At 43.7% G+C, this 72,089-nt stretch overlaps 1 protein-coding gene across 1 annotated transcript; it reads left to right on the top strand.

The window, feature by feature from the left end:
* The first annotated feature begins 27,942 nt into the window (after positions 1-27,942).
* On the top strand, positions 27,943-33,035 carry LOC139415502 (photoreceptor outer segment membrane glycoprotein 2-like). The gene is made up of 4 exons (XM_071163608.1): positions 27,943-28,125; positions 28,582-29,413; positions 30,527-30,773; positions 32,307-33,035. The coding sequence occupies exons 2-4, from the start codon at positions 28,836-28,838 to the stop codon at positions 32,550-32,552; spliced, it is 1,071 nt and encodes a 356-aa protein (XP_071019709.1). The 5' UTR covers positions 27,943-28,125; positions 28,582-28,835; the 3' UTR covers positions 32,553-33,035.
* The last annotated feature ends 39,054 nt before the right edge of the window (positions 33,036-72,089 follow it).

Here is a 72,089-nt window from a genome sequence, read left to right as displayed (position 1 = left end):
TGCTCTGTCCATTTATCCAGCCATGAAAATTAAACACTCCCGCTATCAAGGGACACGATTGTTTAGGCAAATACGCCTGCGAATTTTCACTATGGAATGCAAATTTTCCTCTCAAATTGCCTCAAATTACAGGTTACAAATCACAGGGGGATGTGTCAATCAAACTATTGTGGGCAACTCTGTTTGTGCAAATGTGTAATGTCCTCCATGTTGTTGTTTTTTTCTCCACCAGATACATTTACAGTAGGTTCCAATTACTATAATGACTATTTCTACATCTCAGATGTAGATTAACTAAATGGAACCATAGATGATGGTGAGTTGGACATGGTGATTGGAAGCCATTCGCAATTCAACGGCTCAGACACGAGAGGTATGTGGCAGGGTCTACAGTCAATCACGGACTACAAAAAGAAAACCAGCCCCATTGCGGACCATGACGTCTTGCTCCCAGACAAACTAAACAACTTCTTTGCTCGCTTTGTGGACAATACAGTGCCACCAACACGGCCCGCTATCAAAACCTGCACGCTCTTCTTCACTGCAGCCAATGTGAGTAAAACATTTAAACGTTTTGAACCCTTGCAAGGCTGACGGCCCAGGCGGCATCCCCAGCCGCGTCCTCAGAGCATGCGCAGACCAGCTGGCTGGTGTGTTTACGGACATATTCAATCAATCCTTATCCCAGTTTGCTGTTCCCACATGCTTCAAGAGGGCCACCATTGTTCCCAAGAAATCTAAGGTAACTGAGATAAATGATTATCACCCGTAGCACTCACTTCCGTCATCATGAAGTGCTTTTAGAAACTAATTAAGGATCATATCACCTCCACCCTACCTGACACCCTAGACCCACTCCAATTTGCTTACCGCCCCAATAGGTCCACAGACGACGCAATCGCAATCACACTGCACACGGCCCTAGCCCATCTGGACAAGAGGAATGCCTATGTAAGAATGGTGTTAATCGACTACAGCTCAGCATTTAACACCATAGTACCCTCCAAACTCGTCATTAAGCTGGAGACCCTGGGTCTCGACCCTGCCCTGTGCAACTGGGTCCTGGACATCCTGACAGGCCGCCCCCAGGTGGTGAGGGTAGGCAACAACATCTCCTCCCGCTGATCCTCAACACTGGGGCCCTACAAGGGTACATTCTCAGCCCTCTCCTGTACTCCCTGTTCACCCATGCCTGCGTGACTATCACGCTTCCAACTCAATCATCAAGTTTGCAGACGACACTACAGTTGTAGGCTTGATTACCAACAATGACATGACGGCCTACAGGGAGGAGGTGAGGGCCCTCGGAGTGTGGTGTCAGGAAAATACCCTCACATTCAATATCAACAAAACAAAGGAGATGACTGTGGACTTCAGGAAACAGCAGAGGGGGCAGCCCCCTATCCACATCGACGGGACAGTAGTGGAGAAGGTGGAAAGTTTTAAGATCCTCGGGGTACACATCACACACAAACTGAAATGGTCCACCCACACAGACAGCATGGTGAAGAAGGCGCAACAGCGCCTCTTCAACCTCAGGAGGCTGAAGAAATTTGGCTTGTCACCAAAAGCACTCACAAACTTTTACAGATGCACAATCGAGAGCATCCTGTTGGGCTGTATCACCGCCTGGTACGGCAACTGCTCCGCCCACAACCGTAAAGCTCTCCAGAGTGTAGTGATGTCTGCACAACGCATCACCAGGGGCAAACTACCTGCCCTCCAGGACACCTACACCACCCAATGTCACAGGAAGGCCAATAAGATCATCAAAGACAACAACCACCCGAGCCACTGCCTGTTCACCCTGCTATCATCCAGAAGGCGAGGTCAGTACAGGTGCATCAAAGCTGAGACCGAGAGACTGAAAAACAGCTTCCATCTCAAGGCCATCAGACTGTTTAACAGCCATCACTAACATTGAGTGGCTGCTGCCAACATACTGACTCATCTCTAGCCACTTTAATAATTAAAAATTGATGTAATAAATGTATCACTAGCCACTTTAAACAATGCCACTTAATATAATGTTTACATACCCTACATTACTCATCTCATATGTATATACTGTACACTATACCATCTACTGCATCTTGCCTATGCTGTTCGGCCATCGCTCATCCATATATATTTATGTACATATTCTTATTCATTCCTTTTCACTTGTGTGTATAAGGTAGTTGTTGTGAAATTGTTAGATGACTTGTTAGATATTACTGCACGGTCGGAACTAGAAGCACAAGCATTTCGCTACACTCGCATTAACATCTGCTAACCATGTGTATGTGACAAATAACATTTGATTTGATTTGATCTTGGACAGGATCAGTATTGTACATTATAAGGCCCCAGCCTATCAGTACCTGATGGAGTCAGTACCAGCCTATCAGTACCTGATGGAGTCAGTACCAGCCTATCAGTACCAGATGGAGTCAGTACCAGCCTATCAGTACCAGATGGAGTCAGTACCAGCCTATCAGTACCTGATGAAGTCAGTACCAGCCTATCAGTACCTGATGGAGTCAGTACCAGCCTATCAGTATCTGATGGAGTCAGTACCAGCCTATCAGTACCTGATGGAGTCAGTACCAGCCTATCAGTACCTGATGGAGTCAGTACCAGCCTATCAGTACCTGATGGAGTCAGTACCAGCCTATCAGTACCAGATGGAGTCAGTACCAGCCTATCAGTACCAGATGGAGTCAGTACCAGCCTATCAGTACCTGATGAAGTCAGTACCAGCCTATCAGTACCAGATGGAGTCAGTACCAGCCTATCAGTACCAGATGGAGTCAGTACCAGCCTATCAGTACCTGATGGAGTCAGTACCAGCCTATCAGTACCTGATGGAGTCAGTACCAGCCTATCAGTATCTGATGGAGTCAGTACCAGCCTATCAGTACCTGATGGAGTCAGTACCAGCCTATCAGTACCAGATGGAGTCAGTACCAGCCTATCAGTACCTGATGGAGTCAGTACCAGCCTATCAGTACCTGATGGAGTCAGTACCAGCCTATCAGTACCAGATGGAGTCAGTACCAGCCTATCAGTACCTGATGGAGTCAGTACCAGCCTATCAGTACCTGATGGAGTCAGTGCCAGCCTATCAGTACCTGATGGAGTCAGTACCAGCCTATCAGTATCTGATGGAGTCAGTACCAGCCTATCAGTGCCTGATGGAGTCAGTACCAGCCTATCAGTACCTGATGGAGTCAGTACCAGCCTATCAGTACCTGATGGAGTCAGTACCAGCCTATCAGTACCTGATGGAGTCAGTACCAGCCTATCAGTATCTGATGGAGTCAGTACCAGCCTATCAGTACCTGATGGAGTCAGTACCAGCCTATCAGTACCAGATGGAGTCAGTACCAGCCTATCAGTACCTGATGGAGTCAGTACCAGCCTATCAGTACCTGATGGAGTCAGTACCAGCCTATCAGTACCAGATGGAGTCAGTACCAGCCTATCAGTACCTGATGGAGTCAGTGCCAGCCTATCAGTACCTGATGGAGTCAGTACCAGCCTATCAGTATCTGATGGAGTCAGTACCAGCCTATCAGTGCCTGATGGAGTCAGTACCAGCCTATCAGTACCTGATGGAGTCAGTACCAGCCTATCAGTACCTGATGGAGTCAGTACCAGCCTATCAGTACCTGAGTCAGGCCTATCAGTACCTGATGGAGTCAGTACCACTATCAGTACCTGATGGAGTCAGTACCAGCCAGTAGTACCCTACCAGATGGAGTCAGTACCAGCCTATCAGTACCTGATGGAGTCAGTACCAGCCTATCAGTACCTGATGGAGTCAGTACCAGCCTATCAGTATCTGATGGAGTCAGTACCAGCCTATCAGTATCTGATGGAGTCAGTACCAGCCTATCAGTACCTGATGGAGTCAGTACCAGCCTATCAGTACCTGATGGAGTCAGTACCAGCCTATCAGTACCTGATGGAGTCAGTACCAGCCTATCAGTACCTGATGGAGTCAGTACCAGCCTATCAGTACCTGATGGAGTCAGTACCAGCCTATCAGTACCTGATGGAGTCAGTACCAGCCTATCAGTACCTGATGGAGTCAGTACCAGCCTATCAGTACCTGAGGGAGTCAGTACCAGCCTATCAGTACCTGATGGAGTACATCTATTTACCTTTCCATTTTGCTCCCAATCTAGCCGTCATACAGGACTTAATACCTCAGTCATGCTCTTCCTTGATGCGTATCAGACAGCTACGGTATGTGGATGTTCTTTGTTTAGTGCTGCACAGTAAATACTTTCTCACAGAAATCAATAGATGGGAGCCAAGCATTAATATATGGCGTAGCACGTATTTTATCTCTTATTAAATTGGATACAAAAACAATGCATTTGGGTAATTCTTGTTCTAAGGTTGTACCCCAAAGCAATACAATCTACTGTGAGCAGGTAATGCCTTGAAAACGACCTCAAAAGACATTGCTGCCAACCACACAGTCGACGTATTCTTTGAGCAGAAAAAGTTCAAATGCTTTGAATGGGTTGTAGGCCTTATCCAAGTATAGAAGAGTCAGAGAGACCTAGCAAACACCTGCTTGCTTCCTACAAACATACCCCCATTCCTTTTTCGACGACTTCCCGTTGGCACGATACAGCGGGTCTTTGATGAGAAGCGTCTTGGGTACACAGCTTATCGATCAGTGTCTGTCTTGTGTCTTCAAAGTCTGCTCCGATACGTGCCACGCTGAGATAAGTGCAGCAAGGGAACAATGTTTTTTCGTGTACTACCAGTGGTGATTGAAGTGAATGTGATCAAAAGGCCACAGTGTTTCTCTACCTGACTACCCATGATAACTTTATTATAGCTATCTTCCTCACACTATTAACTAGCCAGACTAGAAGTTACCGAGGAACAGAAACAGCTACAATGCAAACAAGAGGACTCTAAATGTTGGTCCTCTGTGTCACCCATTGTTGTCATGTGAGCATAATTCATTTAGCGGTTGGTGGTTGTAGATCAAATGTCAAGGGTGGACTGTGGCAGAAGTACTGCACTAGAAGTGTTTTATTTAACTAGTCAGTGTAGAACAAATTCTTATTTACAATGACGGCCTACAGCGGCCAAACCCGGATGACGCTGGGCCAATTGTGAGCCGCCCTGTGGGACTCCCAATCACTGCCGGTTGTCATACAGTCTGGATGCTCCCTTGTCTACGTCTCTGCGCCCTTCTCCCTCTCCTTTATCTGTCTCTGCTCAGAACAGTCCATTGCCAAAGGTTTACTCATTTCACAATCCGTTCATCAGAGGTCCAGGGAGACCTTGGCACAGCTCATCCAATACGCATGAGACTGATTTCCCTTCTCGCCCCCATCACTCTCTCCCTGGGCCTCAACCTCCTCTCATCAAAAGTCCATTGATAAAAATCGGTCGTAAACACTCGAGAGAGAGAGAGAAGGTTCACCGTCTGTCTCAACCCCACCACTGGGCACCAAACCACTGATCTCCCACTCTGTGCCATTTGATTAATCCCCTCTCTTAATGACACCCTAACCCCCCCCCCCCCCCCCCCCCCGTCTCGTGCCTTTTCAGAAGCCCCACCACATTCACGGATTACAGAGCGGAAGATGCCATTAAAGAAGAAAAGGAGACGCCTCTCTTCGACCCAGGCAGGGAACACAGTTCCAGTTCCAGTGTTATCCTTGCTCATAAAAAGACTCCCATTAAAAACAGCAAGGAGGCCTTCATGTTCTAAAACAATAGCTCCATGCTGGCACTGGGAAAATCTTGGGGGTTTTGATTTCCCTTATCAGCCTCCAAATGTCCCTCCACACGAGCTGTTGACACTCTTCAGGTCCCCTGCCATCACAAGGGGTACTTTTGCCTCAATTGTTTTTGTTCCTAATAAATTCAGGGATATGATTGAAGGAGGTGACTTTGAAAATCTTTGTCCTATACTTTGAAGAGTGAGGCCATTTGAACAACAGCCAAATTGCACCAACATTTGATTGTGTTTGCTTTGTCTGTTGATCTCAAAAGTCAGAAGTGATCAAGGATCTACAGATGTAGGATCTTCTATTTGAATCACTCTTTTGTTGCGGTGAATGCAAACTTCTAAAGTTTGTAATTTCCATGTTGAAATTTCAGACCTGATTTGCCCTAATGAAAAATTTATAAATCCCTACAAAAATGTCCATTAATTATAATCCACATAATAATTCAAATTTCCAGTTGCTGCAGGATTATTTTCCTGCTGTAGACAACTGTCTCGAATTAAGATCCTACATCTGTAATACATTTAGCCTCCCTCACTGAGTCAGGCTAGAGGTTGGCTGGGGTTTAAGTCTCAACGGTTTCTTCTCCTTTACCATCTGCTTCATTCATACCTCTGAATTAGTTGCAGTTAATCCCAAAACAAATTAATCCAACACTTCGTTCCACGTGCATTATTGTTTAACACGCAATGTCTGCCATGTAATATCTGTTTTCCACAGCTCTGCACTACTCTCCATGCCTCTTCACCTCAGACTGACTACATTCCCCCTGGATGTTATATCTGCTTTTAGAATTCAGCTATATTCATCTTTAATAGGCTGAATTCAATTGTATGGGAAGTTTCAATGTCACAGAGTACTTGTTATTCAGACTAAAGTTACTATGGATTAGTATTCCTATAGGAATTCTAAGGAGCCATAGGAGGCCATGGATCAGTTTCTGACGCATCAACTGTGGAGTTTAGAGGTCTATCTCCCCCTAGTGGGAATCTTTAGTTTGTTTTCATCTGACATAGATCTGAATGGATGGATGGCTTTCAGATGCTATAATTATCAAATTATTTGTGCATTAAACATTTGAATGACCTGAGCCGTTTTGTTGGGTATGCCCAACAAAATGCTGGTCAACATATTTAGCCAGCAGCCTTTGGGCTTCAGTTTGTATCTATCAAGAATGCCATTGACACAGGCCTAATGTGACAGCATTGTGAGAAATAAGACATCTACTGGTACAGCATTTATCACGAAGGCTAGGACCTCCAACTGTTAACCATGGTCTCCCACCTACCATAACTGATTCCACTGTTTGGCATCTACAGTAGTTTCAAACTGTGCCTTATTGCTAAGGATGATTACATGATGATTACATGGGAAGGATCAGTTCAACCTCCGCCAGCAACTGTGTGTGTGTGTGAGCCTCACGGGCAACATTAGATAGCATCTCAGTGCATGCCTTGAACCAGCCAAAAACAAAATGAAGGTGTCTATGCCACTGTGATATATTGCCCCAGACCCTGTGGTAGACCGATAGAAACGGCAAATTGTGTTTTCTTGTATTGTGATGGCCCTCTGTGAAGTACACGGGTCAACATCTCACCCTCAAAACTGATGGTGGGTGAGTTTCTGCCTTTCTATTTCAAACAGCCTCATTTTCTCGCTCCCAAAACAATTACTGTTAAGGTTAACATTCCATCAAGCAATGTTACTCATCGCCTTTATCTGTGCCGACCACACCTGTATGTCCATAAATCAAGACTACTTTTAGAGTGGTGATGATTACGGGTTGAAACCACACCCTGGTAAAACCAGTTACTGGAAAGGGTGAGGCCTATGGTCACATGAACTAAGCTGTCTAGCGATGACACAGTAAAAAATATATAAGCTACTGCCAGCATGGATATCAGATTAATCAAGTAGCACAGCTGCAAATAAGTCACCATGTAAAGATTATCCATCATTGATACCTTTCAGCTTCGCCCCTGATCATTAATGTGTGTTACATTAGGGGTTTGGGGGGTTTCTTTTGATAGATATGACCCCTGAACCCTTCCTTTGTCATCTTTCTTCCCTCATAGGGTTAACTCTCCAACGGACACGTTTTCATGTATTTTCAACATGAGTTCCATCAACGTTTTTAAAAATTATAAAGTCTACCTTCTGGAGCATACTGTCCCTATTCATTTCTCAAACTTAACCCTGTTCCCATCCAAAACTCGATGACCTACTTAGTAAGCCACACCACGTTCCAGATGCCTTGACAAAGGAACACTGCTTGCCAGGAATAATAATCAAGGGGTTGTAAAATCTCAGTCAGTCCGTCTCTACCTACATGATTTACGTTTGTGATTTATTAGAATGTGTCATTTTAACCCTGTTTCCCAGGAGTCGGTGAGCAAGGGCCACCACTTGACATAAATGGGACAAAGATACACCAAAAAGGATTTCCATAAAAGTTCTGGAACAGAAGACTATAATTATCTGATCTTGTCTTTTTAATGAATTTATAGACATGTTGTACACTTTAATAGATGGTACTATATCATATACTAATATATCATATACAACTATATCATATACTACAATATCATATACTACTATTTCATATACTACTATATTATATACTACTATTTTATATACTATATCATACACTACTATATCATATACTACTATATCATATACTACTATATCATAAACAACTATATCATATACAACTATATAATCTACTACTATATCATATACATCTATATCACACAAAACTCTATCACATACTACTATATCATATACTACTATATCATATACAACTATATCATATGCAACTATATTGTATACTACTATATCATATCCTACTGTGTCATGTACAACTATATCACATACTATTATATACTACTATATTATATACATCTATGTCATATACTAATATATCATATACAACTATATCATAGAAAACTATATCATATACTACTATATTATATACTACTATTTTATATACTATATCATACACTACTATATCATATACTACTATATCATATACTACTATATCATAAACAACTATATCATATACAACTATATCATCTACTACTATATCATATACATCTATATCACACAAAACTCTATCACATACTACTATATCATATACTACTATATCATATACTACTATATTATATACTACTATATCATATACAACTATATCATATGCAACTATATTTTATACTACTATATCATATCCTACTGTATCATGTACAACTATATCACATACTATTATATACTACTATATTATATACATCTATGTCATATACTAATATATCATATACAACTATATCATAGAAAACTATATCATATACTACTATATCATATACTACTATTTTATGTACAACTATATCATATACTACTATATCATATACAACTTTGTCATATACTACTATATTACATACAACTATATCACACACTATTATATACTACTATATCATATAATATTATATCATATACTACAATAGCATGTACTACTATAGCATATACTACTATGTTATATACTACTATATCATATACTACTATTTTATATGCTACTATATCATATACTATTATATCATATACAAATACATCATATACTATGATACTGCTATATAATATACAGCTACATCATATACAACTATATCATATACAACTATATCACATGCTATTATATACTCGTATATCATTAACAATTATACAATATACTACTATATTATATACTACTATATCATATACAACTACATCATATACTACTATATCATAAGCTACTATATCATATGCTACTATATAATATACCACTATATCATATACTTTTACTAAATAATATACAACTACATCATATACAGTGCATTCAGAAAGTATTCAGACCCCTTCACTTTTTCCACATTGTCTTTCGTTACAACCTTATTCCAAAATGGATTAAACAAAATCAATCTACACTCAATACCCAGTAATAACAAAGCGAAAACATTTTTTTGCTGTTTTTTTTGCAAATTTATATTTAATAAAAAACTGAAATACCTTATTTACATAAGTATTCAGACCTTTTGCTTTGAGACTTGTTATTGAGCTCAGATGCATCCTGTTTCCATTGATTATCCTTGAGAGGTTTCTACAACTAGATTGGAGTCCACTTGTGGCAAATTCAATTGATTGGACATGATTTGGAAAGTCACACACCTGTCTACAGTACATAAGGTCCCACAATTGACAGTGCATGTCAGAGCAAAAACCAAACCATGAGGTCGAAGGAACTATATCATATACAAGTGTATTTCCCACTACTTAAATGGATAGCACAAATGGACTGAGGAAAGCAATAGAAATGTCCCTGAAAGGTAAAAAAAGGCCTATCATAAAAATGGGCTCCACTGATAGCTGTACCCGGTCTGTTACACATGGTCTCAATCTGTCAACAAGGACGGCAAATGACCCTGCTGTTAGCAGATAGACAAAACATGTCTGAGCCTCGTGTCCTTAATTCGATTCCCATAGAGTGTCTCTTTCTCTCTTGGAGCAAGAGGACCGATGCCGATTATAGTGCTCCACATGGGGTGTAGTGTGATACCTCACCCATCTTGGTATGGGGTTAAGGAATCGTTTGCATAATAGTAGGCACGATCTCTCAAAACACAAACTGAGTTCATTGTTCAATCATAAAATATTTGCATATGATGAACGTTAAGTTGGTGTGACCCATAAAAAAGTTGTATAGCCATGGTTTCTAGAAAATATATATTATAAATAAACCAGGTAGTTTGGGTCCTGGAGTGTAGGGTCCTGGAGTGCAGCCGAGTGTACATAAGACAATATACCAGTTTATAATAGCAATAAGGCACCTCAGAGGCCATGCCTAAGAACAACCCTTGGCCCATATATAGCACCCCCTCTGACCTTATTGCTTAATGATAAACTGTGTGGTTCGAGCCCTGAATGATGATTGTCTGACAGCCGAGATATATCTGTTTTTTGCTGCTCTAATCACGTTGGTAAGCAGTTTATTATAGCAATGAGGCACCTCCTGGGTTTGTTATATACAGTAAAACCAATATACAACAGCTATGGGCTGTATCCAGGAACTCCGCAATGCGTTGTGCATAAGAACAGCCCTTAGCCGTGGTTTATTGTCCATATACCACACCCCCTCACACCCGCTCACCCCCTCGGGCCTTATTGCTTATTTTGACCAACGTTATGACTTTAGACTTTCAAATCACACTCAACTTAAAATTCATGCAAAGCAAATGGAAGACTCTTATTAAGATTCAGCATACATTCAGTACACAGATGTCAGAATACAGTCCCAATGGAAAGAAGTCTTACATACATTAGCATGGACGAATCAAGCTATCTTATGCAACATTAACCATGTGTCAGTCACAGAGTGTGAGCATGCATGAGTGTACAAAGTTCATCTGCTCTGGTGTAGAGGAGGTCAAGTCATTAGTGGAAAATAATTGGCCCAGGTGACAATCCAGTGACAATTACTGTATGGTGACATACGTTCGCTCCATAGGGACCTGTGTCCAGGTCGACCCCATTAGATAATGGAGGGTTAGCCGTGCTGATGGCAGGCGTCAGGAAGGTCTCAGACAAGTGAGGACAGGCAAGTGGTGTGAAAGTGAGTTGACGAGCTGGCATACTGTACAAAGCAGTTGGGTCAGTTGAGTTTGTTAGCACTAAATCAGGGTTGGGGTCAATTCTTGTGACAGATCATGAACTCTACTTTCCATAAAGGTCTGATTGGTGGAGTGCTGCAGAGATAGTTGTCCTTCTGGAAGTTTCTCCTATTTCCACAGAGGAACTCTAAAGCTCTGTCAGAGTGACCATCGGGTTCCTGACCAAGGCCCTTCTCCCCCGATTGCTCAGTTTGGCCGGGTGGCCAGCGCTAGGAAGAGCCTTGGTGGTTCCAAACTTCTTCCATTTACGAATGATGGAGGCCACTGTGTTCTTGGGGACCTTCAATGCTGCAGAAATGTTTTGGTATCCTTCCCCAGATCTGTGCCTTGACACAATCCTGTCTCGGAGCTCTGTGGACAATTCCTTCGACTTCATGGCTTGGTTTTTGCTCTGACATGCACAAACAACTGTGGGACCTTATATAGGTGTGTACCTTTCCAAATCATGTCCAATTAATTGAATTTACCACAGGTGGACTCCATTCAAGTTGTAGAAACCTCTCAAGGACGATCAATGGAAACAGGATGCACCTGAGCACAATTTCGAGTTTCATAGTAAAGGGTGTGAATGCTTATATAAATATGGTATTTCTATTTTTTATTTTTAATACATTTGATAAAACTTCCCTCAAAAACGTTTTTGCTTTGTCATTATGGGATATTGTGTGTAGATTGCTGAGGATTTGTTTTAATTTAATCTAATTTAATTTAATTTTAGAAAACACTCCATTGATTGTAATGTAACAACATTTTTTAAAGTCAAGGGGTCTGAATACTTTCCCGAAGGCACTGTATATACTGTTTCTACTGTATTTTAGTCAAAGACACTCCAACATTGCTCGTCCTAATATTTATATATTTCTACAGGCCATTCTATTATTCTTAGATGTGTGTGTGTTGTTGTGAATTGTTAGATACTACTGCACTGTTGCAGCTAGGAACCCAAGCATTTCTCTACACTTGCAATAACATCTGCTAAATACGTGTATGAGACCAATAACATTTTATTTAAAATAAAACAACGTAATATACATAAATTATGTTTAATAAGTGATCGGTGGTAATGGGCAGTCACTACCATCATGGGACTTGTATTAATTTTTATATTCTGTGTTGTTACTGCATTCAGCCCACATAATGCATAGTGCATTTCATGTTTTAAAAAATCTGCAAAAACAACGTGATTATTTTTAAATAATCGAACCAAAACCAAACCGACCTCAAAAAGCACTAATCACTCAGCACTAATGATTACCCCACTTCAGTGGATGTTGAAAACATTTCTACCGGCAAATGAACACATTTCTAGCAGCAACTGTGATAATTATAGCCTTGGTATAAGCTGAACAATCAACTCGGGACTCTATGCGTTCTCTGGAAAATAATACAACTCCGTGGAAGGTTAGTGCCACTTAGCTAACAGGTTGTTTGTTATTTCCTATAGAACGCATAGACACTCGTTCTCGTTGGTTATCCCTTACCTGTAATAATACATCGCCATTTTGAATACATTTTCAAATGCACTATGCCCAAATGCTAATATGTAGTGTAACTATCTCACCCGTGTTTGTAAACCAGTGTAGTTATCATACAACATGCACTATAAGTCATTATAATTCAGAATCTATAAATAATCAAAACAAATTATAACTGCTTATGAGTTCTTATGGATGCAAATAGTCAGTATTATAAGACATGTTACAAAGCATTTGATGTATGTTTTTCATAGAAATGTCTAAATGTTTCTGTCTGCCCCATGGCAAAATGTATAGAATTTAAAATAAATTATCTGTTTTCCCCAACAACAACAAACAAACTGTGCTACCCCACTGTTGGGGGCTCTAATCACCCAGCAAAGACAACTAGGTTTCCCATTTGAATTTCTGGAGATTGCCCCACCTGGCAATGAAGTGTAATCAATGTCCTTTGCATAGTCCCTTGTTTCCCTAGCAACAAGAAAAGAGACATAATTCAGCTTGACAAGGTAATTACAGATTGGTGGTGGGAGGCCATTATTGTTTTAGAATGCAGCTCTGCCAGGGGAACACCAGCTATACAACTCATAAAGCTTTGGAAATTATGGACAGGTTTACCCAAGAATAAGGTCATATAAGTGGCCGATTTACAATCACATCGATTGCAGTGTTTATATATAAACTACATGGTCAAAAGTATGTGGACACATGCTCGTCGAACATCTCATTCCAAAATCTTGGGCATTAATATGGAGTTGGTTCTCCCTTTGCTGCTATAACAGCCTCAACTCTTCTGGGAAGGCTTTCCACTATATGTTAGAAAAATGCTGCAGGGACTTGCTTCCATCTAGCCACAAACATTATTGAGGTTGGGCACTGATGTTGGGCGATAAGGCCTGGCTCGCAGTCGGCGTTCCAATTCATCCCAAAGGTGTTCCATGGGGTTAAGGTCAGGGCTTTGTGCAGGCCAGTCAATTTGTTTGGGCTGCATTCTGAGGTGGAAATAACTCTAATGAACTTGTCCTCTGCAGCAGAGGTAACTCTGGGTCTTCCTTTCCTGTGGCGGTCCTCATGAGATGGTTCTTGCGCTTTCAAAGTTCTTGACATTTGCCGGATTGACTGACCTTCATGTCTTAAAGTAATGATGGACTGTCGTTTCTCTTTGCTTATTTCAGATGTTCTTCCCATAATAGGGACTTGGTCTTTTCCCAAATAGGGCTATCTTTTGTCTACAGTGGTTGCTCAACTAAAAGTTTTGCGATTATGCTGCGGGACATAGAAGTAATTTGTGGTTTACTACGGTACCCTGCATCACCACTTCATTTATCCAGACCAGCTCAAGGGGGAGTTAGAGCACTGACAATGAATGGGTAACATAAACCAAATAGAAACAGATAATTGTGCCTGACTTCAAAATTGAATTTCAATTAATTGAGTAATGAAGATGAAGAAGGTGGTTGAATTTAGAACAATAGTGTAAGAATTGCATGCCCACACCCTCATGAATACACTTATTTTTTGTTTCTACTTGTCAGTATTACTTACTAAAACTGTTGTCACACTAAGGTTTTTATTCTAAGAAAAACTAAAATGTTAAATTATATTCCAAGATATTATTAAGATATACTGTATGTGTTTACTGAATATAAGCAAGTGATGTCTGCTAAATAATCAAGTTGATGGTGCAGTCATATAGCCTCCACGCCTACATAAAGCTGAGTGAGTCAGTCGTATAGCCTCCACACCTACATAAAGCTGAGTGACTCAGTCGTATAGCCTCCACACCTACATAAAGCTGAGTGACTCAGTCGTATAGCCTCCACACCTACATAAAGCTGAGTGACTCAGTCATATAGCCTCAGCACCTACATAAAGCTGAGCGACTCAGTCATATAGCCTCCACACCTACATAAAGCTGAGTGACTCAGTCGTATAGCCTCAGCACCTACATAAAGCTGAGTGACTCAGTCATATAGCCTCGGCACCTACATAAAGCTGAGGGACTCACTCATTCATGGCTTTGGATCAAAAAAATAAGTAACAACATTCTTTCTGATAGTCTTTAATAAAGAAATGTTTTGGTTATCCTAACCTGGACACCATGTATTAGAATTGCCCATTATGGGCTATTAGCAGGACAATATACTTTTGCCAACACCTCTCTGTATTTTGATACTTTGTGCAAGGCAATTGATCAGCATTAAAAACGTTGTGGTTGTGGCCTCCCGAGTGGCGCAGCGGTCTAAGACACTGCATTGCAGTGCAAACTGCGTTGCTACAGATGCTGTTTCCAAACCTGTGCCAGGCCGTGACCAGGAAACCCATGAGGCGATGGTTGGCTTTGGGTTTCTCTCCCTCTAAAAACAGAAATAAATCATTATAAATAACAAACTAGCTTTATTTACATAAATATGTTTTAAACAAAGCGATTATTATTATTATTATTAATTAATTTAGAATGATATAGAAACCCCACTGAGATATTCTCACAGATCAGATTTGCCCTAATGAAAAATTTCCCTAATTATGGCGTTGACTAGGGAACGTTCCCGCTGTTATTAGTGCCTGTCTGCACATTCAAACTAAAACAATGTGACTAATAATGGCGTTGACTAGGGAACGTTCCCGCTGTTATTAGTGCCTGTCTGCACATTCAAACTAAAACAATGTAACTAATTATGGCGTTGACTAGGGAACGTTCCCGCTGTTATTAGTGCCTGTCTGCACATTCAAACTAAAACAATGTGACTAATAATGGCGTTGACTAGGGAACGTTCCCGCTGTTATTAGTGCCTGTCTGCACATTCAAACTAAAACAATGTGACTAATAATGGCGTTGACTAGGGAACGTTCCCGCTGTTATTAGTGCCTGTCTGCACATTCAAACTAAAACAATGTGACTAATTATGGCGTTGACTAGGGAACGTTCCCGCTGTTATTAGTGCCTGTCTGCACATTCAAACTAAAACAATGTGACTAATAATGGCGTTGACTAGGGAACGTTCCCGCTGTTATTAGTGCCTGTCTGCACATTCAAACTAAAACAATGTAACTAATTATGGCGCAAAAAAATGCCCCTTAGATATGAATGGAGAGGGCAGAAATTATTAAATGATAGTGTTTGTGACTAAAATCCCCACGCCTACCAGTATTTTTTAAATGTCTCCAGTAGAGTTTCTGTTCCGGCTGAAAGCCCTAATCTGCTCACTTAAATGAATAGAGATCCTGGACATGGTGCTACAGTATGTTGTTACAGCATAATCAAAGTGAGGACAATCGATGATGTGCTATATACTTATGGCCTATTGTAAACTGAAAGTCACACCTTTCCAGTACTCCTCACCCCGCCCCAAACTCCACCCTGAATACAGTTACCATTCAAAAATGATCTGTTTATCAACAACAACAAAAAAATGACATTGTGACCAAAGAGATCAGACATAGTTTTCATCAAGCCAGCTTCTTTCTATGGTGCTACCCATTCCAGGGTTAGGACCGTAAATGAGCCGGAGCTGAGAGTATCACCAAAACTAAAGGTATTTCGGTGTAGGCATACTGTGTAACAAAATTGCTAATTAAATAAAGGTAAAAAAAAAAAATACAATTAAAATAAATGTAATTGTGTACTAAAAACGTGAATGTGTTATTGCAGAGAATACAACCATGCCAACAACCGCTGATGCATTGGTCCAGAGCCAGGCGCTATTGGCAGAGAGTCACACATCGTTGGCAGAGACTCAGGCAGCATTGGTGGAGAGTCAGGCGGAAAATTACGCGTTGAAGAGGGCAAGGAACGAGATGGAATCATAATTCATGCCAGGCACACCTGTGAGCTCAGGAACTCCACCTCTGACAGGCAGAGTCAACACACCAAAATGTAACTCTTTGGCCTGAATGCCAAGCGTCACTTCTGGAGGAAACCTGGCACCATCCTTTCGGTGAAGCATGGTGGTGGCAGCATCATGCTCTGGGGATGCTTTTCAGCGGCATGGACTGGGAGACTAGTCAGGATCGAGGGAAAGATGAACGTAGCAAAGTACAGAGAGATCCTTGATGAAAACCTGGTCAGAGAGCTCAGAACCTCAGACTGGGGTGAAGGTTCACCTTCCAACAGGACAACGACCCTAAACACACAGCCAAGACAACGCAGGAGTGGCTTCGGGACAAGTCTCTGAATGTCCTTGAGTGGCCCAGCCAGAGCCCAGACTTGACCCTGATCGAACATCTCTGGAGATGTGCAGCGATGCTCCCCATCCAACCTGACAGAGCTTGAGAGAATCTGCAGAGAAGAATGGGAGAAACTCCCCAAATACAGGTGTGCCAAGCTTGTTGCGTCCTGCCCAAAAATACTCAAGACTTTAATTGCTGCCAAAGGTGCTTTAACAAAGTGCTGAGTAAAGGGTCTGAATAATTATGTAAATTTATTATTTCAGTTTTTTTATTTGAATACATTTGCTAACATGTCAAAAAAACTATTTTTACGTCATTATGGGGTATTGTGTGTAAATTGATGAGGAGAAAAATAATTGAATCAATTTTAGAATAAGGCTGTAACGTAAGAAAATTTTGAAAAGAGCGGGCGATAGAGATATAAGTTAAACATTTTCATATCAAGTACATGCTAAATTACATTGTATGCAATTCAGCTGTGAGGTCCCAGTCTCACGCTCTAAATCCATTTACAATTACTTTACAGTTCCACATTCAAAATTATTGGTTGTCTTTTCTGTCTCATATTGCTGCCATTGTGTCTTACGTCATTCTCTTGTACTGCAGAGGTGTTTTTGTCCTTGGGTCTTCAGTCAACCATTCTTGTACCAGACTAAAAGTAGTCAAAATATTTGATGTAACACCAGGACTAATGTTAGAGCAATGTCTTTTATTTCATACTAGCTGTCAGTTAGCAATAAGGCATGCATATCAGGCCTTGTATTATTCTGCCCAAAGATATCTACATTTATTGGAGACCCTGCTATAGTCAAAGGACTGACGTGTCACACCCTGACCATAGTTTACTTTGTATGTTTCTATGTTTTGGTTGGTCAGGGTGTGATCTGAGTGGGCATTCTATGTTACATGTCTAGTTTGTCTAGTTCTATGTTCGGCCTGATATGGTTCTCAATCAGAGGCAGGTGTTCGTCATTGTCTCTGATTGGGAACCATATTTAGGTAGCCTGGGTTTCACTGTGTGTTTGTGGGTGATTGTTCCTGTCTATGTGTTTTCACCAGATAGGGCTGTTTAGGTTTTCATTACGTTCTTTATTTTGTAGTGTTTGTATTGATTCGTGTTTTATGTTTGGTTATTAAAACAGTGTTACACGCTGACTCTCCTTCTCATACAGAAAACCGTTACAGAATCACCCACCACAAAAGGACCAAGCAGCGTGTCAACAGGCAGGAGCAGCGCGAGGAGATGCGCAATAAGGATTTCTGGACATTCTCGACGGGAGAGGACCCTGGGCTAAACCAGGGGAGTGTAGCCGCCCAAAGGTGCAGCAGGAGAAGAAACAACAGGAGCAGCCCAAAGAGGAGTACAGTATGGAGTGACTTGGGAGGAAATAGACAGGTGGGCGGTCGACCCAGGGAGAGTTGGGATTCAATGGAGCAGTGCGCGGAAGGTTATCAGAGAATGGATTTGGCGAAGCAGGCACGGCGGCGCGGAAGGAAGCCCGAGAGGCAGCCCCAAACATTTCGTTTGGTTATTAACAGGCACCGTGTTATGCAGTGGTGCGCACGGTGTCTCCAGTGCGGGTGCATAGCCCGGTGCGGTATATTCCAGCTCCGCGTGTCGGCCGGGCTAGATTGAGCTTCGAGCCTAATGCCATGAAGCCGGCTCTACGCGGCTGGTGGCTTACATGGCACCAGCCTTGCGCTCGGTGTCTCCAGTTCGCCTGCATAGCCCAGTGCGGGCTATTCCACCTCGCCGCACTGGCAGGGCGACCGTGAGCATTCAACCAGGTAAGGTTGGGCAGGCTCTGTGCTCAAGAGCTCCAGTGCGCCTGCACGGTCCGGTTTTTCCAGTACCACCTCCACACCCCAGCCCTCCGGTAGCAGCTCCCCGCACCAGGCTTCCTGTGCGTGTCCTCGGCCCAGTACCACCAGTGCCAGCACCACGCATCAGGCCTACAGTGCGCCTCGCCTGTCCAGCGCTGTCGGAGCCCTCCTCCTCTCCAGCGCTGTCGGAGTCTCCCGCCTGTTTAGCGCTGTCAGAGCTTTCCGCCTCTACAGCGCTGCCGGAGTCTCCCGCCTGTTCAGAACTGCCAGTCTGCATGGAGCTGCCAGTCAGCATAGAGCTGCCAGTCTGCAAGGAGCTGCCAGTCTGCAAGGAGCTGCCAGTCTGCAAGGAGCTGCCAGTCTGCAAGGAGCTGCCAGTCTGCAAGGAGCCGCCAGAGCTGCCAGTCTGCAGGATGCCGCCAAAGCTGCCAGTCTGCAAGGAGCCGCCAGAGCTGCCAGTCTGCAAGGAGCCGCCAGAGATGCCAGTTAGCATGGAGCAGCCAGAGCCGCCAGTCAGCATGGAGCAGCCAGGGCCGCCAGTCAGCATGGAGCAGCCAGGGCCGTCAGTCAGCATGGAGCAGCCAGGGCCGCCAGTCAGCATGGAGCAGCCAGGCAGCATGGAGCAGCCAGAGCAGCCAGTCAGCATGGAGCAGCCAGTCAGCATGGAGCAGCCAGAGCAGCCAGTCAGCATGGAGCAGCCAGAGCTGCCAGTCAGCATGGAGCAGCCAGTCAGCATGGAGCAGCCAGAGCTGCCAGTCAGCATGGAGCAGCCAGTCAGCATGGAGCAGCCAGAGCTGCCAGTCAGCATGGAGCTGCCAGTCAGCATGGAGCAGCCAGATCGGCCAGTCGACCAGACTCTTCCAGATCGGCCAGTCGACCAGACTCTTCCAGATCTGCCAGTCGACCAGACTCTTCCAGATCTGCCAGTCGACCAGACTCTTCCAGATCTGCCAGTCGACCAGACTCTTCCAGATCTGCCAGTCGACCAGACAGATCTGCCAGTCGACCAGACTCTTCCAGATCTGCCAGTCGACCAGACTCTTCCAGATCTGCCAGTCGACCAGATCTGCCAGTCGACCAGACTCTTCCAGATCTGCCAGTCGACCAGACTCTGCCAGATCTGCCAGTCGACCAGACTCTGCCAGATCTGCCAGTCGACCAGACTCTGCCAGATCAGCCAGGATCTGCCAGATCAGCCAGGATCTGCCAGTCAGCCAGGATCTGCCAGATCTGCCAGTCAGCCAGGATCTGCCAGATCTGCCAGTCAGCCAGGATCTGCCAGATCTGCCAGTCAGCCAGGATCTGCCAGAACCGCCAGCCAGCCAGGATCTGCCGGATCCAACTACCTGCCTGAGCTTCCTCTCAGTGCTGAGCTTCCTCTCAGTGCTGAGCTTCCTCTCAGTGCTGAGCTTCCTCTCAGTGCTGAGCTACCCATCAGTCCCGAGCTACCTCTGTCCCGAGCTGTCATTTAGGAGGGTAACCTATCTAGGGACGCTAAGGAGGTGGACTAAGACTATTATGGAGTGGGGTCCACGTCCAGCGCCAGAGCCGCCACCGCGGACAGATGCCCACCCAGACCCTCCCCTATAGGTTCAGGTTTTGCGGCCGGAGTCCGCACCTTGGGGGGGGGGGGTACTGTCACACCCTGACCATAGTTTACTTTGTATGTTTCTATGTTTTGGTTGGTCAGGGTGTGATCTGAGTGGGCATTCTATGTTACATGTCTAGTTTGTCTAGTTCTATGTTCGGCCTGATATGGTTCTCAATCAGAGGCAGGTGTTCGTCATTGTCTCTGATTGGGAACCATATTTAGGTAGCCTGGGTTTCACTGTGTGTTTGTGGGTGATTGTTCCTGTCTATGTGTTTTCACCAGATAGGGCTGTTTAGGTTTTCATTACGTTCTTTATTTTGTAGTGTTTGTATTGATTCGTGTTTTATGTTTGGTTATTAAAACATGGATCGCAATCTACACGCTGCATTTTGGTCCGACTCTCCTTCTCATACAGAAAACCGTTACATGACGAGACATTTCTTCACAACAATAATATCCAAACTCCAGCACGGACTTTAGGTGAGTGATACAATTCGTATTGTATTTTTCCAAATTGCGCTACTGCTAACTTATCTGCCTAAGTTGAATAATGACAATACTGTTACGCAGACAAGCAGTTGCACACCAGGAACAGGTGTCCTCATTATTAAAATGAACTCTAACACGCTTTTCCTTGATCCACCTGTACATCAAGTTGCAGGAGGCTGAGGCACACTGCTCTTTTGAGGGTGAGGAGGATCATCTTGTCCCCTCCTCTTCATCCCTGCTGGAGAGTGATCTCTTTGTCGTGGGCCGGCCACATGATTGGCCACTAATTTCTCCAAGGATGGACCATACAGTACTTATCTTGGTTGAGTCTTGCAATTCAACATGAGGTGTTTGGAGTAGTGCCTGAAACGGCCACGATTGACATCAAGGACTGTGCGGACACAGCTTTTCAAGAGGAAATTCAACTGGTAAGATTTCATGAGTACTTTCTGTTTGCATAAAAAACATTCACAATTTTTAAGATACTTGAGCACTAAATGTTTTATACATGGTAGGCTTGGGCGGTATACCTTATAACGTGATATTTGGAAAAAGCCAAGGGATGGTCTCTCAATGCCGTCAATACCGTCAACTATTGAATTGAAGTTTTTCCAATACATTAGAATATTTGTAGCTGGATTTCTGTTAATTAAGACAGTTACATGCACACAAAATAATACCAAATGAATGTTTACAAAAACAATGTTAACATATAATATCAACATCTGTAATGGCAACACCAATAGCAAGAACAGCTATCCACATACATCATTGGACAGCTGGAAAACATATGAAGGACACCATGTAATCAAATGAAAATGAAATGTGATCCATTCAAAATTCGAAACAAGTCATTTTTAGAAAAATATTATTTTTGTTCGTATGGAAAATGTCTGGGATCTTTTCTTTCAGTTCATGAAACATGGGACCCACACTTTACATGTTGCGTTTATATTTTTTGTTCGGGATACATTGATGGATATCATATGTAGCTGGCTGGCGAGACCTCCACACGTGTCTTTCTATTATTTATTTATATTTATTATTTTACTAAGCAAGTCAGTTAAGAACAAATTCTTATTTTCAATGACGGCCTAGGAACAGTGGGTTAACTGCCTTGTTCAGGGGCAGAACGACAGTTTTGTACATTGTCAGCTCGGGGAATTGAACTTGCAACCCTTCGGTTACTAGTTCAACGCTCTAACCGCTAGGCTACCCTGCCGCCCTGTATTAGTTATACAGTCTTGATTGACTGAGACGGGCTGTGATGATTAAAAGGGGCAAGCGTCTGTTATTTATTCTTGCTAAACATTCCAAGTGTTCTGCCCATGCAGTGACACACATTATATAGCTTAACCTATACAGTCAAACCTCTGTCAAGAACTGCAACGCTGCTGGGTTTTCCAAGCTCAACAGTTTCCTGTGTGTATCAAGAATGGTCTACCATCCAAAGGACATCCAACCAACTTGACACAACTGTGGGAAGCATTGGAGTCAACATGGGCCAGCATCCCTGTGGCATGCTTTTGACACCTTGTAGAGTCCACGCCTCAACAAATTAAGGCTGATCTGAGGGCAAAAGGGGGTGCAACTCAATATTAGGAAGATGTTGTTAATGTTTTGTACAATCTGTGTATATATATCCTCTTTGGTGTGTTTCTCCAAGCAATGACTGAAAAGCCAATGACTGTATTGCGATGACTGTGAATAGCCAGAAGAGGGCTGTAAGCAGGACTTTTTCTGTCATCGCTGGCACACAGAGAATGATGGGCTGTGGGCACCGGGTAAATATTGTACTAACTTGAGCAGCGATATGGGGTTGAATAGTTAAAATATCAATTTGTAAAGTTTGAGATGTGTTGAACACGAACACAAACATGTAGAAAACAGACCTAAGATCTGTGGTTCTAATCAACTGGTATATTTCCTTCCGCAATGTTTAACTAATCGTGCTGAGTCAAGAACGAGTAAAATGTTGATGTTGTCAGACAGCATAGGCAGTAGCTCCATAGAGATGAGATGATGACTTGGAATGAAATAGTAAAGTCATCAAATAAAACAAATGTAATAATACACAACAACTGTAATGTTTTTATTTAAGTAAAGTCATGTGAATGAATGATGGTTAATAAGTGAAATGCAGTTTTGGTCAGTCACTACCATCATGGGACATTTAGTAATTGTTTTATTCTGTGTTGCAGCATTCAACCCACATAATGCACAAAAAAAAAGATTGAAATTGAAAACCATTATTATTTAAAAGAAATAATTGAACTGAAACCAAACCAACCTCAAAAAGCACTATTGACTAATATCGTTTCTATGCACTAGGCGATCCCTGTTGTAGCGACCTTAACACAACACCTAGCAACCTACGACCTTAACACAACACCTAGCAACCTACGACCTTAACACAACACCTAGCAACCTACGACCTTAACACAACACCTAGCAACCTACGACCTTAACACAACACCTAGCAACCTACGACCTTAACACAACACCTAGCAACCTACGACCTTAACACAACACCTAGCAACCTACGACCTTAACACAACACCTAGCAACCTCGTCAAGGGGTTCCAACCTCTTGGGTGTAACGGTAAAGATGCTGGCTTGACAGTTGCCGGACACCGGGATTGAGTCCCGATCAGGGAAACCTCTCAAAATCCGTTACAATATCAACAGGTATGCTTGATAATCTGTATGTTTGATCAGCATATTCTCTTTAATTGACCGTAGAGAAACGGTCAACACAAAACCCGGAATGTAGTGATTCTGCAAGGTTATTAGGAATTCCAAAAAAACGCCTAGCCCCTGCTCCACGGGACATCGTGCAGACCTGAAAGGATATGAGAATAGAAGAGGAATTCATCAAGTCTATCAGAGAGCAAGGTGGTGCCAGGTGGTGCCAGGGAGTGTCGAAACACGTCAGCATCATACATTTGTAATCGACATTTCATTGGACGGCTGCTACGACTTTTCCTTTGAAGGTTATTTGAAGGGTATTTGAAGGGTAACAAGATAAGGACTTCATAACACATTCATAAGCAGAGTATTTCAATGATGCTCATGCCAACAGGTACCTTCCAAATTGTGTTAGAACACTTGGTATTACTTTATTTGTAATTATTATTTCTAATAAGCAGAGCATTAATTATGCTTACGCTAACAGATATCTTTCATATTACGGGTTACCGAACACTTCAGAGATGCGGGCTCACCTGCAGGGCATAGTCCCGTTCTCTGAGACAGTGTCAAACTTGGAGGTGAAGGCACAACACCACCTGTAGGTTCAGGAAGGCATTGAAAGAGCTGCAGAGAAAAATATAGTTTTCTATTGTGAAAATACCTACATATGTTTAAATACAGAAAGCAATTCAAAATGGCTACTGGTAGTAATGTTTTATTATAGTCAATATAATTTGTAATTGTAAAAATTATCTTGCTGCTTTTCACCTACAATTAGTTTGAACCAATTCATCAGAAGTGATTTCATCTCTGCATTCAGGGAATCTCTCTGAGGTTTCCAAGAGCAACCGTCTGTAAGGGCAGACACATCTAATTAAATCTAATCATGATGCCAGTTCAAGAAGTCATGACCTCAGTCAAGAATCAATTTATAACCGTACTAGTGGTTAGACAGTTAATCAGTGTACAGGGAGGATGTAAGCTTTTAGTGGCTGTCTGTTCTCGTCCATTAAAATCTACATGACACAAACTGTACTCCATGTCAAACAATCACTTATAATACTATTATTGACTTTTTATTGACAGCTTCATTTACCATAACAAAACAAGCTCATTAGTCTCTCATTGTTGTCTTGTGTAGACTAGACGACCACATTGTTCACCCTGTAAAGATGAAGAATGGGATCCTGGGTAATTGGCATGATTTAAGGATGTTGTTATTGTACCCACAGATTAACAGAGTGAGTGGACACAGAGTGGATTACATACCAGGGTACATACAGTTGAAGTCCGAAGTTTACATACACCTTAGCCAAATACATTTAAACTCAGTTTTTCACAATTCCTGACATTTAATCCTAGTAAATATTCCCTGGTTTAGGTCAGTTAGGATCACCACTTTATTTTAAGAATGTGAAATGTCAGAATAATAGTAGAGAGAATGATTTATTTCAGGTTTTATTTCTTTCATAACATTCCCAGTGGGTCAGAAGTTTACATACACTCAATTAGTGTTTGGAGGCATTGCCTTTGAATTGTTTAACTTGGGTCAAACCTTTCGGTTAGCCTTCCACAAGCTTCCCACAATAAGTTGGGTGAATTTTGGCCCATTCCTCCTGACAGAGCTGGTGTAACTTAGTCAGGTTTGTTGGCCTCCATGCTCGCACACGCTTTTTCAGTTCTGCCCACAAATGTTCTATATGATGGAGGTAAGGGCTTTGTGATGACCACTCCAATACTTTGACTTTGTTGTCCTTAAGCTATTTTGACACAACTTTGGAAGTATGCTTGGGGTCATTGTCCATTTGCGACCAAGCTTTAACTTCCTGGCTGATGTCTTGAGATGTTGCTTCAATATATCCACATAATTTTCCTACCTCATGATGCCATCTGTTTGGTGAAGTGCAACAGTCCCTCCTGCAGCAAAGCACCCCCACAACATGATGCTGCCACCCCCGTGCTTCACGGTTGGGATGGTGTTCTTCGGCTTGCAAGCCTCCCCCTTTTTCCTCCAAACATAACGATGTTCATTATGGCCAAACAGTCCTATTTTTGTTTCATCAGACCAGAGGACATTTCTCCAAAAAGTACAATCTTTGTCCCCATGTGCAGTTGCAAACCATAGTCTGGCATTTTTATGGCGGTTTTGGAGCAGTTGCTTCTTCCTTGCTGAGCGGCCTTTCAGGTTATGTCGATATAGGACTCGTTTTACTGTGGATATAGATACTTTTGTACCTTTTTCCTCCAGCATCTTCTCAAGGTCCTTTGCAGTTGTTCTGGGATTGATTTGCACTTTTCGCACAAAAGTACGTTCATCTCTAGGAGACAGAATGTGTCTCCTTCCAGAGCACTATGACGGCTGCGTGGTCCCATGGTGTTTATACTTGCATGCTATTGTTTGTACAAATGGATCTGGTACCTTTAGGCATTTGGAAATTACTCCCAAGGATGAATCAGACTTGTGGAGGTCTACAATTTATTTTCTGAGGTCTTGGCTGATTTATTTTGATTTCCCCATGATGTCAATCTTAGAGGCACTGAGTTTGAAGGTAGGCCTTGAAATACATCCACAGGTACACCTTCAATTGACTCAAATGATGTCAGTTAGCCTTTCAGAAGCTTCTAAAGCCATGACATCATTTTCTGGTATTTTCCAAGCTGTTTAAAGGCAAAGTCAACTTAGTGTATGTAAACTTCTGACCCACTGGAATTGTGATGCAGTGAATTATAAGTGAAATAATCTGTCTGTAAACAATTGTTGGAAAAATTACTTTTGTCATGCAGAAGGTAGATGTCCTAACCGCCTTGCCAAAGCTATAGTTTGTTAAGAAGAAATTTGTAGAGTGGTTGAGAAACGACTCCAACCTAAAGTGTATGTAAACTTCCGACTTCAACTGTTTGCCACCCCTGTTTGTACACTACAGATACCTGACAGTGACAGATACCAGAAGTCAAAACAGTTAAGCCCCAGATTCCTAAAGTCCAATGTTAAAAGCATCTCCAATTCAAAATTAAATCTAGAATTGGCTTCCTATTTCGCAAAAAAGCCTCCTTCCCTCATGCTGCCAAACATACCCTCGGAAAACTGACTATCCTACCGATCCTCGACTTCGGCAATGTCATTTACATAATAGCCTCCAACACTCTACTCAACCAATTGGATGCAGTCTATCACAGTGCCATCCGTGTTGTCACCAAAGCCCCATATACTACCCACCACTGCGACCTGTACGCTCTCGTTTGCTGGCCCTCGCTTTATACTCGTCACCATACCCACTGGCCAGGTCATCTACAAGTCTTTGCTAGGTAAAGCCCCGCCTTATCTCAGTTCACTGGTCACCATAGCAGCACCTACCCACAGCACGAGCTCCAGCAGGTATGTTTCACTGGTCATCCCCAAAGCCAATTCCTCCTTTGGCCGTCTTTCCTTCCAGTTCTCTGCTGCCAATGACTGGAACGAACTGTAAAAATCGCTGAAGCTGGAGACTCTTATCTCCCTCACTAACTTCAAGCACAAGATGTCAGAGCAGCTCACAGATCACTGCAACTTTACATAGCCCATCTGTAAATAGCCCATCTGACTACCTCATCCCCATACTGTATTTTTTATTTTTCTATTTTGCTCCTTTCCACCCCGCTATCTCTACTTGCACATTCATCTTCTGCACATCTATAACGCCAGTGTTTAATTGCTATATCATAATTACCTCGCCACTATGGCCTATTTTATTGCCTTACCTCCCTTATCTTACCTCATTTGCACACACTGTATATATACTTGTTTCTCTTTTTTCTACTGTATTATTGACTGTATGTTTGTTTATGCCATGTGTAAACTCTGTGTTGTTGTATGTGTCGAACTGCTTGGCCAGGTCGCAGTTGTAAATTAGAACTTGTTCTCAACCAGCCTACCTGGTTAAATAAAGGTGAAACATTTATAAACAAAATAAAACATAAGACATTGGTGGGACATCAAAAAAACATTTCAAAATGCTACACTGGCTAAAATGATTAGGGGTGAGTCATTGAAATGGTTTGACCATGGTCAATGGTGGATAAGTAAGAAGGGTTTTTGCTTTGCATGGGATAAGTATCCCCCATAAACACAAACACTTAAGAGGGCAGGAACAGGAGAAGAAAAACGCCACCAAGTGCTGCACGCATGTTGATTGGTCCAGGTGGTTGGAAGTGGGGACTGTTAAGATTACGGGGTAAACTAATGTTAAGGGGATTAACAGTTGTGGCTAGGAGATGTCAGGGTAGGGAAATGTATGCCACTCTTCTTCTCTTCAGCCTCGGGCTCCATCTTACTCGTCCATGTCGAGATAGACCTCCTTACCTTCTCTGAGGATGACATTTGGCAAAAGGGAATATCGAAGGCACCAAAATACAGAAAGATGGTCCCAAAGCCTTCGGTTGACAATGTGAATGCTGCAGATATAGAGCTACAGGTAAAAGCCGAAGTAAATGTGTTTGTTGACTTGGTAACTGTAGATGTTGTGCGTGGATATTGTTGCTGGGGTTGTATGGGTTATGAAGTTGTTATAACTTGCTTCTATTTGTCATTTGTCTTATTGAATAAGTCAAACTAAAGCCTCCCACAGCACTAGCACTAGTTACTACAACAGCACAGTGATTATAATGCATAACCATCACGTCACAATCCCTTTGTTTAGTTCTACTACATTTCCAAAGTATTCAAATATAATGTATTGCTTCTCCAATAACAATGGGGTCAAAGTAGCGTGGGGTCAAAAGGTGAAATGCTATTACCAAACTTGAACAGAAGTGTTCCTTTCAATCATATTTAGTATTGGATTCCATATTAATGTTATTAGGTCTGTTAGTGATACGATGGTGATGTGAAACATAATTGCTGTTGTTTTTTTTCTTTTTGTTGCTCTCAGGACGTGCTGTCTTTCGTGGCTAAGGCCACCGGCCAAAAGTACAGAAATACCTCAGCTAAGCTGCTTATGAGGTCCTCCAGAAAATAGCTTGGCACCTTTCTACATCCCCCATCCATCCCTCTTCCCCATTGGTCCACAACCCTTACCCTTTCTAAAATTCACCTCTCCCTTCTGTCCTCCAAACCACTGTACCACTGGACCTGTTTGTCTCTTCTGGATGAGAAGGACAGACTTTGACAGGATACGTAGACAAAATGGCGGTCTTAAAGGTGACGTTCACCAAGACCACTCGGGGCAAGCTAGCCCTGGTGTTGTGGGTCCTCAACTGGATCTCTGTGTTAACGGGCATCATCCTCTTCAGCCTGGGCCTCTTCCTGAAGGTGGAGATCCAGAAACGGAAGGAGCTGATGTCTGCTGATGTCCACTCAGTGCCCAACATGCTCATCGCCACGGGCCTGGTGGCCTGTGTCATCAACTTCCTGGGCGGCAAGATCTGCTACGATTGTGTTGACACCACCAAGTTCCTGCGATGGAAGTTGCTGATGCTACCGTACATCGTGTGCACCTTCCTCTTTACCTTCTGCATCCTGGTGGGTGCGCTCATGTGCTACAGCATGAGGAACGAACTGGAGGAGTCACTATTTCTGGGATTGCGTAACGCCATGCTCTACTACAAGGACACAGGCACGCCGGGACGATGTTATCTCAAGCGCACAGTGGATTTGCTGCAAATCCAATTCCAGTGTTGCGGAAACGCCGGCTTCCGCGATTGGTTCCATGTCCAATGGATCAACAACCGCTGGTTGGACATGACCAACAGTGAAGTAACAGAGTAAGTACAAAGGAGTACAGTACAGTACCCACCCACACCACCCTCTACCCAGCTTTGGTCCTGTCTGGCCCCTCTACCCAGCTCTGGTCCTGTCTGGCCCCTCTACTCAGCTCTGGTCCTCTCTGGCCCCTCTACCCAGCTCTGGTCCTGTCTGGCCCCTCTACCCAGCTCTGGTCCTGTCTGGCCCCTCTACCCAGCCATCAGTGCTAGAGTCTACCCAGCCATTAGGGCCACAGTCTAGCCAACTGACAGGGCCATAGTCTACCCAGCTGAGAGGGCCAGAGTTGAAGGTACTTGATCAATCCAATTGAACCTGTGAATAACCCCAACAAAATGTGCCTTTCAAGACTGTGACAAAATACATACATACTAAATACATACTAACACATAACAATACTGGAAGCAGATGCTACGAGCTGCCAACACCACCTCTTCATTAAGCTGCCCAGTCAAACTGTTAAGCAGCAACACTGTATCGACTGAAAAATGTGAGGTCGAAGGTTACGAGAGAGGCTTATCCAGTAGGAGTCAAGAGTTCACTGTGACAAGAAATTACCATACGCGGCAGGTTGAATAATTTATCTTTCAATATTTGGTCTTGTTTTTTGTGTTGTTTTTTTACTGTATCAAAGTGACTTATACAAACAGATTCAAAGCCCAGGTAAAAAATGTCAATAGTGATGGAAGTCCAGTATTAAATTGATCTACCTTTTCCATATGGCTAATATATGTAATGTGTACCTCCTGAGTAAATGCTTAAGTTAACCTAACCTTAAAGGGATAACTTACCCAGATTCAGATGAACTCATGGATACCATTTGTATGGCTCTGTGTGCAGTTTTAAATGAGCTGAAGGTGGTTTCTGGAGCCATTGCTAACAGCTAGCATGCATTATCTGTCTGGTTTGGGAAGGGGCACTGTAAGATTGACAGTTTTCTTAATCTATTCCTTCATGATGCAGAAGTTGGGGTGAAAGGAATGAGAAAAAGTAAAACATTTGTTATCAGTAAAGTCATAGGTCTATGTCTGTGCTTTGATTCTGTAGCAAGACAGATTTATGCCAAAATACAACTAAGCACAATGGCTTAAAAGATCTCACTCTCTCTCCTGCAGCCGTCTGAGGAGTAATGTGGAGGGAAAGTACCTGATGGACGGAGTGCCTTTTAGCTGCTGTAACACATTCTCTCCACGACCCTGCATCCAGACACAGGTCACCAACAACTCCGCCCACTACAACTATGACTGGAAGACGGAGGAGCGCAACCTGTGGACGAGGGGCTGCCGCCAGGTCCTGCTGGATCATTACACCAACATCATGCAGTCCATCGGCTTTATTGTGCTCATCATCTGGTTGTTTGAGGTTGGCTTTACATTAACAAAGCTCCATTCTTATCCTGTACTTTGAATAAGTCACTATTGTCTCTACAGTCACTATTAACTTGGACATGACATGGTACGTGATGGTGGTAATATTAATAACTATGGGGTAGTGTTGAATAGAACCCAGAGTAGCCAAGGGAAGTAATAGGTAGGGATGAGGAGGACCCACGGTTGTAGAAAAAGAGTCCTTGATTTATCGCAAATGAAGGATTTTCAGGAAACGTGGCTTGGGTTGAAAACAGCCTGGTCCATCGCAGTAACATTCAGGATACTAAAAAACTCTGAAAAAACTTGATGAATGTGAGTCTTAAGCTCAGCCCCTCAATAGGGTTCCTACTGCAGCTAGGACTAGGGCCTAAATGCTGCACAGTATAATTAGGGATTACCCCTTTTCCAACTCTAAACAGAGTTTAACTCTCCCCCTTACTGGGAATAAAGGGAGTCTACCAGGACAGCTAAAATCAACTGTCTGTACATACAGGTCACAACAAACAAACTGATATGGAGCACATTGTAAAATGGTATTCAACCTCAATTTGAGAGAAAATTACAGAATTTATAACTTAGGCCAAAACCTCATAACAATTAACTAATGAGAATGTACATTTAATTAGTTGAACTTTACTTTGTTAATAGAAAACATGATTTACGTTAATTAACTGCATTCATTAGTTTAAATTACCATATTTAGTTAAGTACACTTTAGTTTAAAAGACAGAGCTAAATCAAATAAAATATGATTAGAACTACTACTCAGGGAGACTGGGCACATGGGTGAACTACGGGCTAATTATCGAACTCCCCACACATGGCTTAAACCTGAGCAATCAACTCGGTAGCAAAAAATGAAGGTCAGGCACACCTAAACTGGTGGATAGCTATGCTATGGAATGGACTAGTGCACTTTATGTAAACCACACATGTATATTCTTTTGCATTTTAGATAATATTAACTTCATGAAATATATGTTTTTAAAGACCTTTTTAAAATGTCGATGAGACCGGTCTAAGGCTGCCTCATCACAGGTAGTTTGAGGAGAATGTCAAGAATGAGGTGATTGCTGTCATCATATGCCATATTGGTTTTATGACAACTGTGGGTGTGGAGATGGGATGCACCTAGTTCCTGCATGTAATCATTACAGGGACAGACAAAGCTTCAGGAGGACAGACAGACATTCCAGTCCAGTGACCAAACTACGGCAGAGGAGGTTGGCCCCGAGGGCAAGACAATTGGTGTACCCAGTCTCCAGGGAGGTGCCACTCTCCCAAGACCAATTTGTCCAGTGGCTGATCACCTTTAGAAGGGGACAGTACGGCCTCCGAGAAGCACAGGAACAGTACCCTCACTGGGGCCGTGGGAGAAGTCTGTGGTCAAAGAGATATCTACGGTGTAATTCACCCTCCATTTACCTCCAAGTGGCTGATCGTTTCTTTCTGTCTCTCTGGTAGTGTAGCGCTACAAGGTAGTAACAAGGTAGAGTGACATCTAATCCCTTTTCTCTCCCAACAGCTATGGGTGCTGACGGGCGTGCGGTATCTCCAGACAGCTATGGAGAACCTTCTACGGCAGGGTGACCCCGACCTGGAGTCTGACGGCTGGCTCCTGGAGAACAGCATTGCCCAGACGGCCCGCTCTAACTTCAAAATCATCAAGAACCTAGGCAAGTGCTACCAGGTGGACGATGATCCTAACATCGATGTGCCCAGCACCGCTCAGCAAGAGGTGTCCACTTGCCAGATCCCTGTGGCTAGATAGCATAGCGCAGCGTCCCTGGGCCAGGATTGAGGCACGCAAACGGGCATCAAGTCCCATTGTCATTAGGTGTAAGCCTTTTGGATGGCAGACCTGTCTCCAGATTAAACGTGCAACAGCTGTGAACTGAGGGATCAAAAGGTGAAAGTGGCAAGTGTAGCAGGGCACCACAAAGACACACAAACAGGATCAAGGACAGCCTATGCAGAGCGTGCTCTAAAGAATGACCTGCTTTGTCACATGATTCTGTAACACCTGCATCATCTTAACAGTTTAAGAATATGAACTGGCTGCAACTTTGTCATTGTGCCATACTTAAGTCATTAAACTGAAAGGGGAGCAGGGCAAAGTTGAAACGGGGTTGAACTCGTGTACAACCCAGTACTACAACCCCATAGACATAACGGGACATGGAACGGTCTAAGTGAAAGATGATGTCATAATGAGCCATATATGTCATGGGCAACAATTATGCCAACAAGGCAGTGGAGGACAGCTCATAATAATGGCCGGAAAGGAGCTAATAGAATGGCATCAAACATGTATTTGATACCATTCCACCTATTCCGCGCCAGCCATTACCACGAGCCCTACCACGCCCAATTAAGGTGCCACCAACCTCCTGTGCAAGAAAGTGATGGACATAAACTGTTTAACAAATTGTATAAAGGGAAATGGAAACAGCAAACTTGAATTGCCTTCTACAGTTTCTTCAACTCAGTCTCCTGTATGTAACTTTTTTTGTATTATGGGTTACTTAAGCAATAAGGCCCAAGGGAGTGTGATATATAGCCAATATACCACGGCTAAGTGCTGTTCTTGGGCATGACGCAACGTGCTAGGAAACAGCCCATAGCCATGGGAATATTGGCCATATATCACAAACCCCCGAGGTGCCTTATTGCTAATATAAACTGGTTACCAGCGTAATTAGAACAGTAAAAATAAAAGTTATGTCATACCCATGGTATACAGTCTGATATAGCATGGCTGTCAGCCAATCAGCATTCAGGGCTCGACCCACCCTGTTTATAATATAGAATAGATGTATGGGATATAGAACTGTAAGGCAGATGGTTCAAATAGAGCTGGAAGAGGAGGGCCAGTCCCTTGCATATATTTCTGATGAAAAGGTGACATGGACAAACTGGACTCTTTCAGGAAGATGATATTCCACAGATGATTTCGTTTAACGTGTTTTATTGAGCCACACTCCCTCAACCGTTTTAAATGACTTGGTCGGACATCGCCTGAACGGTTTCTGCTGTCTTTTTGACTGGCTGTGACCAACGTATTTATCTTTCTCTTGTGCCTCTGCCCACACAAGATATTAAGGGCAGCCTTAATAAAACACAAGAGTTTTAACACAACTTGAGAATATTTGATCCCATGTTTTCTTTTGCGGGGACCTTTCATAACTGAGAAATAACCAAGTAAGCACAACTCATTTGCTTAGGAATGTGTTGTCAGGTTATCAGGCTCACACCATCAATGTGATTTGGACAGGTTCATTGTCTAGAAATGTGAAAATTCAGTAATTATGTCATGGTAGTGGACAGTTAAGTTGAATAGAAAACATGAGCTGGCACACACCCAGTGAAAATTATTTTATGTAGAGGTGATGACTAACTGTCACGTTCTGACCTTAGTTATTTTGTTCTGTCTTTGTTTTAGTATGGTCAGGGCGTGAGTTGGGGTGGGCAGTCTATGTTCCTTTTTCTATGATTTGGTATTTCTGTGTTTGGCCTGGTATGGTTCTCAATCAGAGGCAGCTGTCAATCGTTGTCCCTGATTGAAAACCATACTTAGGCAGCCTGTTTTCACCCTTGATTTGTGGGTGATTATTTTCTGTGTCTTCCACACGGAACTGTTTCGGTTTTTGTTATTTCACATTGATATTTTGTATTTTTCTGTGTTCTATTAAAAGTATCATGAACACTTACCACTCTGCACATTGGTCCTCCGATCCTTTCTACTACTCCTCGTCAGAGGAGGAAGAAGACCATTACAGAATCACCTACCAACCAAGGACCAAGCAGCATGGTAACGGGCAGCAGCAGAAATCTCTGGACTCATGGACATGGGAGGAAATTCTGGACGACAAGGGACCCTGGGCACAGGCTGGGGAATATCGCCGTCCCAAGGCAGAGCTGGAGGCAGCGAAAGCTGAGAGGTGGCGATATGAGGAGGCAGCGCGGCAGCGAGGCTGGGACGAGAGGCAGCCCCAAAAATGTATTTGGGGGGGCACACAGGGAGTGTGGCTAAGTCAGGTAGGAGACCTGCACCCCAACTCCCCGTGCTTACCGTGGAGAGAGGTGGACCGGGCAGGCACCGTGTTATGCCGTGAGGCGCACACGGTGTCCCCGGTGCGCAGGCATAGCCCGGTGCGTTACAGTGCAGTGCTTCGTATCGGCCGGGCTAGAGTGGGCATCAAGCCAGGTGCCATGAAGCCGGGTCAGCGCATCTGGTCTCCAGTGCATCTCCTTGGGCCGGGTACATGGCACCAGCCCTACGCATGGTGTTCCCGGTTCGCCAGCACAGCCCAGTGGGGTCTATTCCACCTCGCCGCACTGGCCTGGCTACGGGGAGTATCCAGCCAGGTAGGGTTGGGCAGGCTCGGTGCTCGAGACCTCTAGTGCGCCTCCACCGTCTGGTCTATCTGGTGCCTCCTGCACGCACCAGGCCTCCGGTAGCAGCCCCCCCGCACCAGGCTGTCTCTCCGTCTCCTCCCTACAGGTGATCCCGCCTGCTCAGCGCTGTCAGAGTCTCCCGTCTGTCCTGAACTGCCGGAGTCTCCCGTCTGTCCTGAGCTGCCGGAGTCTCCCATCTGTCCTGAGCTGCCGGAGTCTCCCATCTGTCTGTTCTATTAAAAGTATCATGAACACTTACCACGCTGCGCATTGATCCTCCGATCCTTCCTACTACTCCTCGTCAGAGGAGGAAGGAGATCGTTACACTAACGGCGAATAAGCTATAAAAAAAATAGTCTTCTTCAGGATGAAGGCACAGAGATGCCGAAACATTGGTGATTTACTCAATGAATTACGGGAGTTTATATATATACTGTGCAACTCTCTTTATTATTATAGCTTATGGTTAAGTGACAACTACTCTGTAAACACTAACTTTAAATTTCATGTTTCGGCAAAGCCTTCAAGGAACCTATGTTTTTCAGGAGCCTAAATCAAGAGAATTAAATAGGAGAAAGCTGTTTTTCAATCAGAAAAACAGCACTGTGTTCCAGCAACATTGTACCCGGGACTAATGAACGTATAAAGAATACAAAAAGGTTAGCTGTGCAGGAATAATGTGGTGTTTCCACAGTGCAGGTTTGATATAATCTGGTCCTCAGGGTGAGAATCTATGCGTCTCCTCCTGAGTACTGCTCTAGAGCAGAGTTTCACAAACTCGGTCCTGGGGCCCCTCTGGGTGCACGTTTTAGTTTCTGCTCTACACAGCTGATTAAAAATAACCAACTCTTCATCAAGCTTTGATTATTTGAATCCACTGTGTCGTGCTAGGGCAGAAGTTTGGGGAAACGTTACTCTTGGAGGTGAATCGCTGATCAAAAGGCCTAAACAAGATAAATGTTTTAAACAGTTTTAAAACCGTTCAGATCTGGCTTAAATCATTTTTATCCATTGGTATACCTTTATTGATACCAGCGAAAACAAAACTATTTTATATTTCCACCAGGAAATAATAAAGCCTATTTTTTTTTTAAACATTTTTACAATGTCTATTTAAATATACTGACATTTCTTAAGATGTTGGGTGCAACACTGAAAAATTGCAATAAAGACATGGGTTACTTTGTATTAATTTATTGATCTGTGTCACGGTCATCGTAAAGAGGAGACCAAAGCGCAGCATGATTAGAATACATACTTTTTAATGAATGACGAAGAACACTTAAACTATATAAAACAACAAACCAAACGCTATATAATACTAGTGCAGACACAGGCAACTAGACATAGACAATAACCCACAAAATACCCAAAGAAGATGGCTGCCTAAATATGGTTCCCAATCAGAGACAACGATAAACAGCTGCCTCTAATTGAGAACCAATCTAGGCAACCATAGACATGCATAAACACCTAGATAATAAACAACCCCATAAACCTACAAAACCTCTAGACAGTACAAAAACACATACATCACCCATGTCACACCCTGACCTAACCAAAACAATAAAGAAAACAAAGAATACTAAGGTCAGGGCGTGACAATCTGGATATGACCAAAATAGAATATAAATGAAGATAAGCTCTTAAAAGTTTCATGCTGCACATTTGATTATATACATTTAAAAAATGTTAAAAAATCCCGATATCATACCTATGGACAAATTCTTCGAAGTTAAGGAGAATGTTTTCAAAATCACGTTCTCCACTCTCACAGCTTTGCTAGAAACGGGAGTCTCTGGTTGTTTAGGAACTGCTGTACAGATCATGTCTGACTCCTGTTTAGTAACAACAGGCCATAATCCCTCCATTAACAGGATTACACCACACTTCACCTACAATCCATCACAGGACTTCACATCCAATTAAGAACCTGAAAAATGGCACTGATGTACAGTAGGCCCAACCGAAGCAGAAATCCAGACATACCATCCGAGGCAGACTTTTAGTTCAGTTCAGATATGCAATTTTGATGCAGTCATCAGACCAGTGCTGTAGCTGTTATTTTGGATGCAGTATTTAAGTATAACTGCTATATAAGCACAGTTGAACTGCAGTTAAACTGCAAAATTACTGCACAGTAGACAAGATACTGCAGTTACAAAAGTTACATGTTTTTTTGGACGCTATTTTGCAAAGGAGATAATTTGCATATTATTGTAAATGGTGGTTGTTCACACAGAGTGGAAAGAAGGCTGAGGTACTGGCTTTGTGTTCACCCACACACCACATATACTGTACACCAACGGTACACCAATGACTCAGATCTGGCCTTAGTGGGAACTTACTAAGTATTTGTCACACAATAGCCCAGGGTTAGACGAGGGCCATATCGAGACTTTAACAGTGGGTCGCAAAACATTTTCCCACGATTTTTCTGTTAATGGATGAAAAATGTTTTGGACCGATTGTTTCTTCATAGATTTACGGGAAAAGTTGTGGTTATTTTAAAATACATAGGTCTATTCTACTTTCTACATCATTTTGATTACGTCTTTTTCAAGCTTCAAATTACACCAATTCCTGCTTTGTAAATCTACAGACTGAAGGTTATAGTGTCGTACAGGAGGCCTGGCTAAGGCCAAAATGAAAGTTCACCACTTTCATTAATGTTTTAACGTTAAAAGTCCAAAATATACCAAACGTCCTTCCTCCAAAGGACATTTTAATGTATTACATTTCAGAACAATCCAGAATTCCATGATGTCATGATAATGTTTTATAGTCATTGCTACCTGACTATTGCTACAGGCATGTGTGAATGGTCTCTAATGAGTAGCCTATATCAGCCTAGGCAAGGCAAAGGTCGATTTTTTATTTCTTTATTATTTCTTTCTTCAATTTTATCCCATTTTATCCCCAATTTTGTGGTATATAATTGGTAGTTACGACCTTGTCTCATTGAGGCAACTCCCCAGCAGGCACGAGAGGGGTGAAGATAGGGACAACCATGAGTTCATCTGACTCCGGGTCAGTAGATAAAGGGTTTCATCTGACTCTGGGTCAGTAGATAAAGGGTTTCATCTGACTCCGGGTCAGTAGATAAAGGGTTTCATCTGACTCTGGGGTCAGTAGATAAAGGGTTTCATCTGACTCTGGGTCAGTAGATAAAGGGTTTCATCTGACTCTGGGTCAGTAGATAAAGGGTTTCATCTGACTCCGGGTCAGTAGATAAAGGGTTTCATCTGACTCCGGGTCAGTAGATAAAGGGTTTCATCTGACTCCGGGTCAGTAGATAAAGGGTTTCATCTGACTCCGGGTCAGTAGATAAAGGGTTTCATCTGACTCTGGGTCAGTAGATAAAGGGTTTCATCTGACTCTGGGTCAGTAGATAAAGGGTTTCATCTGACTCCGGGTCAGTAGATAAAGGGTTTCATCTGACTCCGGGTCAGTAGATAAAGGGTTTCATCTGACTCTGGGTCAGTATATAAAGGGTCTGAGATAAAGGGTTTCATCTGACTCTGGGGTCTGTTTCATCTGACTCTGGGTCAGTAGATAAAGGGTTTCACTCCGGGTCAGTAGATAAAGGGACTCTGGGTCAGTAGGGTTTCATCTGACTCTGGGTCAGTAGATAAAGGGTTTCATCTGACTCTCTGGGTTTCATCTGACTCTGGGTCAGTAGATAAAGGGTTTCATCTGACTCTGGGTCAGTATATAAAGGGCCTCATAACCAAAATCCCAAAGTATCCCTTTAACACACCACTCTCTTAACCTGGAAGTCAGTCAAACCAATGTGTCAGATGAAACACTGTTAAGACTGTCTACCTCAGTCAGCTTGTGGGCGCCTGGCCCGCCACAACGAGTCGCATGAGGAACCAGGAAATACCTTGCCAGCCTAACTCTCCTCTAAAAGCGCTGAGCCAATTGTGTACCACCCTTTGGAGCGCCCGGTCACGGCCGTCTGGGACACAGCCTGGGATCGAACCAGGTTGTAGTGACGCCCTTAGTCCTTAGTTGCAGCAGTGATACAAGATCGAAAATTGGGGAGGAAAATGGGATAAAATACAAAAAAATATATAATAATAGTTTGTTGAGATCAGTGTAGAAGAACTTGACTGACCTGCACAGGTCCCAGACCTCAACCCCATCAGAAACCTTTGGGATGAATTGGAAGGCTGACTGTGCACCAGGCCTAATCGCCCAACATCGGTGCCCGACCTCACTAATGATCCTGTGGCAGAATGGAAGCAACTCCATGCAGCAATGTTCCAACATCTAGTGGAAAGTCTTCCCAGAAGAGTGGAGGCTGTTATATCAGCAAAGGGGGGACGAACTCCATATTAATTCCCATGATTTGGGAATGAGATGTTCGACGAGCAGGTGTCCACATACTTTTGGCCATGTAGTGTACCTTGCATGCTCTCTGGGTCAGTCGTCCTACAGAATCAGACGCCAGCAAGTTTAAAAACTTCCAGCCTTCCTCTGGGAACACCATCGGCCTCTACGTCCAGATCCCACACACTCATATCAGCTACTGCACCACACTTTGATTTCTTATTTTCCCCAGTCCCATTAACAATAGACGAAACCCATTCCTCCCAGACACCACAAACCAGACCTGCATACACCTCCCCAAATAAACAAATAAATAAAAGCATGAGTTATTGTGTGAATGCTGTCCTTTCTACACCTTCCCCTGTCATCAGGGCTGGTAAGAACACACACACACACACACAACCTACACATTGTATATAGGCTACATACATCTCTTACTGTGCCAACTAGATGCCCAGTTTTCAATGGAGTGGAAGAGCAGTTTGAACAAAAGCAAGGCCTTGTTCACAAAAACAATCTTCCCCTCTGACGAGGACGAATCCGTTCTGATTGTTGAAGGTGTCACCATCAGAATGGTGAACAAGTGATTCAGCAACTACATGTATAATGTAGTTGTATAATAATTCTGTTGACATTGGCTTTTTCCTTAATAATCCCCCAGAATGTTTCCATTTCTATCCTGGTGATTGGTGTTTGTTTGTTAATTTCAGATACAGTCTCTGAGACAGCAGGCTGTGAAAATGATTGCAATCTCTTCAACAAAGCCCACAAAACAAGCTTTCAGACATGTCACCGGTGCAGACATGGCGCTGGGTGACAGATGCTTTCAGAACACACAAACATTTCTGTTCGCTTGGCATAATGTCCTCATGACCCTGACCCTCTTGACCCTGGACCCTGAAAGGGCTGCATGTGATTCTGACCACCCAGAGAGATGGCCTCTCTATTCAGCCTTTTCAGGATTCAATGTCTCTCTCTCTCACTCTTTGCTTAATAAACAAATTATTGAGTAAAAGTACGTAGATAGAACGTTGTCAAATGCTGTCCAAATGGTGTCTCAAGACATTATGTTAAATAACACTAGTGTTTTTACACATGGAGGGAGCTTATTAGCTCACTAACTGTTGTCCAAACCAGTTGTTAGACCTCTTTGCCTAAGCTGTTGATGTTTGTTGTTATCCCTAGTTTTGCTTAGCCTTATTGTTTATTTTTTTAATACACAACATATTTAACATGTATTATATAGTAGTGGTTGTATATCAATTACACCTACTGTAGTTGAAAAAAGCTTGTCCAGTCTTCCAATGGTTGTTTACTGGTTTCACTTCTGTATTTCATCACTAGGTGGAGACATTGACCACTGCACATCACACCCTGAGTACTAACCTTTATGGTCTACCTTTAATTTATTTAACTAGGCAAGTCAGTTAAGAACAAATTCTTATTTTCAATGACGGGCCTACCAAAAGTCAAAAGGCCTCCTGCGGGGACTTTTTAAAAAGAGAAAGACCACAACACTACATAAAGAGAGACCCAAGACAACAACATAGCACAGCAGAAATACATGAAAACACAGCATGGTGGCAACACAATATGACAACAACATGGTAGCAACACAACATGGCAGCAACACAACATGGTAGCAACACAACATGGCACAGCAGAAATACATGAAAACACAGCATGGTAGCAACACAATATGACAACAACATGGTAGCAACAGAACATGGCAGCAACACAACATGGTAGCAACACAACATGGCATGGCAGAAATACATGAAAACACAGCATGGTAGCAACACAATATGACAACAACATGGTAGCAACACAACATGGTAGCAACACAACATGGCAGCAACACAACATGGTAGCAACACAACATGGCACAGCAGAAATACATGAAAACACAGCATGGTAGCAACACAACATGACAACAACATGGTAGCAACACAACATGGCAGCAACACAACATGGTAGCAACACAACATGGCATGGCAGAAATACATGAAAACACAGCATGGTAGCAACACAATATGACAACAACATGGTAGCAACAGAACATGGCAGCAACACAACATGGCAGCAACACAACATGGTAGCAACACAACATGGCATGGCAGAAATACATGAAAACACAGCATGGTAGCAACACAACATGACAACAACATGGTAGCAACACAACATGGCAGCAACACAACATGGTAGCAACACAACATGGCATGGCAGAAATACATGAAAACACAGCATGGTAGCAACACAATATGACAACAACATGGTAGCAACAGAACATGGCAGCAACACAACATGGCAGCAACACAACATGGTAGCAACACAACATGGCATGGCAGAAATACATGAAAACACAGCATGGTAGCAACACAATATGACAACAACATGGTAGCAACAGAACATGGCAGCAACACAACATGGTAGCAACACAACATGGTAGCAACACAACATGGCATGGCAGAAATACATGAAAACACAGCATGGTAGCAACACAATATGACAACAACATGGTAGCAACAGAACATGGTAGCAACACAACATGGTAGCAACACAACATGGTAGCAACACAACATGGCACAGCAGAAATACATGAAAACACAGCATGGTAGCAACACAACATGACAACAACATGGCAGCAACACAACATGGTAGCAACACAACATGGCATGGCAGAAATACATGAAAACACAGCATGGTAGCAACACAATATGACAACAACATGGTAGCAACAGAACATGGCAGCAACACAACATGGCAGCAACACAACATGGTAGCAACACAACATGGCATGGCAGAAATACATGAAAACACAGCATGGTAGCAACACAATATGACAACAACATGGTAGCAACAGAACATGGCAGCAACACAACATGGTAGCAACACAACATGGCATGGCAGAAATACATGAAAACACAGCATGGTAGCAACACAATATGACAACAACATGGTAGCAACAGAAAATGGCAGCAACACAACATGGCAGCAGCACATCATGGTAGCAGCACAAAACATGGTACAAACATTATTGGTTACAGAAAGGGAAGCACAAAGGGCAAGAACCTCACTGTCTCTCATTAGCACCACCAGCTGAATAACATTGTCTCCCTATTTGTCTTCCCCATGCCCTATATGAACTTGTCCATTCCCTTTGTGATTATTCTGAAGAAGGCCGAAACGTCAATCTTTTAAACTTGTCTAAGAAAACCACATGTTTAATGCTGAGCGAGCATTTTGCCTTTTTGCTGTCCATGTTTTTAGGTTGCATCTCTACTCACGTTGGTTGAGCACCTTCTACTTCTTTCCATATTATTTCATTTTAAGTAACTTGCCAAGTGAAAATCTCACTTTTAAAAGTTCCTCATCTGTTAACTCATACCCAAATAATGTTGTTGACTCATCCTATACTAATATTTGTAGCCAAGGCATAAAAAATGTAAAACCTAATCTCACACAGACCGTTTCAAAAATGCTCGCCATTTCCTCATCTGAGGAGGATGAGCCGACCAATCAGCAGTCTAGAGGAGGAGGAGCTAGCCAATCATGAATACTTTTATGACCGATATACGCCCATAATATTCCAACACAGAAAAGCTGTTTTTTTAACATACTTAATTACAATTTTTTGGAAGGAAAACTATTTCACACATATTATTATAAGTAATTATAGTTCATATTTAATAGAAATATGGAAACACTGGAAAGTTACTTTAAGATGAAACATTTGAACTGAAAACAGGCCTAGTACTTCTATATTTTTATACTCTTAACTATTTTTATATTCATCAGAATTTATGGTTTCTGATGCTGCTGATAGGTCGATATTTCATTGGGGGGTAGGAGTAGTGAACCTAGATGCAGCTGTCTGGTATCACAATCACTTGACACGGTAACAACGAGAGATCAAATCAAATCAAATGTTATTTGTCACCCACTCCAAATACAATAGGTGTACTGTGAAATGTTTCCTTACACGCCTTTAACCAATACTGCAGTTCAAGAAAGAGTTAAGAAAATATTTACTAAATAAACAAAAGTAAAAATAGTCAAATATAAAGTGACACAATAAAAATAACAATAACGAGGCTATATACAGGGGATACCGGTACCGAGTCAATGTACGGGGGTGTCACGCCCTGATCTGTTTCACCTGTCCTTGTGCTTGTCTCCACCCCCCTCCAGGTGTCGCCCGTCTTCCCCATTATCCATATTTATACCTGTGTTTTCTGTCTGTCTGCTGTAAGTTGGCCTTGTTTGTTCAAGCATACCAGCGTTTTGTCTCAGCTCCAGGTTTTCCCTAGTCTATCTTTTTCTCGTCCTCCTGGGTTTTGACCTTTGCCTGTCCCTACCCTGTGCCTGACCTGACCCTGTGCCTGACCACTGCCTGACCTGACCCTGTGCCTGACCACTGCCTGTCCTGATCCTGTGCCTGACCACTGCCTGACCTGACCCTGTGCCTGAAGACTGCCTGTCCTGACCCTGTGCCTGACCTGACCCTGTGCCTGACCACTGCCTGTCCTGACCCTGTGCCTTACCACTCACTGCCTGTCCGGACCTGACCTGACCCTGTGCCTGACCACTGCCTGTCCTGACCCTGTGCTGACCACTGCCTGTCCTGACCCTGTGCCTGACCACTGCCTGACCTGACCCTGTGCCTGACCACTGCCTGTCCTGACCCTGTGCCTGACCACTCACTGCCTGTCCTGACCTGACCTGACCCTGTGCCTGACCACTGCCTGTCCTGACCCTGTGCCTGACCACTGCTTGACCTGACCCTGTATAAGCAGGAATCAGGAGGATAGATTTGTTATCGGGTTTACACAATGGAGAGCGAGTGAGAGCTTTGTATGTGTCTCTGTGTGTGGAGTACAGGTGATCTAGAATTTTTTTTCCCTCTGGTTGCAAATTGAATATGTTGATGGAGATTTGGTAGAACTAATTTAAGTTTCCCTGCATTAAAGTCTCCGGCCACTAGGAGCGCCGGTCCTTGACTGGAAAAAGGTCAGCGGAATTCTAAGGAAGTATTTTCTCAAAGCTATGTTACTTTGTTACTTAAAAACTGTATACAGCAAATTAGGAGTGATTCTTGATGAAAAGGATTTACGTATGTTATTTGCTAATTCATCACTGCAATCAAGTCAAATCAAGTTTCTGAAAACTGTATTTTAAATACCTCTAATACAAACCAAAATCCCCAATGTCCTTTTAAGACGTTTGTGTTTTGCATACTGCAAGTCCTTGAGTAGAATTGTCATGTGTTATTTAGGTGTTATTTGTCAAAATATTCATAAAATGTTTTATATATACTATGTATACTACTAAAACTTCAAAAGTTTGGAATCACTTAGAAATGTCCTTGTTTTTTAAAGAAAATGTAAAAACAATCTCCATTAAAATAACATCAAATTGATCAGAAATACAGTGTAGACATGGTTAATGTTGTAAATGACTATCGTAGCTGGAAACGGCTGATTTTTTAAATGGCATATCTACATAGGTGTACAGAGGCCCATTATCAGCAACCATCACTCCTGTGTTCCAATGGCAGGTTGTGTTAGCTAATCCAAGTTTATCATTCTAAAGGCTAATTGATCATTAGAAAACCCTTTTGCAATTCTTCAGACTAGTTGAGTATCTGGAGCATCAGCATTTCTGGGTTCAATTACAGGCTGAGGGGAAGTGATTTGGGACTGGCTGTGTACTGGTCACTCTGGTTAACATGGCAGTGCTCGGGGGCAGGTGGTGGTACGAGGTCACTGTCGTTAACATGGCGATGCACTGAGGCAGTTGGCTTGGCGGCAACAATAGGAGAGACATCGATCTGTAAGTCACCCCAAGGGCTTATTGGAGTATTGACCCAGCACTGTGCGGCACAAAATGGATTAAGCCAAGGTGCAAAGTCCTGAGTCATTTAATGAGGGAGAGAAAAAGAGGGGGAGGGAGACAGGCCAGTGTGTGTGTGTTTGCATCCTAAATGATAAAAGAAAACAATGTGTGCGCCTGAAAGTATGGATACTTTATATGTGTGAGAGGTGAGAGAAATAGACCTCCCCATAGCAATACAAAGGAAGCAATACACAGCATACAATACATAATACACAGCACACAATACACGGCACACAATACACAATACACAGTACACAATACACAGCACACAATACACAGCACACAATACACGGCACACAATACACAATACACAGCACACAATACACAGCTCACAGTACACAATACACAGCACACAATACACAATACACAGCACACAATACACGGCACACAATACACAATACACAGCACACAATACACAGCTCACAGTACACAATACACAGCACACAATACACAATACACAGCACACAATACACAGCTCACAGCACACAATACACAGCACACAATACACAATACAGGGCACACAATACACAGCTCACAGCACACAGTACACAGTACACAGCACACAATACACAGTACACAATACACAGCACACAATACACAGCACACAATACACAGCACACAATACACAGCACACAATACACAATACACAGTACACAATACACAGCACACAATACACAGTACACAATACACAGCACACAGTACACAGCACACAATACACAGTACACAATACACAGCACACAATACACAGCACACAATACACAGCACACAGTACACAGTACACAATACACAATACACAATACACAGTACACAATACACAGCACACAATACACGGTACACAATACACAGCACACAATACACAGCACACAATACACAGTACACAGCACACAGTACACAGCACACAATACACAGTACACAATAGACAATACACAGTACACAGTACACAAAACTCCCACCAAATGACTGTTTATTGATCATTTTGGAAATTGCACTTGAAACATCTCTCATTGAGTTACTTAAAGTGATGCATAATTTCAGCCAGTAGTTTTGAAGGTTGTGATAAATCATCCAATTGTGTGCTATGTCACCAATTTCGTATTATACAGTACGTTGCATCCCGTAAACTATTCTTATACTTTTTTTGTGCATTTGGTATGATATGTTACATATTCAATTCGTCCAATATGTTACAAATTTGCTGTGCTTAAGCTGTGCTTAAGCATATTTAAGTCAATGACTGACAGCCCATGATCACTGCCATCTCAGATGCTTTTCCAGTATGGGAGGGTGACACTATGACTGTCCAGTTATTCACCTCTTCTGAAGGTGACTTATTGTAAGCAATATGGCGGAGCCCATCACTGGCTTTCACCTATTCATGTGTTTGTGATTGTAGTGCTGATGAGGAAAGAAACTCAATGATGATAATTCAGTAACAGCCGGCATGGGTCTTCTAATCACCACCGTTGGTAAATGCTGCCCCCTACAGGAATCCTGTAGCAGTGCTGGCATACAATATCAAACAGTGGTGAAACGTAGCTGCCTGTAAAACCCTCAATATCAACTCTACTAGACTTCACTGGAACACTGCTGTAAAATCATTCCGCCTCCTCCACAGTCCTCTACAGTGAGAGCGAGCCAGAGAAAAGAAGAAGCGGGAGGGAGAGAGAACACGCACATACACTCCCCACTGGACACACACTGGTTGAATCAATGTTGTGTCCACGTCATTTCAATTAAATTATGTCGAATCAATGTGGAATAGACATTGAATTGACGTCTGTGCCCGTTGGGTCTGCCCGCCCTGCTGCTGTCGCCATGGCAACAGTCACGTGGGCATGGCTGTCCCAGATTATTCAACTCCCTTTTCCTTCTCCCTCCCTCCCTTACCCACCCCTCCCCCTGGTCAGCGGATCACTCAAGGAGAGATGCAGGGAGAGAGAAAGCCTCTCCATCCATATCTCTACACTGCTCATCCCACCTCCATCTCTATTCAGCTCAGAAGTTTATGGCATCGCGTTTAGATAAAACACCCTACTTCAAAATGTCCACCAGACAGGTGTTGTCAGGGCTGACAAAATAAATATCACATTTGGCGTTTGGCCTCACGGTCATCCTTACATCCCTGCTCTCGTTCCCCCGTCTGTCTCAGTGTCCAGGCAATCAACATTCTACACAGTCCCAAAACCGGCAGCAACCAAACTAACTAGTGATGAGCTAGCTGCTCAGTAGGCTGTTTGTATGCTCTCCTCATCCACTTAGATCTCAGGCGGAGCAACAGTGGAGCACTCTCGCTTCCATGTTGTTGAGGAAAGACCTCTGTGGCCAGCATCACTGATGGTTGATGGGGGGGGGGGGGGGGGGGTGTATGTGTGACAGTGAGAATGTTGCGCAGAAACATCATTTCGTTATGTTTTAAAGTTTAAAAGTGTATTTGCCACGTGCACCAGGATACAATAGGTTGCAGAACAGTACCTTGGGAGCTCTTTCTCAACAATGCAGTTATAATGATATAGCAAAAAAACTATAAAATAACAAAACACACAAGAACTACTATCTGTTTTAAACACGACAATGCAAGTATATACAGGTCAGAGTGCCAGTACCTTGTTCAATGTTCAGGGGTACTGGAGTGGTTGAGGTGGGTTTATACATATAAAAGTGACTGGTAGCAGGAATACTGTATATAAATACTTATGGTAATATACTAATGGTAGTATATACATCTAAACAGGAGTAAAAGTGACCAGTAGCAGGTTAAGTAGATCAATAATACAATAATACAATAAAACAATAAAACAACAAAGTCCAAATGCAAATCCAAATGTTTCATAAGTAGAAGATCAATTTCAAGCAATGTTGACATACCAAAAGACCAGTAGGCCTGTGTTGGTTGCTTGAAATTGCTGATGAGCTTCTATAGTAACCAATTAACGTTTTTGCGAACATCATGTGAGTGTTTGTTGCACCCTAAACGCAGCATTGTAGAATCATCTGTACAACTGGACAACTGGACATTATTGTTTTGGGAACATGTATTTTGTGTTGTCCTCACATTGTTCTCACCAGACTCTTCCCACAACCTAATGAACCATTCTGGGAACCTTTAAACAACAGATTAAATGTGTTCTAGGAACATTCTAGCAACATCAGGCGAACGTTTTATACAAACGTTCTATAATCATCAACACAACTGGACAGTTTTTGTGTCATGAGAACATTTGCCACGACCTAAAGAATGTTCTGGGAACCTTCACAGGAGCAATTTTGGTTTGCTGGGAATATTCCTGATCACCAAACTATTTTTGGAGCTGCATATTTATTTATTATGGTAATCCTCTTTCCATACATTTTGACGTTTGTGTTGCACCCGCTGCTATATCTGTACAGCAAATCAGCAATCTGTTCACTAGCTCACCCCACTCTGTGCCACAAAATGAGTGACAAAACTTCAGAAAGCCTGGCCAGACAATTTCAAGTCATCAGTCTCAAGTCAAAGTTGAGCCCCGCGTCTTGAGGCTCCAAGTCAAGTCTCAAGTTATTTTATAAGTCCAAGTCATGTGACTTGAGTCCAAGTCATGTGACTCGAGTCCACAACTCTGATAAATACTAATGGTAATGGCAATCAATAATCAATGGACAGCAGTGTAATGAAGTAATACATCTAATCAAGAATCATTTCAGCAGCAGTGTAGGTTGTGTCTGAGTGAGTCTGTTGATGGGCACAGTCACCAGTCAGAAATACTGTATAGACACTATATTGCACACAGATGTAGTGAGAACATACCATATCAACATACCTTATGAACATACCATATTCAACAAACCCACTCACTCCAAAAAATATGACGTGTTCATAAATATGTTGGGAATTACCGGTATACACAAACTTAAAATATGCATACTTTTGCTTAACACTATCATATACACGTCTATAGGCCAAAGACGCATCATGCTCAGTATCCCCTAGTCAGCGCCATACAAAGATGGTCTTACATAAGCACATCCGCCCCATGAGGATCCGCCCTATGAGGATCCGCCCTATGAGGATCCGCCCTATGAGGAGCCGCCCTATGAGGATCCGCCCTATGAGGATCCGCCCTATGAGGATCCGCCCTATGAGGAGCCGCCCTATGAGGATCCGCCCTATGAGGATCCGCCCTATGAGGATCCGCCCTATGAGGAGCCGCCCTATGAGGATCCGCCCTATGAGGATCCGCCCTATGAGGAGCAGCCCTATGAGGATCCGCCCTATGAGGATCCGCCCTATGAGGATCCGCCATATGAGCTTGAGGTAGTCACCTCATACAAGTACTTGGGAGGACGGCTAGACAGTACACTGTCCTTCTCTCAGCACATATCAAAGCTGCAGGTTAAGTTAAATCTAGATTTAACTAATCTTGGTTTCCTCTATCGTAATCGCTCCTCTTTCACCCCAGGTGTCAAACTAACCCTGATTAAGATGACCATCCTACCCATGTAAGATTACGGAGACATCATTTATAGATCAGCAGGTAAGAGTGCTCTCCAGTGGCTAGATGTTCTTTACCATTCGGCCATCAGATTTGCCACCAATGCCCCTTATAGGACACATCACTGCACTCTATAGTCCTCTGTAAATGGGTCATCTCTGTATACCTGTTGCAAGACCCACTGGTTGATGCTTATTTATAAAACCCTCTTAGGCCTCACTCCCCCCTATCTGAGATATCTACTGCAGCCCTCATCCTCCACATACAACACCCGTTCTGCCAGTCACATTCTGTTAAAGGTCCACAAAGCACACACATCCCTGGGTCGCTCCTCTTTTCAGTTTGCTGCAGCTAGCGACTGGAACGAGCTGCAACAACCACTCAAACCGGACAGTTTTATCTCCATCTCTTCATTCAAAGACTCAATCATGGACCCTCTAACTGACAGTTGTGGCTGCTCTGCTTGATGTATTGTGGTCTCTACCTTCTTGCCTTTTGTGCTGTTGTCTGTGTCCATGTTGTGCTGCTACCATGTTGTGTTGCTACCATGTTGTTGTCATGTTGTGTTGTCTCTCTTGTCATGATGTGTGTTTTGTCCAATATATAATATATTTATGTTATTTTTAATTTTTTAATCCCAGCCCACTGTCCCCGCAAGAGGTATTTTGCCTTTTGGTAAGCTGTCATTGTAAATAAGAATTTGTCTTGACTGCCTTGCCTAGTTAAATAAAGGTTAAATAAATAAATAAATAAAATAAAAATAGACAGAGCTGTGGATGCAAGGACTGATCATCCATGATATCAAAATTATAGTTTCAACCCTTTGTTGTGGCTATAAACTAAGGATTCTAGATTTAAATGCATCTTTGAGATTGAAAACATTCCGGTCAGACTTACGAATCATAGCACTTTCCCCACAAATGACTACTCATCATGTCACCAAGGTTACTGATTCTGCGCTTTCTCAAACTGATCCCCTCAAACACACCGAGTTTGTGTGTGTGTGTGTGTGTGTGTGTGTGTGTGTGTGTGTGTGTGTGTGTGTGTGTGTGTGTGTGTGTGTGTGTGTGTGTCGAGAGTTTAATTCAAGTGTATACTTTAAGGGGATACAGATGGACACAGCAGGAGAGGATGCGTCTTGCTGTAGGGGAAGGAGACGTGTGTTTGGATAGCAAGAGGACACCAGACACACCACAGGGAGAAGGACTAACCACATTCTCTTCACACACTCCATAACCCCCTACACAGACTCACACATACACAGGTTACAAACAGATGCATACTCTCATACACACACATTCACACACTCTCTTTCTCACACACACACACACACACGCACGCACGCACGCACTCACACACACACACACACACACACACACACACACACACACACACACACACACACACACACACACACACACACACACACACACACACACACACATACACACACACACACACACACACACACTCCTCCCTTTTGTCACATTGAGCATGGGAGTTCCAGAATGGTCTAGCACCCCAATGTAGGTTAATGCAGGCTTACACAAAAACCTTTACCCAATCATAGGTCACCTTGAGGTGTGTTTCACTTGCAGTGAGACAAGGTTCCCCCAAGGTAGCGCAAAGACAGGTCTCGGATCAGCGCCAGAAGAGCATCTTACTCTGTTACTGTCTGGTTCTAGATCTGTACTCGGTAGATGTGTATTTTTACAGTAGAAAAAAAGAAAAGTAACGTCGATCTCAAAAAGCTATCAATGGAGGCCGGCTTTGGATGCAAGAGACTGGCGGCAGCTGGTTGGTTACCGTGACAACGGATTAGTTCTGCCCCAATTGTCCTTTGGTTGCGCCGTGGGTTCCGTCTCTGTGGTGATTAACTCCCTCGCTCCCACTCTTCTCGGGCAGGTAGACCGGGGCAACACACTCTCACCCCTTCCAGCCTTAGACCTGCGGTGATCTGGGAAATTAGTAATCCCACAACGCACCGGAACGGGCCACCACAAGAGGCTCAAGGACAGTGACAATGTCTTATATAACCTCGGCTGTCAATCAAGCTCAATTTAAGTTCATATCGTATGTGAGAAGACGCCCCCCTGTAGGAGTTTACAGTACGTATCCATGACACTTTAGCTGTATACTTTATGTACATTTTACATATTATTATACTTCAGACCCTCTATGTAAGTAAAACTTTGCATACCATCATTGGCCACGTTCACATGCATACAGTATTCTGGATAATAGCTCATATCCCGGGTTAAGGTCTTATTCGGGATAAACTGTTTACATGCACCTTTGATATCACGCTTACGAGTATCCCTGTATCCATGAATAAACAGAATATTCCTACATTTACCCATGATACTTATGAGAAACTGACCCCGAAAAAACAACAGTAAGCAGGATAAGATGTTTTCATGGTACAGTATCTCATCAAAGATCAAGATATTCTCGGCATCTTATCTGGGTTTTATACAAGCTTATTTGGGTTATTGTAAACGGAATCTGATGTTTATATGTGTCAATTAGAAAACAGCATCCTGAAAAATATTGGTGTGCATGCAAACATGGTCATAGACTATTGCCATGATGACACTGCTATTCTCATGATAGTGTTATACTAGCTGCACTTTAAAAGCAAAATATCAGCCTTGCCTCCAATGGAGCATCATCTCTGGGTCCATTTTGCTGGCTTTGTCACATCAGAGATCGAATATAAAATATGTGTTCAAAATGGATGCTTCTTGAGCTTCCACACACAAACAGCCCTCGGCCAAAATAGAATAGTCTCCTAATTGGATAGTAACCCCAACACAACAACAACAGAAAGTTAACACATGGGAGAGAGAAAGGACAAGAAAAGGGGGAGGGTGGGGGGGGCATGTGAATTATGACATCATCTGAGGTGATGTGCTGTAATGAAGCTGTACTAGCAAGGTGTTGCCACAGGGGGAGCAGTGAGTCCACAGTACTGTCTAGCCGCCCCCACCTCCTCCTCCTCCTTCAGAACCAGACAGCTTAGCTGTCATGCTAGACTAGCTTTGCTGCTGGGGGGGAAAATAACCCCACCCTGTCTGACCATGTCAACAGATCCCACTTCTGACACCAAATCCACCAAGGGTACAGAAGTGGAGGCTGGCATACAGTCCAGATAGGCTAGAGTTCCCCTCTTACCATCTCATGTCATCAAATACTGTCTCAAACATAAAAATGTGCTTTTTGTTTCAGTTTGCAGGGTGTCATTCCTCCCTCCCCTTCCCTGCCTCTCATCCTCATCATAAGCAGCTTCCACAGACAACGCCCTTAGCCCCCCCCCCCCCCCCTTTTTTTTGTGAACACTCCAGACACCTCAAAACACACACATTGCACAAACACACATTTCGGGTATGGGAGGTGTTGTGGATGGAGGGAAATGAGTAAGGGCTGAGTGCTGACTGTAGTTATTGTACAGATATTCATAGACAGAAGGTGGTGTTATTCAGGTCCCATACAAAATAGAGAGGGGGCGGGGGTCCCTCGACAGAAGGTGGTGTTATTCAAGTCCCATACAAAAGGAGGGCGGGGGGGTTCCCTCGACAGAAGGGCTTCATGGCTGGTTTGGTCCTTTGTGTTGTGTTGACAAGGGGGAGATGGTGGGGCTTGGGGGCGGTGAGTGTGTGTAAATGAGCACCCATGATTCCCCCTTGGGGAGAAGTAGGCCACCAGGACCCCAGCCCCGGCCGAACCCCTCCCCCTCCCCTCTCCCCAGTTCACACACTTCACAAGAAATATTCACATAAATGTATACCCCCTGTTTTTAACAGAGAGACCTGTCCTATGTTTTGGGGGAGAAATGGTTTTCCCAGGAGTCAAACAGCTTTGTGAGATCAGCATGGATTAGATGAACAAAACTACTCTCCATGCAAATTCACAATAAAGGTGATATAATCTAACTGAAACTTTGAAGATTATCTGTCAATAAGAAAAGCCCAGTGATTAACTTATCCAGATCAAAATAATAACCTTCCTGTCTCTCAGTCGCTCTCTCTCTCTCACACACACCATCTTGGCCATGTTACCCGTCACTCCAATGCTCTCAAAAGGTTTTTGGAAGAATCGTTAACGAGCCAGAGCTATTGTGGAAGGCACCGTCCCCATGGAGACGAGCAGCGGAACTGGACAGGTTGGCACAGTGGCCAAGCCTAGTGTGTGTGTGCGTGTGTGTGTGAGTGCGTGCGTGCTTGCGTGCGTGCATGCGTGCGTGTGTGTGTGTGTGTGTGTGTGTGTGTGTGTGTGTGTGTGTGTGTGTGTGTGTGTGTGTGAGAAAGAGAGTGAATGTGAATGTGTGTGTATGAGAGTATGCATCTGTTTGTAACCTGTGTATGTGTGAGTCTGTGTAGGGGGTTATGGAGTGAGGGGGAGGACTCCATGCTGGGTTGGTGCACATTAATCAGTATGGTTAGAGCCTCTCCACGCTAATACCAGCCCTTCTGTTAACCCCTGGAGGTCAGCAATGAGCCACGCAACACTGGATGTAGAGAGTGCCTCACTGACCATTTACTTTGGTAATGACCGTGCTGACATTAGCATCGTGACATAAGGTGTTATAAACCGTCATAAGCAGATAGCTGAAAGCGATATACTGTCAAGTGTGGCGCTATGTCGACATACTGCGGTTTTGAATCCGGGCCTAACTGGACCTATTCATTTCAGCATTGGTGGGTGCTTTGCTGATCTAAACTGACCCTGTGTGTTCAGCTTTCACAGGGTTCCATGAGCTGCTGAAATTGCACCGTTTAGTATTTTTTATCACAGCCACCCTGTAAACTGGATGGACTTAAAGGAGGGACTTCTGGAGCTAGCGCCATTTGGTATTATAGAGATACTCCACTACCCATAAAGTCTGGAATATATATGGACGTGACAGTAAGAGAGCAGATCCTGGAACAGTGGAAATACGTCCGGAACCAGGCTTATTTGTATTGGACGTCGTGGGCCAATTAAGATCCGTTGATTAGTTCGATTCCCCCAGTGAATCTGGATTCCTCGTCGACCCGACCTGCATTATTCATACAGGAATATGATCCAGTCCCCTGTTACTTACGTATCTCCGTCGATTACTCAACATAGCTTTTACCTTACCACACCCTACTGAGAAATGGTGACAACATTACTGTCATAACTATCTATTAAGCCTAAATAATATCTAACTTTCAATACATTTTTTGTACAAATCTTTAAATGCAGATTTTCCCGACGTTCGCTGAATATGAAAACGTGTCTCTATATCTTCACCAGCATACACAAACACACACTTTCTCAAAACACAAACAGTGTGCACGCACACACACATACACGCATTGATTCATCCTCCTCTTCCGCTCAGCATCGTCCTCCCAGTTTGGCTCCATCCTCCACATTTACACCCCAAAACCCTCGACACATCTGCACAGGCAGCTGCACGGACACCCTACCCTCACGCTAGAGGACATACTGTGACATCACGTCATCCAGGAAAGGAATAATCAGATATTATATAATATATGACACTTCTAACAAAATCGACTAAAGCATACATGGGGAGTTGTATCCGCACAGTCATTGCTCATAGGTTACTGGGAGCCCAGAGAAGAACTCCCAACTCACTGAACAGAGACAAAGGTGTGTGTGTGCGTGTGCGTGTGCGTGTGCGTGTGTGTGTGTGTGTGTGTGTGTGTGTGTGTGTACTACTTTACTTTTCTTTTTACTACTTTTAATTCACTACATTATTAAAGAAAATAATGTACTTTCACGGTATACATTTTCCCTGACACACAAAAGTACATTTTGAATGCTTAGCAGGACAGAAAAATGGTCCATATCACATCAAGAGAACATCCCAGGTCATCCCTACTGCCTCTGATCTCTGATACGAACATCCCAGGTCATCCCTACTGCCTCTGTTACGCTCTCGTTGGCTGGCCATCGCTTTATACTCGCCAAACCCACTGGCTCCAGGTCATCTACAAGTCTCTGCTAGGTAAAGCCCCGCCTTTTGGCAGCTCACTGGTCACCATAGCAGCACCCACCCATAGCACTTGCTCCAGCAGTTATATCTCACTGGTCACCCCCAAAGTCAAATCCTCCTTTGGCCGCCTTTCCTTCCAGTTCTCTGCTGCCAATGACTGGAACGAACTGCAAAAATCTCTGAAGCTGGAGACTCTTACCTCCCTCACTAGCTTTAAGCACCAGCTGTCAGAGAGGCTCACAGATCACTGCACCTATACATAGCCCATCTGTAATTAGCCCATCAATCTACCTCATCCCCATTCTGTATTTATTTACCTTCTGTACATCCTACCATTCCAGTGTTATTGCCTTACCGCTCTTATCCTACCCCATTTGCACATGCTGTATATAGATTTTTCTACTGTATTATTGATTGTATGTTTGTTTATTCCATGTGTAACTCTGTGTTGTTATTGTATGTGTCGAACTGCTTTGCTTTATCTAGGCCAGGTCGCAGTTGCAGATGAGAACTTGTTCTCGACTAGCCTACCAGGTTAAATAAAGGTGAATTAAAAAAATAAAAAATAAGGACTCACTAAACACATGATTTGTTTGTAAATGATGTCTGAGTGTTGGAGTGTGCCCCTGGCAATCCATAAATAAATAAAAACAAGACAATTGTGCCGTCTGGTTTGCTTAATATAAGGAATTTGAAATGATTGATACTTTACCTTTTTGATACTTAAGTATATTTAAAACCAAATACTTTTAGACTGTTACTCAAGTAACAGTGAATTTCACTTTTCTATTACAGTATCTTTACTTTTACTCAAGTATGACAAACAGGGTATGTTTACCACTACTGGGCTATTGCAGAGAATCCTGTTGCTTTGGTTCGTAGCTGTATGTCTGCATTGTTTAGCCACTATCCAATCAATTTTAATGTGATACGCATCAGCCACAGTCCCTCCTCTCAACAGCAAGCATTGCTACACTAGGCCTGTGGGCTACGTATGTAAGCTAGCATGACAGCACACTGCACCGTCAGAGCTTGGCTTACACACAAAAACACACACACACACACACATGACACACACACACACATGACACACACACAAATATACTGCACACACACACACACACACACACACTCACACAAATACACTGCACATGACACACACACACAAACAGAAGAGAGATATCTTTCTCAAGAGATAAGCGTGCCGTGTCTTTCTGGATGAGAAGAGAACAGAAGATGTAGGATGTTTTGTTCTTAATCTAATGCTCGCACAACATATTTTTCTGTCTGTGAATAAATCAGAAAATGATCAATATGGAGTACAAATGAGAACTGGGGTCAGGGAATAGAAACATTTCAAATGTAATTGGCTAAATGTTAATTGTAGGAAAATAATGGTCTGTGACAAATGTTTTTATCAGCCATTGATGGGTGGTACAAATTATCCAAATTGCAAAACGCGGAGTACGAACATGGCCTAAGAGTTGTTCATCACGTAGTATACCAAGTTGCTGAGATGAATATGGATGGCCACAGCTAAGACTTTTGAAAGGTCAGAATGTCCACCAAGAGCCAACAATGAGACTTAAAGTGAATGTATGGAGATAGCATGAAGCAAATACAGGAAAATGATATCTCAGAGCCCAGCATTTTTCTATTTTTTTTCATATCAGGGATTGTCTTGTGGTTCTTCAAAGGACTAGCGCTTATGCTACGTTATTAAATATTTATAAGTCCAGGGTCAGACAGGTCAGCAACATCTCACAGACAGGAGGTTGAGAAACACAAAGCCTAAGATCCAATGACATGATATCTCATTGTCAACACAAGACTTATATCACTGCACTATGTGTGTCCACACGATACCCAAATTAATGATAACGCCTTGCATTTATTTCAGTGCTTTTTCTCTGGATACACAGTGCTATTTCTGCCACTCCCCCTGGATAAGGAAGTAGGCCTTGACTAGATTCAGAGACGTTGAACGTCATCCACATATATAGCAACATGTCAGACTTAAATACAGCTACTGCCCTGCCATCAATAAATTGAAGAATGGAAGAGGGAATTCACAATTTATTGTAGTATTAATTGCTTCAAGGGCCACCTATTCATCAGCTTGTTGTCATCACAGATATGTGTGTGTGTGTGTGTGTGTGTGTGTGTGTGTGTGTGTGTGTGTGTGTGTGTGTGTGTAGCAGGGTGTTTTCTCATTGGTCAATCAGAGGTTTTATCGTGACTCTGATGTCACGGGGTCAGATACAGGGTGCTATTTGTCAACAGGATGACAGCCTAGCTCGGACGAAGCTCATCCCTCTCTGCATGTGTGACTGGCCCTATGAACATGAATTTCCATTGAAATATACGGTTGTCATTCATAAATCATGAAGGATATAAAATGTTTAATAAATAATAGATAAATGTTTAATTTAATTGAATAGAAACAAATAGGGGTCCATTTTCCTCATTCAGAAAATGAACAATCTGTGAGCAAAATAACCGTAACACCTGAAATAGGCAGCACAGCACATTATCTATAACAGGTTCCCAATACTACCACTAGAATCCTGTGCAACGAGAATTGATTTTAATAAAAACTACAGGTATACAGAAGAAATATTAGTTGAATTTTGGTACTGTATTATTTTGGTACTGCATTTCATCTTCTCGGACTATTCTTCATATAGGGCTCCTGAAGGGTGCAGCTATCACTACAGTCCCTGGTTCGATTCCAGGCTGTATCACACCCGGCCGTGATTGGGAGTCCCATAGGGCGGCGCACAATTGGCTCAGCGTTGTCCGTGTTTGGCCCGGGGTAGGCCGTCATTGCAAATAAGAATTTGTTTCCTAACTGACTTGCTTAGTTAAATCAAGGTTAAATTAAAATCAATGTCTATGCTTTGTGTGTAGCAGCTTTGGCACAATGTACCAAAGAAACTATCCATCCTAGTCCTCCTGTCATATTACAATGATGGTTCAGCAGCAGAGTAAAGGTGAGCCGTCTGCCTTTCCATTCCCCCCTGCGTATTCTGCTATAGGCTCAGCAGGCATCTGATTCACCCTGGTTGAAATACCACCACTCAGCAGGATATTACATAACTAGTATATATAACACTAACAGTACTGGACACCCGGTGTCATCCTCTGGATAGCTTCTGTAATATCTAGAGCCACACCTAAATCCGTTCCACCCTGTTACTACAGATGGTAGATGGATGTACGTACCAACGTCTTGATGTGACTAACCAAGGAATCCAACCCGGGTCTTGGTGCACCAAAAGAAGACAATGTTAAGCCACTGAACTAAAAACAAGGTTCTTGCTCTGAACATGTCATGTACTGTCATGTTGTGTCTTGTCTCTGTCCTTTCCCTTCACCCTGTCTCCCTCTGCTGGTCGTTGTTAGGTTACCTTTTCTCCCCCGCTTTCCCCCAGCTGTTCCTTGTCTCCTCTAACTACCCATTCACCCCGTTTCCCACCTGTTCCCTTTTTCCCTCTGATTAGGTCCCTATATCTCTCTCTGTTTCTGTTCCTGTCCTTGTCGGATTCTTGTTTGTTGTGTTTCATGCCTGAGCCAGACTATCGTCATGTTTGCTGTAACCTTGTCCTGTCCTGTCGGAATCTGCCGGTCTATCTGAGCCTACCTATGTTTGGTTATTAAAGAAGCTCTGTTTAAGTTAGTTCGCTTTTGGGTCCTCATTCACTCACCATAACAGAAGAATCCGACCAAGAATGGACCCAGCGACTTCGGATCCTCTCCACTCAGCCGTCGGGATCCAGGGAGCGATGCTAGGCAGACACGAGCAGGAAGTGTCTGCTGCTCGACATGCCGTTGAGACCCTGGCCACCCAAGTCTCCAACCTCACAGAACAGGTTCACCATCTCCGCCTCGATCCACCGGCCACTTCCAGGGCTTTCGAATCTCCGGAGCCCAGAATCAATAACCCGCCGTGTTACTCTGGGGAGCCCACTGAATGCCGCTCGTTCCTCACCCAGTGTGATATTGTGTTTTCTCTCCAGCCCAACACTTACTCCAGGAGCACTGCTCGTGTCGCCTACGTCATATCTCTCCTTATTGGACGGGCTCGTGAGTGGGGCACGGCAATCTGGGAGGCAAGGGCTGAGTGTACTAACCAGTATCAAGACTTTAAGGAGGAGATGATACGGGTTTTTGATCGATCTGTTTTTGGGGAGGAGGCTTCCAGGGCCCTGTCTTCCCTATGTCAAGGCAATCGATCCATAACAGACTACTCTATTGAGTTTCGCACTCTTGCTGTCTCCAGTGGCTGGAACGAGCCGGCCTTGCTCGCTCGTCTTCTGGAGGGTTTCCGCGCAGAGGTAAAGGATGAGATTCTCTCCCGGGAGGTTCCTTCCAGCGTGGATTCCTTGATTGAACTCGCTATTCGCATTGAGCGACGGGTTGATCTTCGTCACCGAGCTCGTGGAAAGGAGCTCGCGCTCTCCGTCGCCTCCCTCTCCGCATCACTACCATCTTCCTCTGCCGGCTCGGGTGCTGAGCCCATGCAGCTGGGAGGTATCCGCATCTCGACTAAGGAGAGGGAACGGAGAATCACCAACCGCCTCTGTCTCTATTGCGGTTCCGCTGGTCATTTTGTCACTTCATGTCCAGTAAAAGGCCAGAGCTCGTCAGTAAGCGGAGGGCTACTGGTGAGCGCTACTACTCCTGTCTCTCCTTCAAGATCCTGCACTACCTTGTCGGTCCATCTACGCTGGACCGGTTCGTCAGCTTCCTGCAGTGCCTTAATAGACTCTGGGGCGGAGGGCTGTTTTATGGACGAGACCTGGGCTCGGGAACATGACATTCCTCTCAGACAGTTAAAGGAGCCCACGGCCTTGTTCGCCCTGGATGGTAGTCCTCTCCCCAGGATTCAGCGTGAGACGCTACCTTTAACCCTCACTGTTTCTGGTAATCATAGTGAAACCATTTCTTTTTTAATTTTTCGTTCACCTTTTACACCTGTTGTTTTGGGCCATCCCTGGCTAGTTTGTCATAATCCTTCCATTAATTGGTCTAGTAATTCTATCCTCTCCTGGAACGTCTCTTGTCATGTGAAATGTTTAATGTCTGCTATCCCTCCTGTTTCCTCTGTCTCTTCTTCACAGGAGGAGCCTGGTGATTTGACAGGGGTGCCGGAGGAATATCACGATCTGCGCACGGTGTTCAGTCGGTCCAGGGCCACCTCTCTTCCTCCACACCGGTCGTATGATTGTAGTATTGATCTCCTTCCGGGAACCACCCCCCCCCCGGGGTAGACTATACTCTCTGTCGGCTCCCGAACGTAAGGCTCTCGAAGATTATTTGTCTGTAGCTCTTGACGCCGGTACCATAGTCCCCTCCTCCTCTCCCGCCGGAGCGGGGTTTTTTTTTGTCAAGAAGAAGGACGGGTCTCTGCGCCCCTGCATAGATTATCGAGGGCTGAATGACATAACAGTGAAGAATCGTTATCCGCTTCCTCTTATGTCTTCAGCCTTCGAGATCCTGCAGGGAGCCAGGTTTTTCACTAAGTTGGACCTTCGTAACGCTTACCATCTCGTGCGCATCAGGGAGGGGGACGAGTGGAAGACGGCGTTTAACACTCCGTTAGGGCACTTTGAATACCGGGTTCTTCCTTTCGGCCTCGCTAACGCTCCAGCTGTCTTTCAGGCATTAGTCAATGATGTCCTGAGAGACATGCTGAACATCTTTGTTTTCGTTTACCTTGACGATATCCTGATTTTTTTCACCGTCACTCCAGATTCATGTTCAGCACGTTCGACGTGTCCTCCAGCGCCTTTTAGAGAATTGTCTTTTTGTGAAGGCTGAGAAGTGCACTTTTCATGCCTCCTCCGTCACATTTCTCGGTTCTGTTATTTCCGCTGAAGGCATTAAGATGGATCCCGCTAAGGTCCAAGCTGCCATTGATTGGCCCGTCCCTAAGTCACGCGTCGAGCTGCAGCGCTTTCTCGGCTTCGCGAACTTCTATCGTCGTTTCATCCGTAATTTCGGTCAGGTGGCAGCTCCTCTCACAGCCCTTACTTCTGTCAAGACGTGCTTTAAGTGGTCCGTTTCCGCCCAGGGAGCTTTTGATCTCCTCAAGAATCGTTTTACATCCGCTCCTATCCTTGTTACACCTGACGTCTCTAGACAGTTCGTTGTCGAGGTGGACGCGTCAGAGGTGGGCGTGGGAGCCATCCTTTCTCAGCGCTCCCTCTCTGACGACAAGGTCCACCCATGCGCGTATTTTTCTCATCGCCTGTCGCCGTCGGAACGTAACTATGATGTGGGTAACCGCGAACTGCTCGCCATCCGGTTAGCCCTAGGCGAATGGCGACAGTGGTTGGAGGGGGCGACCGTTCCTTTTGTCGTTTGGACTGACCATAGGAACCTTGAGTACATCCGTTCTGCCAAACGACTTAATGCGCGTCAGGCGCGTTGGGCGCTGTTTTTCGCTCGTTTCGAGTTCGTGATTTCTTATCGTCCGGGCTCTAAGAACACCAAGCCTGATGCTTTGTCTCGTCTCTTCAGTTCTTCAGTAGCCTCCACTGACCCCGAGGGGATTCTCCCTGAGGGGCGTGTTGTCGGGTTGACTGTCTGGGGAATTGAGAGGCAGGTAAAACAAGCGCTCACTCACACTCCGTCGCCGCGCGCTTGTCCTAGGAACCTTCTTTTCGTTCCCGTTCCTACTCGTCTGGCCGTTCTTCAGTGGGCTCACTCTGCCAAGTTAGCCGGCCACCCTGGCGTTCGGGGTACGCTTGCTTCCATTCGCCAGCGTTTTTGGTGGCCCACCCGGGAGCATGACACGCGTCGTTTCGTGGCTGCTTGTTCGGTCTGCGCGCAGACTAAGTCCGGTAACTCTCCTCCTGCCGGCCGTCTCAGGCCGCTTCCTATTCCCTCTCGACCGTGGTCTCACATCGCCTTAGATTTTGTCACCGGACTGCCTTCGTCAGCGGGGAAGACTGTTATTCTTACGGTTGTCGATAGGTTCTCTAAGGCGGCTCATTTCATTCCCCTTGCTAAGCTTCCTTCTGCTAAAGAGACGGCACAAATCATCATCGAGAATGTTTTCAGAATTCATGGCCTTCCGTCAGACGTCGTTTCGGACAGAGGTCCGCAATTCACGTCTCAATTTTGGAGGGAGTTTTGCCGTTTGATTGGGGCTTCCGTCAGTCTCTCTTCCGGCTTTCACCCCCAGTCTAACGGTCAAGCAGAACGGGCCAATCAGACTATTGGTCGCATCTTACGCAGTCTTTCTTTTCGTAACCCTGCGTCTTGGTCAGAACAGCTCCCCTGGGCAGAATACGCCCACAACTCGCTTCCTTCGTCTGCGACCGGGCTATCTCCTTTTCAGAGTAGCCTCGGGTACCAGCCTCCGCTGTTCTCATCTCAGTTCGCCGAGTCCAGCGTCCCCTCCGCTCAGGCTTTTGTCCAACGTTGCGAGCGCACCTGGAAGAGGGTCAGGTCTGCACTTTGCCGTTATAGGACGCAGACTGTGAGGGCTGCTAATAAGCGTAGAACTAAGAGTCCTAGATATTGTCGCGGTCAGAGAGTTTGGCTCTCCACTCAGAACCTTCCCCTTAAGACGGCTTCTCGTAAGTTGACCCCGCGGTTCATTGGTCCGTTCCGTATTTCTCGGGTCATTAATCCTGTCGCAGTTCGACTTCTTCTTCCGCGATACCTTCGTCGCGTCCACCCGGTCTTCCATGTCTCCTGCATCAAGCCCGTCCTTCGCGCCCCCGCTCGTCTCCCCCCCCCCCCCCCCCCATCCTTGTCGAGGGCGCACCCATCTACAGGGTCCGTAGAATTTTGGACATGCGCCCTCGGGGCCGTGGTCACCAGTACCTCGTAGATTGGGAGGGGTACGGTCCTGAGGAGAGGAGTTGGGTTCCCTCTCGGGACGTGCTGGACCGTGCGCTGATCGAGGATTTCCTCCGTTGCCGCCAGGTTTCCTCCTCGAGTGCGCCAGGAGGCGCTCGGTGAGTGGGGGGGTACTGTCATGTACTGTCATGTTGTGTCTTGTCTCTGTCCTTTCCCTTCACCCTGTCTCCCTCTGCTGGTCGTTGTTAGGTTACCTTTTCTCCCCCGCTTTCCCCCAGCTGTTCCTTGTCTCCTCTAACTACCCATTCACCCCGTTTCCCACCTGTTCCCTTTTTCCCTCTGATTAGGTCCCTATATCTCTCTCTGTTTCTGTTCCTGTCCTTGTCGGATTCTTGTTTGTTGTGTTTCATGCCTGAGCCAGACTATCGTCATGTTTGCTGTAACCTTGTCCTGTCCTGTCGGAATCTGCCGGTCTATCTGAGCCTACCTATGTTTGGTTATTAAAGAAGCTCTGTTTAAGTTAGTTCGCTTTTGGGTCCTCATTCACTCACCATAACAGAACATCACAAAAGGTGGCATATCAATGCTAGTCCTACAGCCCTAACCTAATTATCTAACCAGGAGTCAAACCAGGGTAACTGGGAATGCATTGGGAAACACTGGCCTAGAGAACTACCTTAGCAATTACACTCTGCAGTGCTAGGGTCGTATTCATTAGGGTCATATACAATCAGGTTCCGTAAACTCAGTTGACCCCCCCCCCCCCCCCCCCCCATTTCATTCTCTTCCAGCGCCATAGCAACCCCCCCACCCACATCCACTCATTGATCCTAGATGAAAATAGATGGTACCGGTGGCCATGCATTTCCAGCACCGGCATCGATTGCCCCAGTATTTAACCAATCCCATATCCCTCATGCATTGATTGAGTACACATTGTGTTGTGTACTACTGGGGATGTGTTGAGATAATGTTATGTGTACCTGAAATGTGAACGGCAAGCAAATTGACTCAGGAAATGTCTGCATTCAACTGGTCGTTCAGATTGACATAGAACACGAGCTAGTCTTAGCGATAGAGAGTGCAGGCTCTGGTTCTATGTGAGCTGATTGGCTGTGGGGTGAAATTTTCCACAGGTACAGATCTATGATCAGCTTCCCTTCCTTCAATCCTAACTGTAACCATTCGTTTGGGAGTTGAAAAACTGACCTAAGATCAGCAACTTCATGCTACACTGAGCTGATTGTGTCCAACTTTTATCTCCTCTTTATCCCTGTTTGGGATGCCCTCCTATTGACAAGGGGTACCGCCATGTCCAAGTCACCACAAATCTCTCATACCTTGGCACTGCCACCACTGTAACGAGGGGAATGAGAGAAGATGAGCAGAGGAGGCCATTTTAGACTAAGATGCACCCAGTGAGATAAAAATGTCATAACAACATTCACTCTAAATTAGACATGTCTGGATGTGGTATTGCCGGATGGCCTTTCCTTACCCTGGCCTTTCCTTACCTGGGCCTTTCCATGCCCTGGCCTTTCCTTACTCTGGTCTTTCCCTTACCCTGGTCTTTCCTTACCCTGGTCTTTCCCTTACCCTGGTCTTTTCCTTACCCTGGCCTTTCCTTACCCTGGCCTTTCCTTACCTGGGCCTTTCCATGCCCTGGCCTTTCCTTACCCTAGTCTTTCCATGCCCTGGCCTTTCCATGCCCTGGCCTTTCCTTACCCTGGCCTTTCCTTACCTGGGCCTTTCCATGCCCTGGCCTTTCCTTACCCTGGCCTTTCCTTACCCTGGCCTTTCCTTACCCTGGCCTTTCCTTACCTGGGCCTTTCCTCACCCTGGCCTTTCCTTACCTGGGCCTTTCCATGCCCTGGCCTTTCCTCACCCTGGCCTTTCCTTACCCTGGCCTTTCCATGCCCTGGCCTTTCCGTACCCTGGCCTTTCCTTACCCTGGCCTTTCCTTACCTGGGCCTTTCCATGCCCTGGCCTTTCCGTACCCTGGTCTTTCCTTACCCTGGCCTTTCCATGCCCTGGCCTTTCCATGCCATGGACTTTCCGTACCCTGGTCTTTCCCTTACCCTGACCTTTCCTTACCCTGGCCTTTCCTTACCCTGGCCTTTCCTTACTCTGGTCTTTCCTTACTCTGGTCTTTCCTTACTCTGGTCTTTCCGTACTCTGGTCTTTCCTTACTCTGGTCTTTCCGTACCCTGGTCTTTCCTTACCCTGGCCTTTCCGTACCCTGGTCTTTCCCTTACCCTGACCTTTCCGTACCCTGGCCTTTCCTTACCCTGGCCTTTCCTTACCTGGGCCTTTCCATGCCCTGGCCTTTCCGTACCCTGGTCTTTCCGTACCCTGGCCTTTCCTTACCCTGGCCTTTCCATGCCCTGGCCTTTCCTTACTCTGGTCTTTCCTTACCCTGACCTTTCCTTACTCTGGTCTTTCCTTACTCTGGTCTTTCCTTACTCTGGTCTTTCCATACTCTGGTCTTTCCTTACTCTGGTCTTTCCGTACCCTGGTCTTTCCTTACTCTGATCTTTCCGTACCCTGGCCTTTCCTTACTCTGATCTTTCCTTACTCTGATCTTTCCTTACCCTGATCTTACCTTACCCTGGCGCTGCCGCTTCAGAATTCATTCCGTTAGAGATTATCCTCTGAGCGTAAGAGCTTAGTCATCACATCAATCAGGATAGGTGCCAAACATACAGCTGTCCTTCTTAACATATAACTAACAGACGTACAATACTAACTCATAGGTTAGTTGCTTTGTTGCTCAATAGAAGAAGAGGTTTACTAATCTGGGTTCTAATCTATCAACTCGGTTTTAATGAACAGTATTTTTGTCCTGTCAGAATATAATTGGCATAAGAAATAACTGGACATGCTGATATTTGATAATGCGACTGACTCAGTCTGAGAGTTTCCCAGCAGCATCTGAAGATTAGATACAAACCTCTCTGATGTTTGTGTGTGTGTGTGTGTGTGTGTGTATGTGTGTGAATGTGCGTGTAGCGATTGGATCATCTCTAACCAATCAGAATATCAAAGCCAATGACTGTTTCTGAAACACCGCTTTACCCACGTGTGTTTAGACTCTGGCCCGACCCTCCAGTTTCTGAGACCAATCAAAACGGTTTGAATGTGTTTGTATTCAGGAAATTGTTGGTAGGAGATTAAACCCAGGCTCATCGTCAGTGGGCGTGGCGTTTGGCCGGAGTGACGAGGCTGCGTAGCCAGACAACATGTGTGCATGCTTGAACAGTGTGTTCATGTTGAGAGTGCTAACTGCCATGCCATGGGTTAGGTGAGTGAGATGAACATGTCTGGCTGTGGATTGGACACATTTTCCAGCCTCTTTATGTGTCTGTCTCCTGTTTTTCTGCTTGCTCACGCCATCCGAGACTGTACCGTTGAAGCAGAAAAGACTGTGTAATCCATGCCAAGTATTGATACACAGTGCTAGTTATCTAATGTAATAGATGACAGGGTTTTCCAACCTTTTAGAGCATGAAATATACTTAAAGAACTAAACATGTCAAGAGCTACAATTGTTTGGGGGGGGGCTTTCAAATTGGGGGGGCTTTCAAATTGGCAAATTCTTCTCTGCTTCTGTACCCTGCAACTCTTCCCTGGGTCATTGGTGTACAAGAGATGTGTTTTCAATATACCTGGTAATATAATGGTGAACAAACAACTCTTCCCTGGGTCATTGGTGTACAAGAGATGTGTTTTCAATATACCTGGTAATATAATGTCACGCCCTGGTCTTAGTATTTTGTGTTTTCTTTATTATTTTGGTCAGGCCAGGGTGTGACATGGGTTATTTATGTGGTGTGTTTTGTCTAGGGGTTTTTTGTCTGTTATGGGATTGTGGTAGTATAGTTGTCTAGAAAAGTCTATGGTTGCCTGGAGTGGTTCTCAATCAGAGGCAGGTGTTTATCGTTGTCTCTGATTGGGAACCATATTTAGGCAGCCATATTCTTTGAGTGCTTTGTGGGATTGTTCTTGTCTCTGTTTGCACCAGATAGGGCTGTTTTGGTTTTTCACGTTATGTTCAGTGTTTTTGTATTGTTCGTTATCATCTTTATTAAAGATGTTTAATAAAAACCACGTTGCATTTTGGTCCTCCTCTCCTTCGACAGAAGAAAGCCTTAACATATAATGGTGAATAAACAACTCTTCCCTGGGTCATTGGTGAACAAGAGATGTGTTTTCAATATACCTGGTAATATAATGGTGAATAAACAACTCTTCCCTGGGTCATTGGTGAACAAGAGATGTGTTTTCAATATACCTGGTAATATAATGATGAATAAACAACTCTTCCCTGGGTCATTGGTGAACAAGAGATGTGTTTTCAATATACCTGGTAATATAATGGTGAATAAACAACTCTTCCCTGGGTCATTGGTGAACAAGAGATGTGTTTTCAATATACCTGGTAATATAATGGTGAATAAACAACTCTTCCCTGGGTCATTGGTGAACAAGAGATGTGTTTTCAATATACCTGGTAATATAATGGTGAATAAACAACTCTTCCCTGGGTCATTGGTGAACAAGAGATGTGTTTTCAATATACCTGGTAATATAATGGTGAATAAACAACTCAGACGGGGTCCCCATAAGAAATAATATTTTGTATTTTGTTTTATTTTTCATGTTTTCACATTTATTTTTTAATCCTACTTTGTAGTTAACATTTAACTGAGAGGGTTTTGTGGGAAAAGTCTTTGTGTCACCACAAGATGGTTACCATTAGCATCGCTAACTGGCTACATACAGAGTGATAGACAAATACGCGCACCAAACAGACAGACAAGGGCAATATTGTTAGAAATTAATTTGCAGATAATGTGTTCCAATAGTGGCTAACCAGGGGATAATGGGAAAATGGGATAATGTTAATGTGGCTTTATGTTTATGACAATTTGCGATGGAAAATGAAAACTTCAAAAACTTTCAGAGTTGATTGGTGAGCTACTCATAGGTGGGCTGGTCTATAACACATTTTTTATTTTTATTTTATTTTTTATTTTATTTCACCTTTATTTAACCAGGTAGGCAAGTTGAACAAGTTCTCATTTACAATTGCGACCTGGCCAAGATAAAGCAAAGCAGTTCGACACATACAACGACACAGAGTTACACATGGAGTAAAACAAACATACAGTCAATAATACAATATAAACAAGTCTATATACGATGTGAGCAAATGAGGTGAGATAAGGGAGGTAAAGGCAAAAAGGCCATGGTGGCAAAGTAAATACAATATAGCAAGTAAAACACTGGAATGGTAGATTTGCAATGGGAGAATGTGCAAAGTAGAAATAAAAATAATGGGGTGCAAAGGAGCAAAATAAATAAATAAATAAAATACAGTAGGGAAAGAGGTAGTTGTTTGGGCTAAATTATAGGTGGGCTATGTACAGGTGCAGTAATCTGTGAGCTGCTCTGACAGTTGGTGCTTAAAGCTAGTGAGGGAGATAAGTGTTTCCAGTTTCAGAGATTTTTGTAGTTCGTTCCAGTCATTGGCAGCAGAGAACTGGAAGGAGAGGCGGCCAAAGAAAGAATTGGTTTTGGGGGTGACTAGAGAGACATACCTGCTGGAGCGTGTGCTACAGGTGGGAGATGCAATGGTGACCAGCGAGCTGAGATAAGGGGGGACTTTACCTAGCAGGGTCTTGTAGATGACATGGAGCCAGTGGGTTTGGCGACGAGTATGAAGCGAGGGCCAGCCAACGAGAGCGTACAGGTCGCAATGGTGGGTAGTATATGGGGCTTTGGTGACAAAACGGATTGCACTGTGATAGACTGCATCCAATTTGTTGAGTAGGGTATTGGAGGCTATTTTATAAATGACATTGCCAAAGTCGAGGATTGGTAGGATGGTCAGTTTTTATTGCGCTACCAACGTTAACCCCAAGGTTCGGTCTACCAAAACTAAGATGACCCTGCAATAAAGAAAGTCAAAATTATCCCTGAATAAAGATAAAAATGATCCTGAAAAAAATAAAGTAGAAATTATCCTTCAACAAAGAAATACAAAATATTATCTTGCAATAAAGTCAATGATCCTGCAATGAAGTCAATGATCCTGCAATGAAGTCAATGACCCTGCAATAAAGTCAAAATGACCCTGCAATAAAGTCAAAATGACCCTGCAATAAAGTCAATGATCCTGCAATGAAGTCAATGATCCTGCAATGAAGTCAATGACCCTGCAATAAAGTCAATGATCCTGCAATGAAGTCAAAATGATCCTACAGTACAATAAAGAAAGTCAAAATGACCCTGCAATAAAGTCAAAATGACCCTGCAATAAAGTCAAAATGACCCTGCAATGAAGTCAAAATGACCCTGCAATAAAGTCAAAATGACCCTGCAATAAAGTCAAAATGACCCTGCAATGAAGTCAAAATTATCTTGAAATAAACTGGGTACCATCGCTGGAGACCCCGGACTGTGGACCGTCGATGAAGACCCCGGACTGGGGACCATCGCTGGAGACCCCGGACTGGGGACCGTCGCTGGAGACACGGACCGGGGACCGTCGTTGGAGGTTCTGGACTGTGGCCCGTCGTTTGAGGTTCCGAACTGTGGCCCGTCGTTTGATCTTACAATATGTCAAAATGATCCTGCAATGAAGTCAAAATGATCCTACAGTACAATAAAGAAAGTCAAAAAGATCCTGCAATGAAGTAAAAATTATCTTGAAATAAATTGTCAAAATTATCTTGCAATTAAGAAAGTAAAAATGATCCTGCAATAAAGAGTCAAAATGATCTTGCACAAAGAGTCAAAATGATCTTGCACAAAGAGTCAAAATGATCTTGCACAAAGAGTCAAAATGATCTTGCACAAAGAGTCAAAATGATCTTGCACAGAGTCAAAATGATCTTGCACAAAGAGTCAAAATGATCTTGCACAAAGAGTCAAAATGATCTTGCACAAAGAGTCAAAATGATCTTGCACAAAGAGTCAAAATGATCTTGCACAAAGAGTCAAAATAATCTTGCACGAAGAGTCAAAATGATCTTGCACAAAGAGTCAAAATGATCTTGCACAAAGAGTCAAAATGATCTTGCACAAAGAGTCACAATGATCCTACAATAAAGTCAGAATTATCTTGCAATAAAGTCAAATTTATCCTTGAAAAGATCGTTGTCCTCCTCGTCTAAGGAGGAGTAGGAAATATCGGACCAAAGCGCAGCGTGGTAAGTGTTCATATTTTTTATAAAATAACTGAACAAAACAATAAACGACAAACAAACAGTCCCATAAGGTGAATGGAAAAAAACATGAAACAGGAAATATAATCACCCAGAAAACACAGGTGGGAAAAGGCTAAGTATGATTCTCAATCAGAGACAACGAATGACACCTGCCTCTGATTGAGAACCATACCAGGCCAAACACATAACCACAACATAGAAAAAGGAACATAGACTACCCACCCCAACTCACGCCCTGACCATACTAAAACAAAGACATAACAAAAGAACTAAGGTCAGAACGTGACAATCCCGCAAAAAAGTCAAAGTTGTCCTCAAATAAAGTCAAAATTATCCTCAAATAAAGTCAAAATGATCCTAAATTGAACCATCAATGTAACATGACAGGAGGACTAGGATGGATAGTTTCCCCGGACTGGGGACCGTCGCTGGAGACCCCGGACTGGGGACCATCGCTGGAGACCCCGGACTGTGGACCATCGCTGGAGACCCCGGACTGTGGACCGTCGATGAAGACCCCGGACTGGGTACCATCGCTGGAGACCCCGGACTGTGGACCGTCGATGAAGACCCCGGACTGGGGACCATCGCTGGAGACCCCGGACTGGGGACCGTCGCTGGAGACCCCGGACCGGGGACCGTCGTTGGAGGTTCCGGACTGTGGCCCGTCGTTTGAGGTTCCGAACTGTGGCCCGTCGTTTGATCTTACAATATGTCAAAATGATCCTGCAATGAAGTCAAAATTATCCTACAGGACAATAAAGAAAGTCAAAATATTCCTGCAATAAAGTCAAAATTATCCTGCAATAATGTCACAATTATCCTGCATTAAAGAACGTCAAAATGATCTTTCAATAAAGTCAAAATGATCTTTCAATAAAGTCAAAATGATCTTGCAATAAAGAAAGTCAAAATTATCCTACAGGACAATAAAGAAAGTCAAAATATTCCTGCAATAAAGTCTAAATTATCCTGCAATAAAGTCCAAATTATCCTGCAATAAAGAAAGTCAAAATTCTTAACCTTTTTTTTTTTGTTTAAGCGTGTCTACCTCCAATACACGGCCATGTACAGTAGGAATAACGCCATGTTACACACTACTACCACTATATGTGTATAGGATATGATAGGTGCCTCACAGAAATGCCTGTTGAGAATCTTTAAAGAGTCAGTTTCCT

Source organism: Oncorhynchus clarkii, chromosome 8 (assembly GCF_045791955.1).
Source record: "Oncorhynchus clarkii lewisi isolate Uvic-CL-2024 chromosome 8, UVic_Ocla_1.0, whole genome shotgun sequence".
In the NCBI taxonomy this organism is placed as follows: Eukaryota; Metazoa; Chordata; class Actinopteri; order Salmoniformes; family Salmonidae; genus Oncorhynchus; species Oncorhynchus clarkii.
This window is presented reverse-complemented; position numbering and strand designations above follow the sequence as displayed.

Bases quoted from the DNA above. Each gene is read 5' to 3' on its own strand.
- LOC139415502 (XM_071163608.1), top strand. From the start codon at position 28,836: ATGGCGGTCTTAAAGGTGACGTTCACCAAGACCACTCGGGGCAAGCTA. The intron at 29,414-30,526 runs GTAAGTACAAAG...TCTCTCCTGCAG, and splicing joins ACCAACAGTGAAGTAACAGA to CCGTCTGAGGAGTAATGTGG. The intron at 30,774-32,306 runs GTTGGCTTTACA...CTCTCCCAACAG, and splicing joins TCATCATCTGGTTGTTTGAG to CTATGGGTGCTGACGGGCGT.